General features: G+C 38.0%; 2 protein-coding genes across 2 annotated transcripts in view; one reads left to right on the top strand and one right to left on the bottom strand.

The window, feature by feature from the left end:
• Positions 1-7,392, bottom strand: part of LOC127451653 (uncharacterized) — an 8,101-nt gene extending 709 nt beyond the window's left edge. The window contains exons 1-3 of the mRNA XM_051716504.1: positions 7,036-7,392; positions 4,398-4,488; positions 1-3,434 (exon numbers count right to left, since the gene is read on the bottom strand). The exon at positions 1-3,434 is cut by the window's left edge and continues 709 nt beyond it. Coding sequence (XP_051572464.1) covers positions 3,088-3,434; positions 4,398-4,488; positions 7,036-7,218 — 621 coding nt within the window. The 5' untranslated portion in view covers positions 7,219-7,392 and the 3' untranslated portion in view covers positions 1-3,087. The remainder of the gene's footprint in view (positions 3,435-4,397; positions 4,489-7,035) is intronic.
• A 17,260-nt stretch (positions 7,393-24,652) lies between these two features.
• Positions 24,653-71,807, top strand: LOC127451647 (phospholipid phosphatase 3-like). Its single transcript, XM_051716492.1, has 6 exons — positions 24,653-25,257; positions 59,527-59,684; positions 60,839-61,122; positions 62,772-62,829; positions 69,357-69,533; positions 69,956-71,807. Exons 1-6 carry the CDS (start codon positions 25,068-25,070, stop codon positions 70,055-70,057), a joined length of 969 nt encoding a protein of 322 aa, XP_051572452.1. The 5' UTR covers positions 24,653-25,067; the 3' UTR covers positions 70,058-71,807.
• Positions 71,808-72,089: the final 282 nt, after the last annotated feature.

Genomic DNA, 72,089 nt, shown 5'->3' with positions numbered 1-72,089 from the left:
TATCCTTTACACAAAATAAGCCTCAAAGTCTCAAATAGTCACAAAGCAATATTTTTCATAACTTATTTCCTGTGTTTCTGTCAAGCGTGCGCATTATTCAGCAAGGTGTGTGAACTGTGTCTAACAATACTGTGAAAAGAAGCCGCGCTCCAGTTTCCAGCAATGCTTTGCTTTATGAATAAATTATGCAGATTAGTGTGTACTGCTTAGCTTTACTTGTTGCTGATTTTGATACACTGTTGTTATTTTACTTGTAAATGTAAGTTATTTGTCTTTTTGTGATTATTCAGAGCTTATTTTATACTTAACTTGTTTTTCGCAGTCATTTTGATTTGTATGTTAAATGATCAGGTCCATGCGCACGTTGTTTTATGTGTGTGTGCTCTAGAAACCTTTGAAATGCAGAGAATTTAAAAATAAAAGTCATCAATGTTTCTTAATCTTATGACTTGTTCATTTACTTTGCACGTGTTCGCGGGGCACCCCCAGGCACATCGGGGCCTTAAGCGGTCGCCTGTATCGCCTGTCGGACAGGCCAGCCCTGTCAGTACATCCACAGCTTGAGCTAGGATCGCATTTATGAATGAAGTACTCTTGTTTAAAATCTCCCCGCTCTGCTTTCAGTTATTATGATATCCCCTGAACACTTTAAAACACTCACCCTGGCTGACAACTATATAACGTGTAAATCCACTTCACTAGTTTATTACACTATAAAATCAACACCATAGATTTATATATCGAACCGCTAAAATGGAAGTTCCGAGACCAAATTTTCATGATGGCTGCGCACTAGTTTCTCTGGCGCATAAGGTGAATGTAGACAGTGTTACCCACGCAAAGACAAAACACCATCAAAGTAACACATTTGACACAAAATTATCCAGTAAACATTAATAAACAACATAAAATGAAACAAAAAACACCCCAAAATCCTTGAATCCAATGTATGTAACTCATAACACAGATCAGAAAGAAAGTACTACTATTTAAGTAAAACTTATTTAAGTGTGATGCATCACACAGGGACTTCTAGGAATGCCCTTTTAATGTTTTTCACAGAAAATTATAAAGTTAGGGCTAATCGGGCTAATCAGCCGAGTAGAGGGATAAGTGCAGCAGAATGCGGCAGTTCAAGAGAGAGAGAAAGAGCCACACGCAGCAGCCGTGTGTGCGTTTGTGTTCTGGATCTTTGTTTTAATTTTACATTAAATATTACTTTGACTGTTCAGCCGGTTCCCGCCTCCTCCTTTCCCATTCTAACCCCCCTGTTACATTGATGCCTAAACCCAGGAAGGAGGAGGGATGGCTGTCGCCACTACCAGCCGACCGAGGAGTAGCTGCAGCCGTCCGCCCGGGGACGGAGGCATCACTGCCGGCCACTGAGGATCTGAGGCATGCTGCCATCCCCCAATAGGAAAAAAAAGAAGGGAGAAAAAAAAAGAAAAGAAAGAGAGAAAAGAGGGGGAGGAACGTGACCTTCTGCCCGGGGCCGGAGGACCCACTACCGTCCACCGGGGCAGGAGCGAGCTGTCGTCCGCCAGCGGGCGGGGAGTGGCTGAGGGCCGGGAAACAGTGTATCTGGGCACCAGCGAACCAGATTTTTCCTCTCTCTCCTCTCTCTCTCACTGCCGCCCTGTCTTAATCCTTCCCTCTCGTCTTTTATTCCCCTCCCCTTGTCCCCCTCCCCAGCTCTAGAGAGGTGGGGACAAGCCTGCTGGCAGGCGCAGCCAGAAGGGCAACGTGCCCCCCAGAAAGGAGGGGGGGGAGGGGTGTACATCATGCCGAGGGTTCCCCGGCTTGAGGCAAAGGAGGGAGGAGTGTGACGAGGAGGAGGGTGGGGCCAGGCCGTGACTACGCACGCCCAGCCCCCAATCAGGCTAATCAGTTGAGGAAGAGGGATAAAGGCAGTGGAATGCGGCAGTTCAGGAGAGAGAGAGCCACACACAGCTGCCGTGTGTGTTTGTGTTTTGTGTCTTTATGTTTTAATTTTACATTAAATATTACTTTGACTGTTCAGCCGGTTCCCATCTCCTACTTTCCATTTTAACCCCCCTGTTACACACATGTATAGACTTGTTAAATATTAAACTGATGTTCACCGTAAATGATGATCATCCATTTTACTTCCAAAAACATACTTTTTATACTGTATTTTACAGTAAAATGACATGTCTTGAGAAATATAATTTTTCACCGGATATGGTAAGGTAACAGTTAACCAGTTAACAGGTTAAATACTTCTTACATTCTTTTTCTGTTAAAATGACTAATATTACAGACACAATGTATGCATTTCATTGCATTACATAACAAAATATCAAACCAAGTGGCATCTACAAACTAATTATGTTTGACCTTTTCTCTGAACTTCTGCAATAATTTTTAACCAGCAACTGCGTAATAAATATTCACATAGTGCATCAGCATTCTCAATTAGGAACAATCAGAATTCTGCTCCACACGTGGGCGGAAAACAAATGCTAGAAAATGCTGCCTCCGCAAGCAAAATACGGAGGTAGTAAGACATCAAAGAATATCTGAATCCAATATTTACATCACATCCTGTCTACTGCGATTCCTGCATCTGGTCAGTTTCTGAAGGCAGCATAAATGTGTCCTTCACTGCTTCATTTTTTTTCAACTTATGACTCCATTTCATATGAGAAATAATCACTGTGGTTACTAGATATTCGTTTGATTATCTAAAGCTTACTTGAATTTGTTTCAGATCATAAGACATGACAGAACTATGCCTTGAAAGGCTGTCCAAATCAGTGTATATACGAGGAACCTTCATACATAATGTCATTGACTGACAAGGCAGTGAGGGACGCACATAAAGTGACACAGGACACTGTTTACGCAGGAGAAAATCTTAAATATATTGCAGTAAAGGCATATGGCTTTGTAAATGTCTCTTGAAGAAATAAATAAATAAAAAATACACCTTTTATAAAAACTAGCTTGTCATAAACTCCCTCCAGTGTACCCAGCAGACCAGTGCTTCCCTGCATACTGGAAAGGGAGTCCACATTCTTACTGTCATCAGTCCATTTCATCTGAAAGGGCTTAGATTCAGGCTGATCATAGTTTGATCACACCCAGGTAGGTTTCAAAAGCAGAGATTTTTATTTTGGCTTTAGGAGTGCATGTTACCCTTAAAGTGTTTCCTTTAGTCAGAACAGTCCCTTTACCCATGAGGCCTGTTGAGAGTGTTGATCTATTGATATAAGCTATTAAAATAAGTTCATCTGGGTTATTCAGTTGTACTGTCACATTATAGTTCTGTTCTGGTTCTCGAGGGTCGAGGGTAACCTGCATGTATATGAAATATAGACCATCCTCCTCAATCTTCAACTGATTCTTTCCCTCAATGAAACCTGGCAAATTTGTTTTCCATCGGAGTTGCTCCACCTGTTCTATGTGCTCCCCTGTGGAAAGGTCAGCAGATAAATCATTTTAGGTTTATATGATGCTTATAAACAAGCAGACAACCTCATAATAAAGTGATGTGTTTAATTTTTTTAGTGTTTTTATTTTTTATTGTATGTCAACAGTCCATCTGTATCCAGTTGGGGAATTTTGGAAAACATCTGAGACAAAGTTGATACTTGAATAAAATATACTGAGAACTTAAGTTTCATGAAATATGAAAGAGCAATTCTGAGCAATTAAAATGTTCCTCTGGGCATATTGAACTTAAAGGAATATTCTGGGTTTCATACAAGCTCAACTGACAGCATTTGTGGCATTATGTTGATTGTGACCCTCCTTTTCTTAAAAAAAAAGCAAAAATCAAGGTTACAGTGAGGCACCTACAGTACAATGTGAATGGGGCCAATTTTTGGAGGGTTTAAACACAGAAATTTGAAGCTAATAATTTTATAAAAGCACTTGCATTAATTCTTCTGTTAAAACTAATGTATTATTTGAGCTGTAAAGTTAAGTTTTAGGGTTTGTTGACATTACATCAGCATGGATACGATGTTGTGAAATTGGCTATAACTTTACACAAGAAAGCTTAGTAAGTGATTTTATCACACTAAAATCATGTCACACTCATATCCTTTATGTCTTGTGGTTGTACTTTTGAAATAGTGAGTGTTTTTATGTTTACGGATTGGCCCCACTCACTTCCATTGTAATTGCCTGACTGTAACCCAGATTTGTGCTTTTTTAAAGAAAAGGAGAGATGAGTCGAAATTCATTTTTGTGGTAATCAATATAATGCCACAAGTGCTATCAATTGAGCTTAACTTGTATTGAACCCAGAATATTAGTTTTCATTTAAAGTCATTTAAAGCTTCCAACAACTATGTTTAAAATCATCGCATGTATAGCAATTAATAAGGCACATTAAGATGTGTGTCTTAATGGTTAAAGGTTCAACTTACAATCAGGTTGAAATGTGACTAAACTGTTTGGAGGAGGTTGGAGGTTAATGGGCATAGTGACATTTTGGGTGTGTCTGAAGTTTCTTGGCTCCTGTGGGGACAGAAATATGTTGATAACATCAAAGCTTTTAATCTAACTCATATTTTTTAATTACAGTTCATATAATAAAGAAAACTAAGGAAAGCTCACCAAGACTTGTTGTTTGGTAAAGGGATATTTCACCCAAAAATAAAAATTCTCTCATCATTTACTCACCCTCATGTGTATTACTTCTTTATTCTGCTGAACACAAAGATTTTTAGAAGAATATTTCAGCTCTGTAGGTCCATACAATGCAAGTGAATGGTGACCAGAACTTTGAAAGTCAAAAAAGCACATTAAAGCAGCATAAAAGTAATCCTTAAGACTCCGGTGGTTAAATCCATATCTTCAGAAGTGATATGATACGTGTGGGTGAGAAACAGAGCAATATTTAATTCCTTTTTTACTATAAATATCCACTTTCACTTTCACATTTTTCTTCTTTTGTTTTTGCCGATTAACATTCTTCACAAATATAGATTTAGATTTAACGACTGGAGTCATATGGTTTACTTTTATGCTGCCTTTATGTGTTTTGTAGAGCTTCAAAGTTCTGGCCACCATTCACTTGCATTGTATGGACCTACAGAGTTATTCTTCTAAAAACATTCTTCTAAAAATCTTTGTGTTCAGCAGAAGAAAGAAAGTTAGTCACATCTGGGATGGCAGGAGGGTGAGTAAATTATATCATTTTTGGGTGAACTATTCCTTTAATGACTTTTGAGGCTAGACAAATTCTTGCCTGAAAGTTTCAAAAAGTTTCAAATGACTTGAAGGTTACTTGTATACTTGATTACTTTACTAAGATCTAGACAGATCTATAAAGGGTAGTATATAATAGTCAGACAGATATGGATGGATATGGACAGACAGACAGACAGATAGATAGATAGATAGATAGATAGATAGATAGATAGATAGATAGGTAGATAGATAGATAGATAGATAGGTAGATAGATAGATAGATAGATAGATAGATAGATAGATAGATAGATAGATAGATAGATAGATAGATAGATTAGATATTTAACACACTTAATCTCCTTTTGCTCATATATTTTTGTTTTTCAAATAAGAATTTCAAATTCAGTTAGCAGTGGTCTGATGACAGAGAAACAGAATGACAAACATAATCAGGATGGAGAGGTCAGAGTGGCATTTCCCCTCAGTGGAATGATGTCATATTGTCTTGTTCTGCGGTTACTGTTTTGTCTTTACCAGTCTGATATGCTCTAACCTTTTGTGTGTGTTCGAAAAAAAGAAAGAAAGAAAAAAAAAGTAACTTTCAGGAGAAAGTATGGTTTCAGAACTTAACCAATTTCATTTTCAAACATCAGCCTTGGGTTCTCATATCTTTTTGGTGTTACTTTTGAATGAAACCACCAGTTAATTTTAACACAATGAGGTAATACTCTTCCACCAAAACCTGAAAAATTACCCGAAAGGTGCCTTGACTCAATAGTAGCTGAGTTTCATAATACACCTGACAAAACAATGACTTAAAAATTATGTTAGAATGAAATTGCATCAAAAGCGGATCTCATTTTCTTTTTTCACATTCTCTTATGCTAAATTGCTTAATGGGCAGCTAGAACATGTTCTGAACATGTTCTGACATGACATGGGGTGGTGGTGGTTTTTGGCGTAGAAAGATGAGGCGCGTGGAGACAAAAACGGAGGGGAAATTGTGCCCAAGACAAAACATTACCAAAACTGCAATTGCGAGTGGGGTGGCCAACTGAGTGGCCAGGCTTCGGTCCATGGAGGCCATGGCCACCCCTCGCCACCCCTTAGCTCCGCCCCTACCTATCTGTCAATATGAGGCTGTTGTGATTACACACTCAGCGTTTCCCTAGCTGCGGTCCTGAGTCATCAACCCACTGTGGTCTGACTGTATCCCACCAATACTGGGTACAATATGTGTTACATAAACAAATGTGTGCCTATCATGCTCATTATGAGATTTATTCAACCTATTTAGTACTCAGCACACATGACAGTAATCTTGGGGTCACTTCAATACCTAGATCAATACATACTTTAATACATGCTGGGCCAATTAAAGTCAGAAAACCTCATAGAACAAATAATACTATAACCAGTTTATTCAAAACACTATCAGTGAAAAGTTTGGACATATTTGATTACATTTTTTTTTTTTAATGAGTTAAAAAACCTTTTGATCTAAAGCCTTATGTACAAATGCTAAATGTTTTGTAGACTGTATAAACTATATGTATGAATTTCTAAACAAAACTTTTTTAAACGTATGAGCTGGACCAGATAGTGAAGTAAAAGCAGCCAACCTGTGTCCAACAGTTTTGATTTGTCTTACAATTTTTGGTCACTACATAATTCCCATTCTTCCACTTGTATCATGTCATAGTTTTGATGACTTTACTGTTATATTCACATGTGGAACACAGTATTAACAATGAATGAGGTGTGTCCAAACCTTTGACTTCTAGTTTATGTTCACAGATTTCACACTGTCTAGATCTCATTTCAAAGGCAGACCATTGTCTTAGATCATAGAGAAGTAAATCTCAACCATACCTGTGATTGTACCTGCGCTGATGCTCCATGGATGATCTGGACAGTTATCGACGCAGCCAGAACAAGAGTAAGCAGGGTGGACCAAACGAGTAAGCCCCAGATCAGCCTATTCTGCTGGGCCAAGGCACCACCATCCCTGCCTCCTGTTTTTTCTCTGCAGTACTCAGCAGAAAGAGACATCATGTCCAACAGCCACGAGAGAAGAGTGAGTAAACTGAGTCGAAAACACCGGCGAGTTCAGCAGGGAAGAGCTGCTCCACTCTCCTCGACTTCTGGTTGGCCCGTAGAGAAACCTCAGAATGTGTCAAGCTTCCTGTCTGCTGGGTTTGGTCTCTGTGAGAGTGTGGCTGTGTTCCTGTTCAGGGTTTCTCAGCAGATGTCCAAGTGGAGTACTAAAGTGTACTTTCCCCTAAAGCATGGGTGATGAGCAATATGAAACACCTCTCGTTTGGGGAGGGATGAGCCCTCCTACTCGCTGTCAGACTTTCATAGTCGCAATAATAGACGACTGGGAGTTTTTACTCTAGAAAATCTAGTTTGACGCACTACATCATACCTGGGACTGGCTTCTTTTTGCTTGCCGTTAATTGTACAGTGAGCATGTTGTGACATCTTCAGAATTTAAAAGGCAAGAATCCAGTATGGGTACCACATTTCAATGTGTCAGATCTGCAATAAATATATGATAACAGTTTACATTAATGTTCACTTTGTTAAGGGTTTATAAGGGGTTTATTAAGGACTAATAAGTCATTTACAAATGCATTATAAATAACTGATATGTAGTTATAACAACATGAACAAAAAGGGCGACTTTCGTGCAACACTTGCCAAATAGTACACATTTTAACTTCCATGATATAAATGCTTAATAAATTCACTTATTCATACTTATATAAATCAGTCTATTCATGATTTGTGTCACACTGCAGCAAAAATAGATTATCACAGAGACATTAAATTTAGGGATTAATCTTGCAATAATAGGAGGGGTTACTTATGTTGAATAAGTGTTATTAAGCATTTATAACATGTGAGGTAAATTGGCTCACAATTTGGCAGGTATTGCATGAAAGTCAACCTTTAATCCATGTAATTATAACCGCATATCTATGATTTATCATGAATTTGTAAATTAATTATTAGTCATTAATGAAGCAATTTATAAACCTTATAACAAATGAAACAAAAGTGTTAGCCCATATATTGTACTATAAATATATGGTTCCTTTTATGTCTTGCACAAGTTTGTAAATGCTAGCTTGAGGGTAAAGTTGACGTGAAATGCTTTAAATGGAAAGTTCTGTACAATGAACTACAGTAGTGATGGCAAAAAGGTCATTAAAAATAGGGAACAACTAAAAATAACAATCAGAAATGACACAATTTCTCTACATTCATTTACATTCTTAACCCACAATATTGATGTTTACTAAACAAAAGATCATAGACATATGTCAACTTCCCTTAAACCTTTTCTGGCATGTTCATGTAGTGCCTATACAGGGTTCAGGTCCACCAAAGCATCTGCATCATGGAAACATCTTTGTGAACAGACTGATCACACTGTGAATTTGGCGACAGGAGGTCAAAAGTTTTGCTGCTGAAATCAGTCTGTGCCCAGTGAAATTAAAAGCGAAATCAGACCACATAAAGCATCATATTGTCAAAATGGTTACATTCAATAATGTGTTGCATGGTTCTCCACATTTGTGATTCCTGTCTTTACATTTATGTTGCTTTTGTGCCTAATAAAACACACATTTTCCTGTATATAAGTCGTAGCATCTTTGCATTGATCGAAACACCTGCAAGCCAAGTATCAAGCCACCGTTCCGAACAGAGAGACCCTCATCCTGCTGATGGAGAGGAAAAGTTACGCTAAAGTATCCAACACGTTACTTTTTGTAAAAAGTAACGATGTAACAGATCGATCATACTCTAAATTCAGTTCTACTGCTGAAATCGGTCTGTAATTCCATAAATTTGAAACCACTGTCCCTAGTGGCCAAAGCTGCAAGTAATGTTGAGGTGAAATGTTCACAGGGCGGCGCCAAAAGCGAGTTGTATTATTGTATGTAAATTATGTAATAGTCAACAAGAATGCATATTTTAATAACTCTAGCCCCTAACCCAAACCCTTACTAGAGTAAAAATACAACCTCCATCATGGTCTATTTTTATCCGTCATATTAGTTACATTTTCCATGATACATAGTATATTTTATGTAGATATAGTCAACATTTCCAGATAAAAATGTCTGTAAAGCACGTGGCAAGCACATCCATCCATCCATCCATCCATCCATCCATCTATCTATCTATCTATCTATCTATCTATCTATCTATCTATCTATCTATCTATCTATCTATCTATCTATCTATCAGAATGTATGACAATCCTATATGTAAAGAGCATATCAATATGAAATTTTGACAAACTGAAATTCCAGCCACACGGCTTTTTCACATCCAAAAAAGAGGACATGTCCATGGAAAAAGGGGATGTATGGTCACCCTAATTTTAAAACCATGTGCATTAGGAAGTTGGTCATCCCTAACAGCATCCAGTTTATTAATCATTGGAGAAGGACTGCCAGGATTTGCTTCCATTCATACATCAGACAGGGATTTTGGGTGATCCTGGCTCACAGTCTGCATTCCAATACATCAGTGGGGTTCAGTAAATCATCATGGACCTCACTTCCTGTATCATATGCACTGGGGCATTGTCATGCTGGAAAAGAAAACGACCTTCCACAGACTGTTGCCACAAAGTTTGAAACACAGAACTATCTAGTCTAGAATGTCATTTTCTGATTTTACCATACATTTTACTCGCCAAATATTACTTGGAGGAATCTCAATGTTTCCATCAATGACTGCCTACAAGCAAATAAACAAACATTTTTTTAAAATGTTTTTTATTATGAAAATGCACAATTCAAAAGCAGAAACATTTCAGTACCTAAGGTGTCCGAATGACGTGTGTACTGCCATGTCCTTTTTATATTGTGACATGCAGCCTGTGGTTTACCTATGAAAGTTTTGTAACTAGAGCAAAGGACACTTACTATTTGTCATCAGGCAAGGTAAATGCTTCTGAATAAACACCTGCAGGAAAGCAATAAACCACAAGAGACAGGTGAAATATCAACACTTTCCAAAGCCACAAGAGATTTAGAAGAACTTTAACTTTTCAAAATCTTGAGTGAGATAACAAATCAGTTAAAGAAAAAAAAGAAAAAAAAGAAAAGAAAAAAAGGAACTGTTTCAGTATATGATGTTTGACCAAGAGGAACTGAAACAGACATGGAGGCACATATCAAACATTCGGTAATGCAGTAGCTATAGCTGCGGTGGGTGATGCAGGGGAGTGGTCACTCGTGTGGGTGGGCCCTCTGCCTATGGAGATGGAATTGTTGCATATTAACTTACAAATGGAAAGAGATCCATAAATAAAAAGTTTGTTCACAGATAAATTGAATGAGATCCACAAATAAATATTAGGAGTTTCACAAAAATGAAGTGAATTCACAAATAAATAAAGTTAGATTTGCATATGAAATATATTTTTAACTCACAAACACAACTCTGTCCAGCATTAATTTGTGAATCGAGCGCATTTATTTGTGGATCGCTTCCTGTGCATTTTGTGGATCACTACACGCATTTGTCGATTTTGAAACAAAAGTAGCGTCAAGATGTGCACACAAATCTACAAATAGGTGGACTCCACCCATCGTCTACTCAAGCCAATTAGATAATGACTACATTACTCGGACCAATCATAGCACATTCTATCTTCAACCAATCATGCTTCGTTTTACTGTCAGGGTGGGACCAGAGTCACAGCGCTCTCATGAGCATGGAATCAAGCACATACAGATAAACTCCAATCTGACGAATATCAGAGGAATCAGAGAAATACTGTGACATAAGGTTTGTATAATTTTCTCTCAGTTATAAACATGTGTAGTGTCTTGTTAAATGTTGACAGCTGAAAATAGCCCATTTGTAGAGTGTCCTGATCATTAGCTTTTTAGCTAACCTGGCTGACTGTATAAGTCTGCTAGTTTAATTTTAACCAAGTTTCTTGACTGAAATGTGTCATCAAAACCTTTACTCTTAATGTTACATGGCAGATCCAAAGAAGACACACTACTAGACACTACAAATATCAGTAGTACAGATAGTGTCTTTATAAAACATGAATCATATTAGATGATCTTAGGAGCACAAACCATAAATTAATACCCTATATTACACAGTGTACAAGATCTGCTATGCCAATACTTTGGTTTCACATTATGTTAATGTATTAAAAAAAAATATTAAAGTAATATTTCAAAGGATTTATATTTTTAGCACTTAGTGTTATGGCAGACCAGCCCAATGTTATTCACAATAAATAATTATGTTAACCCTGTAAAACAATGCGTGTTTCACTTATTTAGTCAGGAAGTATATGGGCTGTGAGATACAGGAGGACAATAATAATAATAATAATAATTAAAGAGTTGCAAGGATACTGTAGAACTGGTGCTCTCTGCTCCACATCACAAAAAGATGGAAACAGTTGTGGGAAATTTGTGCTACTGGTGGTAAGACATCACAAAGCTCCATGGCTTTGATGTGCTTGATTTTATGCTCATGAGAGCTGTGACTCTGGTCCCACCCTGATAGTAAAACAAAGTGTGATTGGTTGAAGATAGAACGTGATACGATTGGTCTGATTAATGTGGCCATTATCTGATTAGCTTGAGTAGATGATTGGTGGAGTCCACCTATTTGTAGATTTGTGTGCACATCTTGACGCTAGATTTGTTTCAAAATCGGCAAATGCATGTAGCGATCCGCAAATGCACAGCAAACGATCCACAAATAAATGTGCATGATTCACAAATGAATGCTGGACAGAGTTGTGTTTGTGAGTTAAAAATATATTTGTAAATAATGTTTTTTTTTTTTTGTTTTTGCAAATCTCATTTAATTTATTTGTGAATTCACTTTATTTTTGTGAAAAACCTAACATATTTTTATAAATCTCATTCTTTTTATTTGTGAATTCATTTCATTTTTGTGAAACTCCTTACATTTATTTGTGGATATCATTCAATTTATTTGGGAACCAACTTCCTATTTGTGAATCTCTTTCCATTTGTATGTTAATGTTCAACAATTCCATCTCCATATCTGCCCCACCAGAGGAAGTTCAGGCCTTACAGGAAAACATCTGAGATTTGTGGGGACACGAATTTGGGAAAATATTAGTGACTTACATGGTAGTATGTGTCTATGACTGACCATTCTGTCTCCTACACAATATCCATCCTTTACCAACTGACAGTTCTGACATTACAACTAATTATTGATGTATATATAAATGTATAGTATATATACAGTATGTATGAGAATGTTCTAGTTTAAAGCACTAGAAGTCAAACCCATCAACCAGCCCTGACATGCTAAACAGCACTCATGAGGAAAAGAGTGCTATTGTGCCATGCCAAAGTCTAGCAAGTCAGTCCACTGGCGGCCATCTTTGAAATGCTCCTGGGAAGCTATTTCCAGTCGTGAAAGTGCAGCTCCTACCTACTTGAATGGGGGAAAGACTGAAATCTCCAAAACGGTTGGTCAAAGTTACGATCAAAGAACATATTTCAAATCATCAGTAAAATCTAGGGATGTCATAAAATATAGATATATTGATTATTGATCGGCACATTATTTTATCAATATATTTTTGAGGCATCTATATATTAAAATTAGCCAACATTGAAAACAGAAGCCCAATTTGCGTGCTTTCCAATTCACTCAATTGGCCTTCTGCTTAACAGTCTGGCGTAATAGCTTTGGGAGACCACAAGAGGGTGATATAATATAATCTCTCTCTCACACACACACACACACACACACACACGCACACATGTTGGGTTTTCAGGTTTTATGAGGACTCTCCATAGACATAATGGTTTTTATACTGTGCAAACTTTATATTCTATCCCCTAACCCTAAAGCTAACCCTCACAAAAAACTTTCTGCATCTTTTCACTTTCTAAAAACATCATTTAGTATGATTTATAAGCTGTTTTCCTCATGGGGACTGACTGATTGTCCCAACAAAGTCAAAAATGTCAGGTTTTACTGTCTTTGTGAAGACATTTGGTCCCCACAATGTGGGGAAAACCTGGACACACACACACACACACACACACACACACACACACAGGACGAGCTGAAGCGGCGCAGGAGATGGCAGTCCAGAGTTCTGAAAGTTTTGTACTTCTTCAAGAATTAACTAAGTGATGATGATTTTGCAGGTTAGTTTATGAAACTGGTAAAACTGCTTAAATTTAAGGATTAGAAATGGCAACGTTTATAATGCAATTTCTCTATATGTAGCCTTGGATAGGTCTTTCATTCAAGCTGTCAAACCACAAAACGACATACTTGTAACTGAAAATACATTGTGTAGGCTACATGAAAGATACTTTCACAATAGCATATCTGCCAACACTCCTGATTTTACCGGGTTTCTCCCGTTTTTCCACCATTTCTCCCTCTGTACTCCCGATTTACAATTTCTCCCGATAAACTCATGATCTTCTGCATCCACACTTTGCTCATGAGAATGTATTAGACCTCCAGGTAGGGTTGCCACCTGTCCTGTGAAATACAGGATCGTCCTATATTTAAATATGAAATGATGCGTCCCATATCAGTAAGGGATGCGATTTTTCCCATTAGCTGGTCAGATGGCGTCACCACGAAATTGTTCCAGATTGTTAATTTAACACTGATATAAACTGAACCTTTTTAATACGATGGATAAGGGACCGTCTGAAAAGTCCACACATTGTGCTAAAACGGTGGATTGTTTTATTAAAAAACAGAAGGTTCAATATAAATGTTTAATAAGATGTGCAAAATTACACAGATCCAACAATGTATGAATACAATCACTGAGTCATAAAGACAAGAAGTACAAAGTGAAGGAAAAAATTTATTAAAATAAAAAAAATAAAAACATTAAAAATACATGTAAACCAACACAGATGTATTACATATTTAAGATAAAGAAGATCAATAATCTAAGAAACAGACATGGGTCAGGAAAAGTCTCAACATATAAGAAAGGATATACAATAAAAAAGCATTTATTGGTAAAACTGTGAAGGATGTGGTAAGGGACCATCTGAATACATTTCTTGGTATTATTATTCATCTTCAATGTAGTATTACTGACTGGTACTGCCACCCCCTATTCACATATTACCCCGGGGGAGCACCATCTTACCCTAAGGGGGCACCAGAAACTCCAGCGTCTGCCGTTCCACGCACATACGAACAACGCACTGCACAAAAATCAAAACAAAAATCTCCCTATTTTTCACAATCTGATGTTGGCAGGTATTCAATAGATTATCCAATAATGACTAGAGTAAATAATATTTGTCTTTTGATAATGATTTGGGTTGAATTTAATGGAAAACTATGCAAGTTGCGCTCTGTGGCACTTCAGAATGTTGACGGTGAGTATTGGCAGTGTGTGCGTACCTTTTGTAGAAAATAAATGTTTCTAACTTTATAACACGCAGTGTTGTCCCCCAGACACGTCCGGTGTGTGACCCTCTTTAATTTACCCTGCTGCTCACACTTTATTAAAGTTGTGTTGATAAATATGTCTGAAGAGAAAAAGACTATTGTGCAACGAACAGCCGTAATCGATAATATTTGGGAAAATCTTCAGATTATCAATGCATGAGAAAGGCACCGATCCCAAGCCTTGTAAAATCTGACAAAACTGCTATCATAAATTGTGCTTCTTTACCTCAGATTATGCTAAAAAACACAGTTTTCCCGGCTTGTATAGCTAATGTGCATGCATATTCTTTTTTTATTTATTTTTTAATTTCTCCCTTTTTCTCCCCAATTTGGAATGCCCAATTCCCAATACGTCCTTGTGGTGGTGTAGTGACTTGCCTCAGTCCGGGTGGCAGAGGACAAATCTCAGTTGCCTCCGCTTCTGAGACCATCAATCCTTGCATCTTATCACATGGCTTGTTGAGCGCGTTACCGCAGAGACATAGCGCATGTGGAGGCTTCACACCACTGCGGCATCTACGCACAACTCACCACACACCCCACCGAGAGCGGACCAAATTATAGCGACCATGAGGAGGTTACCCCATGTGACTCAACCCTCCCTAGCAACCGGGCCAATTTGGTTGCTTAGGAGACCTGGCTGGAGTCACTCAGCACGCCCTGGGATTCGAACTAGTGAACTCCATTGGTGGTAGTCAGCGTCTTTACTTGCTGAGTTACCCAGGCCCCCACTTGCATGTGCATTCTTAAGTTTATTGACAGGCAAAGTCTGTATCTAGAAGGTAACTGGCTTTTTGGCCATGCACAAAAATATAGGGTTTTCAAACTGAAAATCATCACCCTTACTAAAATGTATCAAGATTTTACAATAGTAAAGGCTCGGGTATACTTAGTTTTTCTGCGTTCCGGATCAAATCGCGCCTGGTCGACCGCATTGCCTTTCAAAGTATACTCTTTTGACCATGAGCCAATATGAACGTGTTTGATGCATACACTCTACGATAGATACCAGATATCTTCTATACAAATATAACAACCTCCACCTTTTTAACACTGGAGAGAGCGCAATGGTCAACTAGCGTATTACGACAATAAGTCACCATTTGCTGTTTCCTCACAAAAGCAGTTTATTCGGCATAATAAAGCATTTCCTACTGAAGCATCCATTAAAGAAAAAATGGCGTCTTGCCTCCTCGCCAGTGTACTGCCCATAGAATGTCTATGGGACCGATGTGTTGTGCTATTTTAGGCTAAGCTTGTAGGCTTCCTCATAGATATACATACATAGATGCCTCATTCGGCTGGTTTGGAAACATCAACCACGGCGCCATCTTGGAACAGTCAACAATAAGAGCTGTTTGAATGTAAGTGAATGGAGAAGAAGCCTCAGACCGCTGACTAAACTGATTTTGTGTGAAAACAGTTCATCATGTAATGAATTGACTGACTGGGTGCTAATTTTCAGTATGTTTGCCATGATATATACATTTGTTGAGGACTTTATTTGCAGTTTACTATCAGAAAAAAAAATGTCAGGATTTTTTATATCATCTAAAATATTGCCTAATGTTTATGGAAAATCAGATAATCTGAAAGTTGGCTGGAAAAGACAATAGTTTTTGTAGACTGTATCTGTCAGTTTAAATTCATGTGTTGACGGATGGCTCTTGACGGCTCTTTATAGATATATATGGGCTCACCTATGTAGAAGGGTTCTGGTGATACTGTACAGTCATCGGTTTGGGCTACAATTTTATTTTTTAAACAATTATTATTATTATTATTATTTAGAAAGATTAGCTACATTGACCCTTACCACATGAGGAGCCATCTGGTCTTACCTGTTTTATATGGCATTGCACTGTAATTATAAAGGCAAATACATAAAGACTTATGGACAAATTATGGACAATGTTTTCCTCCTGTGTAATAAATGTTCTGTTTAATGATGATTGTTAGGAAATAAACTAGAATATAATAGGCTCATATAAATAAATAGGTTCATCAAGTTTTAAAAGTGGTGAGAGAAAACGTATTTTGTTGTTAACATCAACAACAGCAACAGCAACAGCAACAGCAACTTATCTGCCATGATTATAAGGGTGCGTTTATAGTCATTTTATAATGGCTTTGAACGCAGCTCATCCAATCAGAATTTAGAGTCAGAACAATTAGTTTTAAAACAAACAACCAATCATTGTAAATTATGTGTATTATGTATAATAAGCCCTTGGAAGTGGGATACAGTGTTGTGTGACATTAATCCAGCTCAGGATGGATTTACTGGCTGACAATAAAGACACCACATCAAAATCATACTGTTAATTAGAATAGAATATTCCAAAAACATGTCAAAGCTTGCCTGTGGATATTTTCCATACATTCAATGTTCACTTACATCGCAAAACCCACAAACACACACATCAGTGGTTAAACCAAGAGTAGTTTCGTGTAACAAGACTTTTGACTAATGGCACAAAGTGTGGTCCACATTGCGTATTTTTGACAGGAAGAGTCAACCACAGTTTGTTTTGTTTTTATGTGTTGTTTAGGGATGAGTTTGACTGAAATAGATACACCACAAAAATAAACTATCATGGAAAAAAATATTGCACAACAGTGTCACTCAGCAATTGCTTGTGCAGAAAAGATCAAAGTTATTAACAAAAATGGGGGTACCTTTGTAATCAGAAATTCTGCCCATCCAAAAGTAGTAAGCCCCGATTATTTCACAGACATAACTCTGAAAACAAAAGGTAATGTATAGTTCTGCTTTTGTTAATGTCTTGTTTGCTCAAAAAATTCAGATTATCCTTCAAAGATTTGATACCATTAACCTGGCTAACTTTGGCAAATCGGATAATCAGTCTTTCCTCAAAAGCATTCATTGCATCAACCTGGTACCTTGTAAACACAACTTTGTTTAGAGTAGGATTGATAAAAACTTGTGCATGGCCAACCTAGTCTAATAGAATGTACGTTACTATAACTACATTTTTGCAAACTGACTTTTATGTGCTGCATACCATGTTTAGCCACATTTTTAGATAGGTCTTTCAAGGTAGCATTGAGAGGTGTGGTGTCCAAATAACATCAGCTATTACTGGGGTACCTCAGGGATCAGTGCTTGGACCACTTCTGTTCTCTATATACACAACATCACTGGGACCCATCATTCAAGCACACAAGTTTTCTTACCACTGCTATGCCAAAGACACCCAGCTCTACTTGTTTTTCCAGTCCAACATCCCCACGGTAACGGCCCGAATCTCTGCCTGTTTGGAAGAGATCTCGGCCTGGATGAAGGAACACCACTTTCAACTCAACCTAGCGAAGACTGAGATTCTTGTCTTGCCAGCCAACCCTGCTGTTGAGCAACATCACCGTTCAGCTGGGTTCATACACAAAATCACCATCCAAAATGGTCAGAAACCTAGGGGTAACCATCGACAACCAACTCAGTTTGTACAGCCTCAATATCCAAGCCCCTCCAAATCTCACGAACAGCTATTCCTGTTTTTCTAGAGAGAAACCAGGATTTGGATCTCCTTTCATCCACCACTATTCCTTTTCTTCATCACACTACCGGACGAAAAGCCACAGCAAAGAGGAAACATATCTCCAGTGACAACACACCTTCTCCACCTCCGAAAAAAGCAAAGCTGCACCACACCACTCAAGCCTCCATGCAACAGAGAGACGATCCGATTCTATCAGCCCTGATTTCCATCCAAGGAACCCTTTCTGACATGGATGGAAGGATTCAAGTGCTTGAAGCCCAGCATTCTGCTCTCGTTCCGTGCTTTTAGAGGACCAGTCTTCCGGGTCTACAATCGTTGGCAACCCCACTCATTAAATGGATATATCTAATTCCTTCCTCCCCAGAAGATCACTTGAGTCAGCAGTACCAGCTGCACCCACCGGAGTACCTTTTTTGCCCCCAGCCACAGCTATCACTCCCCAGCTGTGCGCTCAAATTCTGTCAGGTAATGACATCGATCTAGTTAAAATCATGTTATGTGCAGAGACTAATGAGAAAAGGATTGTAGATTGTGGGGACATCACATTTGTCTTAAAAGATAATGACCCCAAGCTGTCAAAAAGCTTAAAAATGGCAGAACTGAATGTTGCTTTCTGCATTTTCAGAGATGTAATTTGCGAAAGTTACCCAGACAGGAGACCAGAATTAGACACTTACCTCGCAGTTATATCTGACCTGACCATGACTTACGGAGGCACCCTATTTTACGAATATCACAAGTCGTTTTCAGAAAAAGCAGCTATGTATATTCAACGTTTTAACCAACATTTGGACTGGTCTGTTGTTGATTTGGCTCTCATTAGCAGACATTTCATGGACCACAGAGCCCTGTCATGTTCCATCTGCAGTTCTTTTTCCCACACCACATTTCTATGCCCAAAGACTGTCACTTCAAAGATTGACACCAGCCATTCAGTCTCCAACCAGGTGAAACCTGAAAGACAAACCCCTTTATGTTACCAGTTTAATGAAAATGTCTGTACACGACCTAATTGTAAATTTTTGTTATTTACAATTGTTATTGCGGGTACAGCCATCCAAAATTTGCTTGCCCATGATGCACACGCTTCTCAAGAAAGAAACAAAGTCACCTGTCAATGTTCAAGAGCTCTCCAAAGCTCTCACTAAGCATCCAAACCACAGTTTTGTGTCTTACTTGTTAATGGGACTGGTTTATGGTTTTTCAGCTGGCCTTTCTTATATTCCTACTTTTTTGCACTTCTGCCCCAACCTTCAGTCTGCAACTAAAGAACCTCATGTCATCGACGAACTTCTGTTAAAATAAGTAAAAAAAGGATATATGATCGGCCCTTTTGACAAACCACCTTTCAATTTGCTTCGAGTAAACCCCATAGGAATAACTACAAGGAAATATTCAGAGAAAAAGAGATTAATTTTTGATTTATCAGCTCCACATTCTACTCTAGGCGTTCCAAGCAAACACAAGCTATGTTGTGTTTTCTGTTGTTAATATCGCTGGTGGTCCTGTTGAAGCGAAACAAAACTAGTTTTCGCTTGAACGCCCCATCTCGCGCTTGTACTTGTGCAAGGAGCTCTAAAGCTCGTATAGACTCAAGAACATGCATAGCAGATCAACGGTCGGTCAAGAGTTTTGCTTATTAATACGTTAGATTTTGGTTGGTTTCTCACCAAACCTTATCGGATTCCTTAAGAACAATCATGAGTCTCATGGAATAATTCCTCTGAATTATACTTTTGTGTCCTTTTAAAGCTTGAAGAGGTGGTCACCACAAACTGCCATTGTATGACATCACTGAGCACAAAGTTTTTTCACAATTTCTCTGTTTGTGTCAAGAAAAAGAAAGAAAGTCATATGGGGTTATAACAAAACGGGGGTGAGGAAACAATGCTGAATTAATTTTTTTGGGTGAACTATCCCTTTAAGTATGTTTTCTATTATTTTGCTGATTTTATGCCTTTCAAAGTTTGGTTCATCTTTTTATCAGACAGATCACACTGTGAATTGGACAACATAGGTGGAAAGTTCTGCTGATTAAATTGGTTTGTACTTACCGAAAATCGAATCACTACCCCCAGTGGCCGAAGCTGGAAGTGTTGTTGTACGAATGGGCACATGTGAGCTCCAGTTTCTGGATGAAATGTCCACAGAGTAGCGCCATAAGTGAGTTGTTTTTGGTTGTAAATTATGTAATACAGTATACAGGAAAGCATATTTGATTAATTCTACTCCCTAACCCAAACCCCAACCCTAAACCTAACCGTCAGTGGAGTTCAAATATACATTTTAGACTGAAAATGCAAACTCTAAATCACACTCACCATTGTTTTGATATGCGTGCGATTACTTCCTGGTTCCCACAGAACCATAACCTGTCTCTCACAACGTGCTATCAGTAGCACTAGAGGGAAATGTGTTCCTGTTTGAAGTGACGCAAAACATCTGATGTGGGATGACGCTTGTTAGTAATTTGGCTAAATGGAGTTGATTTCAGGGTACAAGAACTTTCAGAAGCAACATGTCAATTTCCTGTGAGATCATGTTGCTTTTTATAACCCTATTAATTACTACATACTCATTGTAATGAGTTATAAAAAGTAGTTTATGTTAGTTTCATATGACTTAGTTCTTGTTCTGGAATGTGTGAGGGTTTTTATCTTTCTCTATGCTGTCTAAGTTTCTTGCAGTTGCATTCCAAGTAGACCTCAATGACTCTCTGCCATGGAGGGAAGAGTGATCGCCTCTCTTTGTTCTATCTTAAAGTCTGTTTGTAAGAATTGTTTAGAAGCACATTACCATGTTGTAATATTAAGTCTCTAGAGTCAGCTGCCAAAGAGTGAAATTCACCTCAGAACTTTTGCTTAAGTGCTTAAAGGGATAGTTTACCCAAAAAGATAATTCGGTCTTTATTCACTCACCCTAATGTTGTTCCATACCATATACATTTCTTTATTATGTTGCACACATTAGGCAGAATGTTAGTCAACTAGAATGTTTTTTTCTGTACAATGAAAGTCAATAGTGGTGACTGAGGCTAACATTCTGCCTAACATCTCCTTTTCATGGAAAGAAAAAAATAAGTAATACGGGTTTGGAATGACATGAGGATGAATAAATGATGATTTCATTTTTGGCAGAACTATTCCTATAAGAACGTTTTTGTGGCGAATGGGATTAATGTTAAATGACCTCATCACATTCTGTTTTATTTAGAAATTGTTGGAAAATTATGAAATGGTTATTTTGTATTTTTAATCCAATTTTGTCTAAAAATGTAAAAAAATAAAAATAAAAAAAACTCGGCAGTATACTGTTATTAGTCAAGAAAAAGATAACAAAACTGACGTCACAAATGGTCGAAACAAATGGTTGTTTGTCTCCATCTACAGGTCTTAAAAGATTTCTACACCTTCTATCTAATGTGATGCCTTGTTGGTACTATGAGGCTTCAGTTGAATAATCATTTAAATGAAACTGAATTTATTAAGCCATAATTTGTTCCACATTAGTCACAAATATTTAGACACTTGTTAGAAACGTACATAAAAAATAAATAAAAAAATGCAGCTTTCAAAACAGATTTGAGGTATAACTGAATATAACTTATGTTGTAGAAATAAATACATGAAAGTCTCTAAGTAATATTAACCTTATTATAGAGTTTATATAGGAGAATTGCTAGGCTATATATAATCACAACAGTCTTCATACAAATGCTTCACTTCTTCATTAGCATCAAACACTGGGTGCGTTCCATTCAGAAGTGATCTACCATCCACTGTGAGAGCTCTGAATTGCTAAAAAGAGTTGGCTCAAATATAACTGTCATTTGGAACTCTCTTTTAAAGTTATTTTCATTAGAAATTCTGTTTGTAATGATTGTTCTCTCTTCGAAGTTTCCCTCCGAAGGCATCATTTAGGCCGTTTGGAACACAGGGACCAGCTCATTACAGCATATTTCCATTTCCTAGGCAGAGAGTGCATGTGACGTCACAGTGGGCTGAGTGTGTGGATGTGTGGCTAAAGGGGCATTCATACTGATTTGCAGCGACAAAGTGACCAAAAGTCATTACAATGAGATTAATATTACAGTGACAGCTGACATTTTCTCATGACATAAAGGACAGTGACTGTTGGTTTTGGTGATGCTACAAAGTTGAGCTAAATAGAGTTCATGAGCACTGATGTGATACAGTGACTACCAATGGAAGTGCAGCCATGATCCACCTCTTGAGACAGTTGAATACTGCTCTCGATAAGGAACACCTATTAACAACCAACAGCAAAGACACTTGGCCACCTCCAGTGATTCACTGTAATCACTTTCAATGAGGCTTGAGAGTGCATAGCAAGAGAGCCAGACTCCAGCAGAACTGGACTACATGGAAAATGTCATTGTTAAAAATACTCACCAGATGGCAATATTTCCCAATTCTCCAAAGAGCACCAAACTGTACTTGAACCTGCTAATACTTGAAAACATCACACTGGAATATTCAAACGAAAACCTTAAGATACTGATACTATTTTTCCGATTTTTTATTTTGTAATAACTTGGATAGAAAATATATGATTGTAATTAATACCGATTATCTTCAGAACTTTATGGAATAGAAAACTTCTACATTTATAGCACATTGTTTACTAAGTACGGAAGCCCAGAACCGCACCGTGAAAAAAAGGTGTCTAGTGCTAAAAACACAGTTAAACATGACACAGTTGTCAAAAGACACACATCTATGAATGTTTATATGGTAAACGATTGAAAAAGTGTGTGGACACAAAAACACATTTGGCTTAAACAGACCCTTAATTCACATGACACTGAACTAGCTGAAGTTTCTCGAAGTTACCTCTCAACATAGTCTTTTGTTTCAGTTGATTGTAGGTAAATATTAGCTTTATCCAGCGCTGTTTGTTCTCTCTGTCCTTACATATCATGATACTGTTTTAATGTGTGAGAAACCGCTCCAAATTATTACATTAGAGAGCAGTCCGAATGAACTAACTGGATGAATTACGAATCGATTCAGACCGTTTTGCAAGCCTGTTTAGCCAATTCATTGAAAAGAACTGACTCAAAAGAATGATTCATTCGCAAATGGGGCATTGCTGGTTCTTTTAAACAGACAACAGAAATATGGGACACATGTCATTTTTGCTAAAATATTCTCAGAGAACATTTTTCTTCAGGTCAATCGGAGCTCTCAAGGTACGCACAGTGCATACGGCCGTACAGCTGCAGGTGCTGTCATCTGTCATCTGTCACCTTGTAAGAATAAGATTTCATATGCCTACTGTTAGTGGCACCTTGTGGCCGGTTGGTACCGCATGCTAATTGTTAGCTAGCAAGCAAGCAACAACAACAACAACAACAACAACAACAACAACAACAACAACAACAACAACAACAACAACAACAACATAATAATAATAATAATTCTCATGTTGCCTCTTGAGGAGAAAAAAAAATAATTTGAGAGAATTATTTTTTAGAGGGAACATTTTTTTTACAGAGACCAAAACATTTAAGAGAGAGAACAAATTGGAGATAAAAAAAAAATGTAGCGAAATTATTGTAAATACGAGTTTCCCACTCGGAAGTTGTGCATGAATGACCGCTCAAGTCGTAATTACACTGAGATCATTTTGATGCTAGAGTTGACAGGTTTTATTCAGTTTTCTAAATTCAGCTAATTGTTAGCGCTTACCGCTTTGGCCATATTCATTTATGTATATCAGCAACCATTTGATGCATGTTGTACATTTTGACACCGTAAAAATAGCTTGTATTTGACCAAAATTCCATTATAGTCAGGAAGCTGAGTAAATTCTTTTATGGTGTCAAAATAAAAGTTAAATATATATGAATGAAAGTTTTTTTTCCAACAACAAAGCACTTGAATGCAACATACTGGTAATTGCCACTTCAGAAGTGGGAAGTAGTATAATTCCAATAGCACATGCAGGCAGCATAAAACTAAGCTTTTATAGACAGTAGCGCCATCTTTGATTTTTGACGAGAATGAAAATGAGTCTTTGAAGGATAGATTTTCAGCCTCTTCAATGTAATTTTCCAGAACTTATGTTTTCTGGAGTTTTTTGTCTACTGAAATTTCTTGGAAAAATAGGCTATTTTATTTAAATGTTTGGTGAGCAGAATGTACTAAAACACTTCAACTCCACAACCCACTGAAGAGACTGTAGATCTATCCCTCACAGCCTCCTTGTCATTTCTGTCAAAGATGGCGCTGCTGTGAATAAGGTCTTCATCTCATGTGAGTGGTCGGGAGTTTATAGTTATATTTCATAATTTCAATTAATTTCTTTAGGACTAAAACTTTTTTAATGAGCAAATAATTACTGCACATTTAAAACGAGCCCAAACATGCTGTCTAAGCAGGCAGCTCATTAAGATTTGAGACACAGCCCTAGAGAAAGAGGGCGGAGGAATCACACTAATTCCCACAAATGAAAACACGGTCCGCTTAAAGTTTTTCTCTGTCAGTGAAAGAAAGAGGAGTGTAACATGTGGATCAGAAATCAGAGAGGATGACAAACTTTTTACGGACATATGTTTTCAGGAATGTGTTTTTCTACATCATGTCCAGATGATGATGATGGCAAAACTGCAGCTGAAACTTTTCTTGAGTGATGGGCAAAGGAGTTTTCATTTAAGACAGAGCGGACCAGGATCCCTGTACAAGTCTGATCGCGTTATTAATTAAAAGACTTTTACATATCATCTACACGTGCGCTTTAATGTGCTGGGACATTTACTAGATTGTAAAGAAAGATTCTAAACTTCAGCAAAACTGTATTCCTGAACTGTTAAATTGGTTTTATTGACAGTGTAAAACACAACCTATCCGGTGTATGTGTTGAACTGAAATCACGGGCATCATGCAGAAGTTGAATTCGGTTAACAGTCACACGGAGCAACAGCAGCGTCTGGCCGATCACGGCGGATCCGGAGACAGTGCGATCGAGAACGGCACGAAACACATCGTGAGCCCCGCTGAACCTGCCGACAGTGTGGAGTGCTCCAGCAGAAAGATGCTGGTCGGGCTGGACATCCTCTGTCTGCTCGTGGGTAAGAGCAACAAACTTGAGTGACACATTGTAATAACTCTCATTAATAACAAGTTATTACACTGTAAAATGTAAAACTGCACCACAATTGTTGCCTTCAGGCACTAATTCTACCTGACCTGATATTGGTGTAACCTTACGCAATCAGTTCTATATAATCATATTAAAAATAATAATAATATTTTCAACTTGAATTTAAAGTTTATATGTTACCACATTTTAAGTTGAGCATGCATTAGTGCTGTCAATAAAAGTTAGTAGCCTATAATGTGCCACCAAAACCTGAACTGACAAGTGGGTCAGTTTATACTATATATATATATATATAACTTTATAATAACTCTAACTAGTAGCTCATTAAAAAACATGATACATTGCTCAGATCTGTAGTTGGTGTGCTTTCAAATATGAATACAAATATAGGTGAATCAAAGTTTCATGGCATTTCTATTGTAATGTACATGAACTGATCTGTTCGGCATTATGTAATGTAATAATACATATTGTTATAATTAAAAGTTAATGTAAAATGTCACCAAACTGCAACTCCTCTGAAAACAAGTGGAAAACAACACAACAGAATTATTGCAGGGCTTTGAATGTTAAAGGAACATTCACTGACACATTTTCCTATGTAAAGCCAGACATATCAATTTGTGTTTTTGACAGTTCTTTACAAAGATGTTGATGTTTTTCTTCTTGTCAGAAAGTGGAGAAACTTTTAAAAGTAGAAAAATCCAAAGTTACACCATCTCAAGAATCCTCTCAGAACTCAAACCAGAGCTTAGAAAAGGAATAATAAGTTCATAACCTCTACACATGTGCTGTGTGTGCCTTGAGTTTAGAGTTGGCAGCAAAGTTTGTCCGGGAAATTATGGGGTATCCATGGAAACAAGCAGTTCTCTTGAGAAAAGTGAAAGTGCCCTTTCAGATGGCCCCACCGGCGCATGTTGTTTATTTCCCAGAGTTTTGCTTCAACTTTATTATAACTGTAATTACAAACATACCTTTAAAAGAAAAAACTGCACAATTGTTTCCATAAGGTACTCCTTTTGCCCAATATCAACCTTAAAATTGCTTTATTTGTAATTTTGTTTAACTAATGTATTTGTATTAAATTGTGTTTTTGACTAGAATGAAACCAGTTAATTCAGAAGTTACCACAAGAAACATTATATATATATATATAATGTAATTAGGGTTGATGTAGTCATATTGTTTAAAAAAAAACATTTTTTTTTTACTTTAATCAAACCAGTTGATTTAGGTGCCACTGTGTATAACATCTGAAATATCATAAAAATTTGATTTTTTTTTATACTGTAATGCTTAACAGATCATTTTTTATCCTATACATATTCACATTTGAAATGTACATGAACCAGCTGTATGGATCTGTTTTGCATTATATGCTACTTATACTACTGAAATTTATTATAAAATGTTACCAAAGTTTTTCAGTGATAAAGAGTTTTTCCATCCATTAAAATCAAAATGATCTATTAGTTTCCATTAATTAGTTTCTATTATCTATTGGTATCTATAAGTTTCTATTTATCTATTATTAGTAAGGTGTGGATTGAATTCCTTTCTGTTATTTTATATTTGTTCATTTTGAAACAATGCACCTGATTTCCATTAACGGAATAGTTCACCCAAAAATGTAAATTCTGTCATCATTTACTCACCTGAAATAACTTTCTTTCTAATGTAGAACACAACAGTAGATATTAGACAGAGCCACTTTCCCGTTTACATGCATTGTGTAAGCGGCGTACTCTCGTATACATGCACTATCGCATACATTACGGTCAGTAAGCAGCTTTCTCCACAGCGACCTAATTTCCTCACGACGCTTGTGTAAATAACAAACATAACATCCGAGGAAGACTTTGCTATTTTATTCTCCGTTACTTCGTTTTATTTCCAGATATTCCAGAGTTGCTGTTGTGTTGTTTTCTTAACTTTCTATTGCGAGCGAAAATGTGCTGCAACAGTGGGGCTTCCCTCTTACTTAAAACTCTGGGATTCCCCCAGTGTACTTCAGCACATATGTGAATATTCGAACATCAGGGACCATTGATATTTTACATGGGTATATTTTATAGTGTATGTGCTTTTCCCACTGTACTCCCAGAGATGTTGAACTCTTTCCGCTGTGTTGACTTATTGTTGAGCTTCATCCTATGATGTTTGTTATTCGGTCTGTTCACGCACATGCACACCCCTCAAAAACCTGTTAGAATGCTGCTTATATGTTTACATGGCCACATTAAGCCATGTTCTACGAAAGAAACCTGGGTGTGTTAAACCGCTTTTTCTTAATCCCTGAAGTGGCGCAAGGAAATCAGCGTTCTTGTTTACATGATGGTTCACAACGCCGCTTTCTGCAAAAACTCTGGAAAAAAGTTTTCTTAAGTGCATGTAAATGTGGTCAATGAAAAATAATTGTGACTGAGACTGCATTGCACATTCTCCTAAACATCTCCTTATGTGTTTCTCTGAAAAAAGAAAGTTATACAAGACTAAAACAGCATGAGGTTGAGTAAATTATGACAGAATTTTCATTTTTACCAATGGGCAATATATTATTTACATCATTTATTAATCTTTGTTAATGTTAGTTAATAAAAATACTATTGTTCATTGTTAGTTCATGTTAGTTTATAGTGCATTAATTAATGTCAACAAATGCAACTTTTGATTTTAAAAATGTATATGTTGAAATTAACATTAACTAAAATTAATAAATGTTTAATAAGTACTGTTCCTGTTAACTAATGTTAACAAATGTACCCTTATAGTAAAGTGTTATTATTGATATTTGTAAGCACAGAACAATTTTTTTTTTTTTTTTTTGTGGGGGGATACTGTTAGTTTGTTGACACAGTTGTTGTTTTCTGCAACACTGCTTGTAAAATCAGTGCTTGCTTCATCAGTTTTAGCCGATTTAATTTGTCACAACAACACTCACAGCAGGGATGAGGGGATAAACACTTTAATTATGTTTCTATGTCATTGCTTTGCCAGACAGAACCTGTCCAGGCAGACAGACAGGTTACAGTGAGTAACTTATTCATAGATGTAACTGTACAGATCATTTAAAATGCTCTATGAACTCAAACTGCTCTTGGCCTTCAGGTGAAAAAATGTGACTGTGTCCCCCTCGCAGAGTCTGTTTTTAGAAATGTGAAGTGTCTGGTCAGGTTTGAGGTTTCGGGAGGAAGTGTCGTGCAGAGGGGCTCCTCTGATTTTGGCTGACTGCCTGATTTTTCAGTCGGACAGCAGTCATCACTTTCTGCCTTGTAATGTTACAGTCATGCACTTGACAGTTCCATGTCATCCAATCTGATTAAATTGTGATTAAGAAACAGTATTAGTTCATATCCTTGTGATGACAGGATGGAGAAAGCAGCGTCGGCAAAGAGGAAATGTGTTGTGGAATTAGCATGATGTGAGAAAGGATGAGGTCATTTGTGACCGCTCGCTCTGGCTACCGCCACACATATTTCCCCCTTTGACGTGGGGTTTGTGTGATTTCCTCCTGACTAATCAATACTGTCAAACATGCATGGCCACATGAGTTGGACCTCATGTTTCTCTTATTCAGCTTATGTAGCAAACCTGGAATTTTAATATGTTTGATTAAGTAATTTAGGGTCTATGCTTTACAGTGTCCTAATCAGGTGCAATGCATTTAGTTTCCAGTGACAAGCAGTGTGTCTGTCCACATTGAGCACAGAAATGCTGCACACCGTCACAGCCAATCAGAACATACTTGGCGTTTGCAAAATGGGATTTTGGACCAATGAAATTTCACGGTGAGCGGGGCTATGTGGCATGACCTTTTTGTGATTTTGTTTTGATTTGACCATGGGTAAGAAGTGTTCTTAGGCACGATGCAAAGCTTTGACAACAGTAATATGATTAAAGACACCAATGTTCATTTAATAGTTACATTTATGAATATTAATAATTGGAATAAAAACATTTTCAGGCAAGTAGTGTAGTTCATAAGCCTAAATGTAAACTTTGTGTGTTAGAATAGATCGCATCAGTCTGATTCCGGAAATAAAAATCCCATTATTAAAGATGTACTACTCTTGTACCTTTGCCTTTTTGTCCGACTTTTAAATACTGTTTTGCTTCAAAGTTTGTAATGTTGTAATTCACCTCGGAGCAGATTGGTTTGGTTCATGGCTTACAACTTTTTATAGAGGATTTTATGAAATCCCTTTGGAAAAAATGAATGGGAAATATACTTCCGGAACTAAGACAGCTGAAAAGGGGCGGGCACCGTTGCGCTCTACATGCTGTCACATGTGTGTGTTTGTCAGTGTTTAACAATAGCTTTGAAAACAATTCATGTGATCAGAGTGTAGAGACTCTAGAGAATATTTACCTGTAAGTCACATTCAAAAATCTTTTAAAATAGACCATATGCACTCATGTAACTGCACATCAGTTGAATTCTATATTACAGCGCTATGTTGCTGTGTTTCTTTGCAACCGTAAACAGCCTGAAGTTAGGCTAATGAACTATACTGGCTCCCAAAAGATATTTGGAGACTTAAACACTTAAAAAGTGTATGTGTAATGTATACAAATGCATGCTATTGCAGTTTATATACATATATAGGGCTCGACTTTAACACTTGTCTGCTTGTTGGGGACAAGTTGATTTCTGAAGGGGCAAGTGAAAGAGAATTTTACTTGCCCGACAGGACAAGCAGACTGATTAAAACGTCAATAATGAAAAAATAACTGGCTATATTTGTGATAGGAAAGGGCAGTGTCACTTATTACAAAGTTCATATTCTTATTCTTATCCAGAGTGCATAATTTTATAATTCACTTGCGGTCTAGTAACAGCTGCGCCCTGTTTGATTGACAGGCGGCGTATGTGTGTGTGCAGAAATGCTCGCGCTAACCAATTTACTTGTCCGTAGGACAAGCACATGACAATGCTTAATGTCGAGCCCTGTATATACACACATATGTACACTCACTGAGCACTTTATAAGGAACACTATGGTCCTAATAAAGTGCCCGACGTGTCTTCTGCTGTTGTAGCCTATCCGCCTCAAGGTTTGACGTGTTGTGCATTCTGAGATGCTATTCTGCACACTACAATTGTACAGAGGGGTTATCTGAGTTACCGTAGCCTTTTTGTCAGCTCCAACCAGTCTGGCCATTCTCTGTTGACCTCTCTCATCAACAAGGCGTTTCTGTCTGCAGAACTGCTGCTCACTGGATGTTTTTTGTTTTTGGCACCATTCTGAGTAAACTCTAGAGACTGTTTTGTGTGAAAATCCCAGGAGATCAGCAGTTACAGAAATACTCAAACCAGCCCATCTGGCACCAACAATTATGCCACAGTCAAAATCACTGAGATCAAATTTTTTTCCCCATTCTGATGGTTGATGTGAACATCAACTGAAGCTCCTGACCCTTATCTGCATGATTTTATGCATTGCACTGCTGCCACACGATTGGCTGATAAGATATTCTCATGAATAAGTAGGTGTATACATGTTCCTAATTAAGTGCTCAGTGAGTGAACATATATATATATATATATATATATTAGAGCTGTCAGAATTAACGTGTTAACACGTGATTAATTTGAAAAGTTTAACTCATAAATGTTTCTTAATTGCAGTTAACGCATTTACCGTTAATACAGCATAAACATTGGTGTGAAGGGCAGAACCTTTGTAATATGTCCACCCAGAGTCATTACACTGACGCACACACCCTTCTACCAAGGAGAGCTTACAAGCTTAGCAAAAAATAGCATAACGCGGCGGCCCATAGACATTCTATGGGCGGAACACGCTCTTAACACGCTAGTTGACCATTACGCTGTCTCCTATGATAGAGCTGTGGACGTTGTTATATCAGTAAATAAATTAATCTCTGACAGCGCTTCCCTGTCAGTGATCAAATGATGGAGACCTTTTTTTTTTCCCCTTTTCTCCCCAATTTGGAATGCCCAATTGCCAAAGCGCTCTAAGTCCTTGTGGTGGCGTAGTAACTCGCCTCAATCCGGGTGGTGGAGGACAAATCTCAGTTGCCTCCGTGTCTGAGACCATCAATACGCGCATCTTATCACGTGGCTTGTTGAGCGCTTTACAGCAGAGACATGGTGCGTGTGGAGGCTTCACGCTATTCTCCACGGCATCCATGTACAACTCACCACGTGCCCCACCGAGAGCGAGAACCACATTATATCGACCACGAGGAGGTTACGCCATGTGAATCTACCCTCCCTAGCAACTGGGTCAATTTGGTTGCTTAGGAGACCTGGCTGGAGTCACTCAGCACACCCTGGATTTGAACTCACGATTCCAGGGGTGGTAGTCAGCGTCTTTACTCGCTGAGCTACCCAGGCCCCTCATGATGGAGACCTCTTAACACTATTTGATGTACAAAACAAGCCAAGATGGGACATGTGATAGAAATCGATTACTTCTCAGCCAATGTAAGGCACGTTTTAATTACCATAGAAGCACGCCAAGTCTTAACTATTACCAAAAGGCAGAATGAGACGTTTTTGTTTGCAAGTGCTTTTCATGGTGAGTTCAAATCGGCGCACAATGCTATCGTTGATGCCCTGATGCGAATCATGAACCCAGCTTCACCATTGCTGTAACAAAGCGGTCTACCAGCAGATTAATATTGTGGAGGATGAGAATTAAGGGATTTAATGCCCATTGCAATGAATATGCAGCCTGTGTGGGGACTAGTTCTTTCAATTAGTCAAACTCCCACTTTGGGAAACGTTTAATGTTACTCGAATTGGTGATATTTTAGTGCATTGCCTTTATATTGTTGAAGGCTTTGTTTGGAAAATGTTAATAAAGCATGTTTTCTTTCCTAAGATGGAAATGAATGAATTTAGACAAGAAAATATGTATATGTAGTGTCAAATTTCAGCACTTTTAAAATCTGTGATTAATTGTGATTAAAAAAATTATTCGACTGACAGTACTAATATATATACACTATCGGTCAAAAGTTTTGAAACACGACTGAAATGTTTCTCATGATCTTAAAAATCTTTTGATCTGAAGGCGTCTGCTTAAATGTTTGAAATTAGTTTTGTAGACAAAAATATAATTGTGCCACCATATTAATTTATTTAATTATAAAACTACAATTTAATTACAAAAAAAAGTTTTTGAAATTGATGACTTGGACCGAATAATAAAGAAAAGCAGCCAATAAGTGCCCAACATAGATGGGAACTCCTTCAATACTGTTTAAAAAGCATCCCAGGGTGATACCTCAAGAAGTTGGTTGAGAAAATGTCGAGTACATTTTGGTGACTACTTTGAAGATGCTAAAATATAACACAGTTTTGATTTATTTTGGATTTTGTTTAGTCACAACATAATTCCCAAAGTTCCATTTATGTTATTCCATAGTTTTAATGACTTTACTATTATTCTAAAATGTGAAAAAATTATAATAAAGAATGAGTAAATGTTTCAAAACTTTTGACTGGTAGTGTATAATCAAATATCAAGTCAAGTGGCATTTATTTTTAAGAAATATAGAACAATTAAACATTTCAGAAAAATAAGTTTTTTAGGTTTGAAATTATAAAACAATTGAGCTATTGCTCAAAATTAAGACTTTTTGGACACTTTTTGGTTGTTAAACTTTGAGGGATGTTTTCATAGGCCCCATCTACACTAATATGTTTTTGTTTGAAAATGCATTAATTTTGTTACATTTTGTCCTTCCGTCTAGCGAAAACTAAGCTTTTCGAAAATGCTCTCTCAAGTGGATACATTTGTCTTCGCATTGTAGTGTGGACAGGGAAAATGGAGATATTCGAAAACAATGATGTATTTGTTGTCATGTGACGCAGTCCATTCAACCCAAACCATTCAAGATGGCGGCCCATGTTTTAGCGGCATTCTTGTGCGACGTTGTTAAAGATAAATGTTACACATTGCAGTCCTTCAAAGGCGACGTGTAATTTACTCTGAATTACTCTCCGGCGAGGACAATTGCGTTTCAGACCGCACACAGTAATGATACAGGACCAAGCTTCTTATATTTTAGAATTTTAGAAAGTTTGTTAAAAAGCTAAAGAATCACTTGTTTTCAAATGCCACTTGATTTGATATTTTGTATGTCTTGTATCTAATGCAATGTTATTTTTTAATCATCATATTGCTTTTGTTGCCCTGCTTAAAAAAAAAAAAGAAAGATTAAAACTACCTAAACCGGTTTGCTGGTTATAGCTTGTTTCAGTTGGTCTCCTAGCTTGGCCAAGCTGAAAAGTGATTAAAACCCCTAAAACCACCCAACAGACCAGTCTGACCAGGCTGAGAAACCATCTTAGACTGGTTTTCGCTTTTTTTTTTTTTTTTTTCAGCAGGGTGCCGTTTTGTAAAAACCATAAGTCTCTTGTAGCTTATTGCTTCATTATAGTAGCGTGAGACTGTTGCAGGCTGAAGGATTGGAACTGGTTTCAGTTGGGTTTTTTCAGCAGTGAATAGGGTATTCATACCATGGCATTCTGATCCACTTTTAATAAGTCCACAAAGCCGGAATAAGAGCAGCTTTTATTGGGGATCTGTCTGAAAAACTCTTGCTGTGCATGTGAATGTGAGTGCTGACTGCATTGGCTGCACAGAACAACGCCACAGATTGTTTACAGCCAGAGACGATCGATCACTCACTCGGCTCCGTTTCTCTGCAACTCTTTGTCAGTGCATTCCTCTTGGCCAGATTGTGATATGCAAGGAGGTTTTGCAGAAATCCTTGTCCTGGAGATATGCATGAGTACCTGTGGCTTGAGCAGAGGTCAACGGTCACAGTGTGAAAGAAAGGTCACAAGCATACCTGAGTGTGTGTAAGAGTGTGTGATCTGGGAAGGCATGCTGAAACAAACACCAATGATCTCCTATTTCACAATCTTCATAGATGAGTTGCTAGTGTGAATGTTTACAGTTTTGTACATCGGTCAAGCTTAACTGGCCTAAAATGGCTACAGGACTGCAGAGGGCCAAATCTCACTATTAAATACAAACACAGTTTATATACTGGCAGTGGGCTGCCTAGTCAGTTTAACATTAGTGTCATATAAATCATGTGAATGGTCCTCTACAAAAACTGCCAAGGTATTACCATGAAAGTACAATACCAGTCAAAAGTTTTAATGATCTTAAAAGTATTTTAATGTGATGGTTTATGCTTGAATGCTTGAAATGAGTTTTGTAGACAAATATAAATCGTGCCTGGATAAAAATGTTTTTACAAAGCTTTTAATTAAACTTTCAATTTTAATTTGAAATGAATGAATTGGAGCAGATAGTGATGGAAAAGCAGCCATCAAGTGTCCAGCATAGATGAGAACTATTTTAATACTGTTTAAAAAGCTAAAATATTGCAAATTATAGAAGATATTTATTTTATTTGTTTAAAATTTTTGGTCACTAATAATTCCCATACTTCCATTTGTATTATTTCATAGTTTTCATTACTTTACCACTATTCTAAATTGTGGAAAATAGTAATAACAAACAATGAGTACAATAGATGTGTCTAAACTTTTGACTGGTAGTGTATGATATAACCATTTCATACCATTACTAAACTACGCTACTATTACATTTTGTAAGTGGTTGCGGTACAGTGATTTTGTTGTAGCTCTGCCTCATTTAATCAGTGACTATGTTTACATGGACACCAGAAAACTGCTTATTGTGAAAAAGTTGCGTTCTTGTTTGCACATACTGTATAAATGGTATACTTTTTACTCCCGTATACGTGTGGCTCGGTCAGTAAGCAGCTTTCTCCACAGCAATGAAATTTTCCCACGACACTTGTGTAAATAATAAACATGGCATCTGAGGAAGACTCCGCTATTTTATTTTCTGTTGCTTCGCTTTTTTTTCCAGATATTCTAGAGTTGTTGCTGTGTTTGTTTCCTAACCATTCTTTCGCGACCTGCAGCGGAATTGCGCTGCAATAGTGGGGTTTCCCTCTTACTTAAAACTCTGGGATTCTCCCAATGTACAAATGCATATACATGAACCTGTGTGTGTGACATTAAGTGTGCTGAAAAGCCATTTAGTTTTGTATGTGTTAGACAGAAAAGTGCTGACAATAAACAACTTAAGTTGGATTGTTTATCCGGCTCTCACTTCCTTCTTCAAAGAGACGTAGATATTTGTCACAGATCTCGCTATCGATTCTTAAACCCCAAGATTGATCTTTTACTCTATGCTCAACCCTCTACTACATTGAAAGAAAAACGCTTGCATTAACAACCAAATTATTAATATATTTATTTACTGAATACATTTGTTCATTTTTAAAAAAGCTCAAATGTGACCAAAATGATGAAAAATGAATAAAAATTAATTAGTAAAATTTATATTTTCGTAATGTACCTAGTTAGAAGGTCCCCATATAATTAACAGCATTTATTTCATATGTAAGCAAAAGGGACCTTATAACTGCAATATACCCATATAAATCGAATTCAACCCGAATCGAGAGCTTGTTAATCAGAATCGAATAAAAAAGTCTGTATCAATACCAAGCCCTAATAGTTTAAATTGTACATGCTTTTCCCACTGTACTCCCAGAAATGTTGAATTCTTTCCGCTGTGTTGACTTGTTCTTGGGGTCCATCCTATGAAGTTTGTTATTCGGTCTGTTGACGCACATGCACACCCCTCAAAAACCTGTTAGAAAGCCGCTTATGTGTTTACATGGCCAAATTAAGCCACGTTCCCCGGGAGAAACCTGGGTGTGTTAAACCACTTTCTCTTAATCCCTTTAATGGTGTAAGGAAATCTGTGTTCTTGTTTATATGCTGTTTCAGAATGCCGCTTACTGCAAAAACCGTGGAATAAATTGTTTTCTTAAGTGCATGTAAACGTGGTCACTGTCTTTTGTAAACTTGAGTGCAACACCAGACTTGTAAATGTGAGACACCCACAGATCTGATCAAAAGGAAATTACTGAGACATCAAAGCAGAATGCATAAACACAGCAGTGTGTGTGTGTGTGTGTGTGTTAAAATGTTATTGAAAGAGTAAAGCATTTATTGAGGGTGTTCTAAGATGGAGTGATACTGGACCTGAATGAAACCCGCTCTCTCTGTTTATCTCTGTCCTTCACCTTTCTTCTCCGCCATGCTGCGGAGCATCTTCATAAAATGCTGCGTTGAATCAGAGGTGCTCTAACAAAGGACCCACTGGAGTGTACTGCAGTGTGAGGCTAGTAAGTGTGTGTGTGTGTGTTTGTGTGGAAGGTGTCTGTTTGTGTTTCTATTCAGTTGGCAGTGAAAGCTGTCAAGTGAGACAGTGAGACTGCAGCATGCTGCAGCATGTCAGTGATGTGGGCGGAAGCACATTCAGGCCTGCTCATGAGCACATGCTGTCTGCTTTATCATGTTGATAAATGCACCGGGCCTGGATCTCTAATCTCAAAACGTAAAATATTTTGCATGCAGTTTTTATTACCATATTTTTTGTAATAACTGAGAGACTACATGGAATATTTGTGAACTACTAAAGGCAAAAAGGTGTTCAAAATGGTGAAAAGCTTAAAAGAAATGGTGACCAGTTATAGGACCTTAAATATAATTTCTCTTATACATTTACATACATTTGAACCTAAAATCTATTTATTGGACATGTTATGCTTTAACTACTTATAAATTTAAATCTAAATATACAGTCATAAATTCTAATATATAAATGTATATCTGAATATACTGTATATTTGTAAATCTAAATCTAAAACTGTAAATCTGAGTATATAGTTAATATAGTTATATAGTATAAAAAATTTGTATAATATCTATATACATTACATATATATATATATATTATAGACTATATATTCAGATGTACATTTTAATGTTCAGATTAACATATATGTATTCAGGATTTATATATTTAATATATAGAGAGAGAGATTTATAAATGTACATTTATAATAGGGCTGTCAATAGCTAAAAAAGTTTAATCTAATGAATTACATGATATGCTGATTAATTAACAGAATTAATTGCAATTATCACATACATTAATTCTTTCCACAAAAGGCCCCCAAATAAAAATGATTCAATATACAATGATTAAAGAGGCTAATTTTTAATAATTCTAAATATAATATATATCATAAATAGAATCATTCTGATAATTAAAATGAATTACATTATTATGGCAGAAGAGTAAAGCATTGATTAGACCATACAAAAAGTGTCTTTAGAAGGCAATATATTGTTTATTTCCATATTATTAAACGTAAGCCTATCATTGGCCTATAGTTCACAGCCATAAATTTTGCAACAGAATTCGTCAGTCTGTCCGAGATAGATTTATTGTGAGGGTTTTTCAAAGGATGCGTCAATGCAAACATGCTTTATACTTTTGTCATAAACAGTAAAATGTAGTTTGAAAGTTAAAAACACGTCTCGAGACCCCTGCCTTCGGAGTTGCACTCTATTTAGCTGGATTTGAACTCAAGAACATGTCAGCTAACAGTAAGTGTAGACTGATGTCTTTACATCTGCGTGTTTCAGCGATTACTGTTGACTGAGACTCGTAAAAACATGAAGGTGTTATTGTGCTTTAAGCTTGAATTGCTCCTATGGCATGATTAATTATGTACATTTTTTAACTTGTTATTTTTTATATAATTAATCACACTGAAGTAACGTGTTAAATCAACATTATTTACTATATATTTATTAGTAAAATAAATCAATCTTATATTTAGATTTTATTCATAGATTTTTTATTATTTAAATATCCAACCTAGTCTCATAGAATCACACTACTATACCTATATTTTTGCAAAATTATTTTTACATGGCTCGTTGAAGTCATGTACTATAGCGTAAGGTGATATATTTAATGCTTACATTACAAAACCAACTAGCTTTACAAGCTTGATCAAATAGTGCGATAACTGAACTGATAGAGTGTTGCTCTTGTGAAGAAAAGGACCAGGGTACAAGTCCTGAAGAGTATGCTAATCGACACAGTTGCGTTTTTTATGTCACATTTGCTTTTTATGACATTATCGGTTAAGGCAAGGGTGGGCAATTATTTTGGTACAGGGGCCACATCGGGCTTTAAGTAGTGCATGGGGGGTCACATTGTACTCCTTTTGAGATACAATGTTCTGCATTGATTTGGTTCTTTTAAGCCCAGAAATAGTTGTGTACTCAGTTTTCTGAAGTGTTTATGTGACTGATGGGACTATTCTGCAATTGCACGATCCAATCCGGAATGCAGAAAAATGAAGTATACCCAGGCTTTTAGGTTTAGGTTTAAGGTTAAGGGAGGTAGATTTTGTTGATTTATAACTCGAAACAGCATGCACCCTAAAAACCTCATCTGTTTGGGAGAAAATTTAAAGGTGAAGTATGTAATTGCTGCGCCACCGAACGGAATTGCAAAAATAAACAATGTTTTTAAAACAGCTTTCTGAATACGCCCCTTGTCTGCAGTTGTTCAAACAGTCAGATAGTCCCGCCCCCAACTCACGGCATTGACCATGGAACGTTGTTGGAGAGGGTCTAAGCGGGTCGTTCAAAACAAACACAGGAATTTAGATACAGAGCCACAGAGATACAGTGTTTAAAGTTTTCGAGAAAATTAACCGATGAATGGCTTACTAATAGTTGTCTATGCATATTAAGCATTAAGCATTATGGGAGTGAAGAATGTATAGCTCCCATATATATAATTCTGCAAAGAGGCATTGTAAGAGGCATACTGTATATACTCAATTTCATCATACTGTAAAGGATATGTTTTAACACAAGCTTCTACACCTTTTTCTTACCAAATAATCATTGTGTTAGAGAAAGTGTAGTTTTTCAGTATTCTCTAATTTTTATAAATGAGCATGGAGACCACACTGACATTATCTCTCTGTGTTCTCCCTCTGGCTAAAGTGCATTAGTCCAGCACCAGACTCGCTCTAAGCTACTCAGCCCTGCCGGAGCCTGCCAACTCTCTCCTGTACACAAAGTTACATCTCTAAATGAGGAAAGCGCCTAAGGCCATCAGAGACAGAGAGAGTGAGGTTTAATACTGTTGTTATGGATCTGGTGAAAGGTCAGAGGTTAAATCATAGTGCTCAGTGAGATCTATGACAGCAGCCTATCTCCTTTATGAGTGAAAAGAAGCCAGAGTGAATCCCACCGAGAGGCACAACAAATTAGAGGATTACAATGATATTTGCAAGAGAGGAGCAAATGAGTGGCAGTTAGCAGTACTGAAAATTACGCACAGAAAAAGTGCAGCCGTGTCTGTTCCTGTCTGTCCTTTCTGTTTATAAAGGGGTCATATCACAAGAAATCCAGTTTTCCTTGATCTTATGAGATAAAAGAGCTTGATCTATATAAAAACATACTATAAGTTTAAGAACTCAAAACCTCCTCCACAGTTCCAAAAGAAACTGGGATAGGAGACAAATTATTTGGTTGATTCAGCAGTATAAGATGAAAGTCTAAACTAATGAGTCCTTGGACTGACAACCCCCCCCCCCACCCCCCCCCCACCCCCCAGATGTGTCATGATGACTGTATAAGGCATTAGCGTTTGTCAAGCTATTTCACCCATGACCTGTTTCAACACAGTCCCATTCCTAAACACACATACACACACACTCTTAAAGAATCTGGAGGCACCGTTGACCCCCTCAGCTGCTAGCTGTCTCCTGTATACAGTGTGTTGCATGATGAGGCAAAGCAAAACCCCCAGCCTGAGGATTCATGTCTGAACTGGGATACAGTAACACCAGAGACACGCCACTGCCAACGGTGGGCAGGGAGCGATGCTGGGAAATGCAAGCAAGCTCCAACTCATCTCTCCCTCTGCTACTGCTTTCCATCACCTCAATGTCAGTCATGTTCATGTATTTTTAGGTGTGAAGTTTTTTTTGGTGGTTTGGGAATGCTTGAAGAGATTATGCGAAGAGTTGGCCGTGTTTCATAGAAATGCAGTAATGTTAACCTCAGTAAATGTGTGCTTTTTAAAAAAAAATGTTTAGCAGTTCTTTGCAGCACCTTAGGTTCAGCAAAGAGCTCTCTACTTATCAAGAAGTATAATGTTTACACTGTATAAGGCTCTTGAGTTGGCTATAATATATATATATTATATATATATATTGCGGTAAAATGTTTTAGTAAATTACTTCGGATGAGCATATTAGTGCTAGGTATCAAAGAAAGAATGTTTTTTAAAGAATTCTATTACTTAAAAAAAGGCATTCTGTGTCTTAGGATTTTAAAAGGTTCTCTTATGGCATCATAGGACTTACAGGAATATTCTGGGTTCAATACAAGTTAAGCTCAATCGACAGAATTTGCGGCATAATGTTGATTACCACAAAAATTTATTTTGACTTGTCCTTCCTTTTCTTTAAATAAAAAGCAAAAATCGAGATTACAGTGAGGCACTTACAATGGAAGTGAATGGGGACAATTTTTGGAGGGTTTAACCTCGCGCAACCCTGCATACACATTGTATTTTGGCTTCGCTATATGCAACGCATCATTTAATTTAATTTAAACAGACTGATCTCAGTTCCGGAGACTCTGGGCTGTCAGAAAATGGTTAAACTTTTGAGTCATGTGACAAAACAACATGGCACAAATCACAGCAGAGTTTGTCTTTGGGAGAAACACCAACAAAACTACATCTGCTAAGAAACCTAATTAAGTTTTTACATTAAAACCTGTTAGAGTCTCTAGTTTTATCCGATATGCAGTGTTTTTTTTTTTTTAATTTGTGATTTATTGTGAAAAGCCACACTGTTATACACAGTGTACAATAATGTTTACACAGTACCACCGCTCCCTATATGCATATTGTGCATGATTGCATGATTATTCGGTGCTTCTAGTTACAAATTAAACAGGGAAATGGAAAATGCACACAGCAGTCTCAGGAGGTTAAAGGCAAAATGGGAAGCTTATACATTTATAAAACCATTTGCATCTGTGCTTCTGTTAAAACTCATGTATCATTTGAGCTCTAATCGTTTGTACGGTCATTTGAAGTTTTAGGGATTATGGCGTTCCATCGTCTTGGCAACAAAATTGTAAAATTGGGTATAACTTTACACAGAAAAGGTTAGTAAGTGATTTTATCACACTAAAATCATGTTAACATGCATATTGTTTACGTCTTGTGACTATACTTTTGAAACAGTGAGTATTTTAACGTTTATGGATTGGCCCCCATTCACTTCCATTGTAAGTGTCTCATTGTAACCCAGATTTTTGCTTTTTTAAAGAAAAGGAGGGGCAAGTTGGAATACATTTTTGTGGAAATCAACATTAAGCCACAAATGCTGTCAATTGAGCTTAACTTGTAGTGAGCCCAAAATATTCCTTTAAGGCCAGTTTATACTTACAGCATGGGCTACGCGTAACTACGGCGGTTATGGCGTAACCTATGCCATTCAAAATGTAACCACACATCATGGCTATGCAGACCACAACAGCTGTGATTGGTTGCTTTGTATCCAGACTTTGCAGAGACACTACCCCAGCATGATTACTGTAAAAAAAAAAAAAAAAAAAAAAATTGGAGGTAGCTTTCCATTTCCCCCAAGATTATTTTAAGATCTATGCATCCTATCACTTTGTATCTGGGCTTGTTTTAATTGGGAGCATCTACTGTTTTTAAATGTTTCATGAAGTTACAAGCAAAAACACTGCAAAAGACATAAACTATATAAGATATAGATATAAAAATATAGATATAAACTCATATAAGTTATGAAAATGGAACACTTGTAATTTTTCAGCAAATTAAAAAGCTTTTATTAAGAGTTGGTCATATTGCCTAAATGCATTGCATAGCCAGTAGTTGTTAATTAATTTGAAGCTGTTTTTTCAGCGTGGTGCATCAAAGAATACCAAAATATTTATTTATTACTATTCAAGTGAATCGAGAACAAGCATACGGAATTTGCTTGATTTATTTTCTCTTCCTGCATGGAAGAAAACATGTATAATAAATAATATGTTCATTTCAATTCATTATAATGCTACAATAATATAATGAATACTTCTGCATCTACGAATTGTATTGCTTTTGTTTATTTATGAAATTAATAGTTATCTCAGAAACGAAGGCATTTTATCTCAATGCACAAGCATTTTGTCTGTGCACTTGCAGAACACCAACGCAGAACTATAAATGCAAACCACTGCGTAGGCCACTGTGTAGAGGCTACCGTGTAGGTTCGACGCAGAAGTATAAGGCCACATCCACACTATTCTCTTTTCATTTTAGTTTTCTAATGTCATCGTTTTCCAAAGTAGGCCTACAGTATGTGGTAATGGAGAGCGTTTTCGAAAAGCTAAATTTTTTGTGGAGGAAAATGCTGTTGTAGTGTGGATTAGAGCTATAAATGTAGCAAAATGTATGCATTTTCGAATTCAAAAACATTTTAGTGTGTACGTGGCCTAAATCGGCCTTTAGAAAGATTCTCTTATCGCATCATATGACTAAGAAAGCATTTCCTATGACATAACAGGACTTATGGCATCATAGGAGCTTAAAATGGCATCAGGCTGTAAAACCCGTTCTAAAACCTTTATTTGTAAGAGTGTGTATGCTGTAGTTTTGCTATATGTTGGTGCTTGTATCTGTGATTGTATGTGGTTCCTCTCTGTCTCTCCAGGCCTGTGTCTTTGTTCTTGGTGTGATTTGTCTTTAGTGTGAGCTCATCGGGGTAGACACAACAGAACACCAGGCAACAACAGGAAGAGTAATGTCACCCCTTGAGCTATCTCTCTCTTCACAGAGATCAGCTCTGCCCATCTACCCAAACAGACTCTCTCTCAGACAATAGCTTTAATTAGGAGTTTAGTGGATGAAGGTCCTATGATCCAAAACACTGCCACACTGCTAGAGGCTATATCATCTGTACTGCTCTGTCTCATCAGTTTGTTTGTGTATATGTGTGTCAGAGAGCAAACTTGTGTACACCTGGCTCTCTTTGTCCGACGGAAAGACACCGGAAACAAAAGATAGACAAAATCAGAGATTTAACATTTTGAAACTAAAGCAACAAGCCCCAAAATGCTGTGTGTTTAAGTGATTTTACCACGGGTGGTCTTAGGTTTGACATGAAGCATTGTGCTTAAAGCCCACGTACTCGTGGTAAAATCACTGCAATGCAGAGACAATCAGAATTCAGAGTTAGAACAATCCGTTTATGATTACATCTCCTTTGATAGCCACAGGTAAGTACTATCTCACATTTTTCATATTACATTTCCAGTTTAATTTGCTTTGGCATACATACATCGGCCATATTCGTTGTTGTACATTTGTCATTTCATGCAGACAGTAGACTGTCTAGTCTACCTGCTTGGGTTTCCATTGCTCATAGTTTGTATAGTCCAAGGCCGTCTGGGGTCGCGCGGTTTGTTTAGTCTGCATTTGTGTGGTGTTTACGTTCATGTGGACTTTGTGTGGATATATATTGACTCTGTGGTGGCTGTGGTTTTGAGAGGTGTTTGTGTATCAGTGTGCTGGTGCTGTTTGCCCCCAGTGTGTTTTCTGTTATGATGACTTTGATGGTGATGTTTGTCAGCAGGGTGTTTTTACAGTTTGTTGAGGGGTTGTATATAAGGTTTGGGTAGGGGCTGGTGGTGATGAGGTGTTTGTGTGGACATTTGGGGTAATAATCGTATATTGTAATAATGAGGTGTTTGTGTGTGTATTGTTATGAAGATGAGGGGCCCAGTTTACAAAGCAGGTCTCCACTGAGCTTCGTTCTCTGACCTCACATTCCAGAACCGCCGCTAATCGCCTCCGTCTGGTTGCTCTCGGTCTCTCTTTCTCTCGCTCACCGCTCACGCACTAATTAATTTTCCTGTTTTCTTTTCCATCTCCTCAATCTTTAGGGGTTTATAGAAGATTTACACATTTGTTTATTATGAATTATTATATAATGAATGGTTCACCCAAAAAACATAAATTTTGTCATTGTTTACGCATTTCGTTCCAAACAGTAATTTTTCAGTGGAATGCGAAAGGAGAATATTCAAAAGTTTTCCATTTAATGACCACCAAAAAGCTCCATAAAAGTGTGTCTCATGCTCTATATTTCGAGTCTTATCCAGACATACGATAGGTTTATGCGATGAGTTCTCAAATCTCGTTGTCCATCCCACATTTTCAAAACAATTCCGATTCTTTAACGGTTCCATTAATGATTCTTACTTTTGAGGAATAAATATTTGGAAATAAGAAATGCAATACTGATTGCATTTACTGCCCTCAGCAGTCTGTTGTCTGTACGCAAAAAGGTGTTTACATACATTTTAATGACTTTTAAAAGACATTTTTGAGGCATAAATGCAATCCAATAATTATCCCTACTGTAACTGTGTATTAAATAAAAACAAAACTCAACAACAATGTGCTAGCACAGAAAGACTAGTAACGTGTAGGCCTATCTTTAACTTCACATTTACATATGAACAACTAGATTTAAGTGATTTACTACAAAGAACCGGCTCATAAGATTCATTTGTCTCCCCACAGACCTCCCATTCCCCAGTACGCTCGTTTGCCCCACTGGGATGAGACCGCCGGCTCGTCTCAGGGCGAGTTCGCGATCTCGTTTCGGCGCTCGCGAAGTGGATGGGCTCTCGATTGCAGTATCGGAGAGCGGGCTGTCCAGTCTGACGCTGAGGACTCGACTGGGCTCCCACCTTTGTGTGCGGTTGCCCAGTCGCAGCCTGACGTGCAGCTGGCAGCCATGCTTGCCCAGGCAGCTGCGTGTGTCGGCTGGAGTGGAATCTTCCACCACCCCTGAACCCTCGCAGCCTGACGATTGGTTCCTGGGCCACTTACGGCCACGCCCCTTCCCGGTCCCTTTCTTCCCGGAGGTGCATGAGGAGGACATACTTCTGACAAGACTAGGTAAGACCATGTGATGTCTTTCCACTCAAAATACTCCCCTCCCCCCGGGCGGGGTGTGGTCTCCATGGTGTCTTCCCCTTGGGAGTGACACCCCCCCCCGACGTAGACACTAATGGCCCCCAGTCGTTAACAATTCCACTCTTTTTGGGGAGAAAAAAGAGGAAAAGAGGCCACGGCTGGGCTAGCCTGTCCCTATTTTTTGGGCAGTCGACTTGTCCCCGAAGAGACCGTTCGACACTCATAAGAGCATTGGGGGAGGTTACTTGATGGCCTGGTGCGCTGGCTACGAGGCACACAGCGGTCTGCCCGTCTCGCACCGCCAGTCCACGTAACACAGTTCAGCTTATTGTGGCGTTTCGTATAGGGACCCCTAGTGTCACTACATCGACACAACGTCGAGTGAGTGACAGATAGGGAACATCATGGTTACTTTCGTAACCTCCGTTCCCTGATGGAGGGAACAAGACGTTGTGTCCCTCTTGACACAATACTGAACTACCCGCTGAAATGGCCGGGACCCTGTCTCGGCTCCTCGGCACAAAACCTGAATGAGTGGTTGTGAGCCAGCTCCTTTTATACCTGTATGTCCGGGGGAGATGCATGCAAATTCCACTCACCAATTCCCATTGGCCTTTTTTCAAAATCATAGGTGTTTGGGGCTCCCAAGAGTGACCCTTAGTGTCACTACATCGACACAATGTCTCGTTCCCTCCATCAGGGAACGGAGGTTACGAAAGTAACCAGGACATTTTCTGATAAACAAACGGGTTTTCGCTTGAACTCCCCAATGTCACGAGGGGGCTTTGTGAACTGTTGCTCTCGTGCCCTATCATGAACGCGCACAGGAGATCAGCGATCATTGAACATTTTCACTATAATACATTCGATTTCGGTTTGTTTCCACCAAACCTTATTGTATGCTTTCATAACGATCTTTACTTTTGTGTCCTTTTGAAGCTTGAAGAGGTGGACACTATAAACTGCCATAGTATGACATCACTGAGCACAACAATTTCTTTTACAATTTCTCCCTTTGTGTTAAGAAAAAGAAAGTAATATGGGACTATAACAACACGGGTGAGTAAACAATGACTGAATTTTCATTTTTGGGTGAACTATCCCTTTAACTGGTTAACATTGTTCTGGAGCACATTAAGGTAAACAGAATTGGTGTGCTGTGCATAATGGAGAGGCTCGAGCACAGGACTGGGCATGAACTCAGAGATCCCCCCTGGACTGTCTGAATAAAGCAAGAAATAGAAAGACAATTTTTTTTTTAATAATAATTTGCATAGGTGTCATGAAATATAAAGGTGGAGATGGGGAGGTGGAGGGATGCCAAAGAAATAGTCACCGCTGAGAGGGAAGAATCCACTTATATGTCCTTGGGATAAGATTGTCAAGCCTAGATGAACAAGAACCAGTTTTCCTCACACAATGAGCGAATGGTTTTAAAAGACTTGGAATATAGCGCACAAGTCGTATAATCTCATTAACGACATTAGAGTAAGTCAGTAATGACAGTAGTTGCTTTTTGGGTGAAATATTCCTTAAAATTAGCTATACACAAAAATGTAATATGCGCCACTGCTAGTTTTGCGTACTCCTGTTCACTTCCTCTCTCGCTGTTTTCTCCTTTCTTAGTCCCTCTTATTTTATTGTTATTCTTTCACTGTGAGCTCATTGTGGGCTGAGGTTCTCCGAAGTGTAAATTAGAACCAGAGCAGTTTCTCTGAGCGAAGCACAAATTGCCTCTCATCATGTTCTGTTGCATTCTGTTCCCTCTCTCGTCTGACAGAATTATGGCCCTGACTGAGAGCACGTTCGTTGTGCAACTAGATGGCCATGTGCACTGTTTATCTCCTATCTCCTCTAGCTCATTTTCTCCACCTATCTTCTCTGTATTCTCTCCTCGGGCCAGGTGCTGCAGTTTGCTAACAACTGCTTGACAGATTATGTGCGGCCAGTCATCGGTTTGGAGGTTTGTTGTGAAGCTCTGTACGTCGGGCCAAAAGAGTGAGAGTGAGAGTGTAGCTGTGGTTGAAGTGGCCCCACAGTACTCATTTGGACTCATGCACACTGCTGTCTACTGTGTGTAGTGTGTTTGATTTGGGTTTGGTTAAGGCCAGGTTGTGGTGTGCTTCGCTGTAAGGGCTGAATTACGGGCTGTGTTTGTTTTTTTTATGTCAGGAGCTGTTTTCGGAATAGCATACTAATATATGCTATACCTAACTAATCTTGGTGCCACACCAGCAGACTCAAAATGACTGTTTTGGTTGACGGTGTCACACATGCAGACTGTTTTGCTGAGATCTCGCTGTCTTCAGTCGGTGTGACACACTTACCAATACAAAATAGTGGTGGAGTGACACACAAACTCTCTCTTTCTGATTCCCTGTCATGCTGAGCTCACCGAAATCACAACAGAAGTACTGCGTGAGCATAAACAATTGTAAAAGAGTGAAATAGGAGGCGATTCATGGAGGAACCTTACCTTGTGAAATTTTGTGATTATGTATTTATCCCCTCGAGGCTTTCCGGAGAACGCGGATGTCCATATGCAGCTTTCAGTGAGTAAAGAAAATATGTTCAATAAAAACTGTGCATCCGTGCTCTGATTTCATTAGTCATTCTTTTTAAGGTAAAACTGGAAAAAAATGCTTGGTGACAGAATCATATGGATTACGATCAGTGTTTGTGATGAAATGCAGCTACTGTAAGTGCGATCGCAAATGAAAATGTTCAGATCAGCTTGATGTCTTGTCAGTGCTTCAGTAAAAGGTCATTGGTCACTTTAGGAGAACAAAAGAGCCCGCCTTGACAACAGAGTGATTTTTTCTAACATGTTGGATCCTTTTTTCCTGTTGTTGGAACAATTAACTTAGCAGGGAATCCTGATGGTCAAGTGATTAACGATGTCCCGCTACCAGATGCTAATGCACGCATTGTCTCCCTCCGCCTGACCGGTGATTGTTAATAAAGCTAACACCTGAAAACCACTCAAAAAATGGGCTAGTGTGACAACGGCTTTAGCAAGACAAAAGAGTCTGACAATTTATTTAAAAAACTTAAAAATGTTAATTTCCATCACTGTCATTTCCACCACGACTTTCAGAAAAAAATGACAAATCTCCTGTGATGCATGTACTTACACTTTTGGACATTGTTAGTAAACAAATAAAAAAAAAGAAAAACACTGAGAGTGTAAAAATGTCAACAAGGCTTAACTCTCTAGAAATCCACAGTGCTATAAGTACTGGATTAAAATTGGATTAAAAATTATTATTTCCAAGATTATCACTGGACGGCACTTACTGAATTGAACATTAAACAACGTGATGAGGTCATGTGAAAAACGTAGTGTGTAACAATGTACAGTAGCATACCACGGTTTTAAAGTTTTATCGTGGAATAATGCCTTCTGTTTCACTTACTGTTTATTAAAAATAGTAGGCAGTACACATTGTTTACTGTGCAGTACAGAGTTAACATTAAGATAGTATTCCATTCTGAACATAGCCACTAGTTCTGGGCCATGGCTTTTTAGATCTGCTAATGGACTTCTGTTGACCTGCTAACTCCATCTGCACACCAGTGTGTTAATGGAACAGCATGTAGAGTGTACCCGAATCAATACCATCGACTGGGTGTAGGTTGTACTGTAGATGGCAAGAGACTGGTGGATACGGGCTATTGCATTACCACTTGGATCTATTAGCAATGTCCTCTAGATAAGCGAGCTTGCTGGGGTGGGTCACTGATCCTGACATCGTCCCGGTTAATGGAACTGTTTTGCTGTGTTTTACACAATTCTCTAGTAGGGCATAGATTTTTCTGACACCAGCTCTTTTGGCCTTGTTCCATGAAATGAATCAGATGTCCAATGAAAGTAAATGCGAATAATGACTTGGCCTGTTCCTCACACAAAGCTATCGTACAGCTTCAGATCTTTTGGAAAACTGTGCATGGATTACTTTTATGATGCATTAATGGTGCTTTTGGTCCATGTCCACCTTTGGTGTTCCACAAAAGAACGAACGTAACGGGGGTTTGGAGCGACAAGTCTTGGTGAAACAAGCATCAAAAGTCTTGGTAATTCTGCAAAACTATTACATTTGAACTGATGTCTACAGTTTCATTTCCATCTTTGTTTTCTTTCTGATTGCTCTGAAATAGAATGAGATATGATTAAAACAAACTGCTAGGCTGAGAACCGAAATCCCATTAGAATGATGTATGGGGTCTTTCGAGGACAGATATTGTTGTACTAATTCTCAGTCCTTGACCTGGCTGTCTGCAAGAGGAGCGTACGTGTTACCAGTTTAGCATGCTTGATCTAGCAAATCATTAGCTCAGCTGACAGCAGCTAGCCGCTGGCTAACATGGAGTTTTGGTGATAAGAAGCTTCCTTTGGGGGTGTGAGCTAATGGACCACCCTGAGCATGGCCTGTAAGGTCACTGTGTGTTAAGTGTGTTCGACTGAAGCGTTGGAGGCTGAGTTTAAGGCAGTATCTCGCCACTGGTTTCTCAATCCACTCCAAGTGTGAACGCACAGCGATAAGGGAATTAGCACACTAAATTTCTAAACTGTACTCGTACCACGGCACAGGCAAAGCCAAGAAACTGAGAAGAGGATGTTTCTCTCAGACAGCACAGAGTCTTGAAAGATCTTTTGCAAGAGCAAACTGTTGTTGGTCAACTTAAAGACAAGGGATGGACTGGTCATAGGGAGCAGTGGGACTTTTTCCAATGGGTCAACTGTTGAAATCAAATTTAGATACAAAGTAAATATCAAAAGATTTCAAAGGAATAATAAAAACATTTCTAGGCCAGTCCTTTTAAGTCACAGTGGTGGACAGATTGATCCCACGGAAAAATCGACGACAGGAGGTTGAATGATTTGTGTGCTAAAATAGGTGTATGATTTCCGAATGTCCAAAATGTTTCCGGATGTCCAGAGAGAGGTGCCAAAAGCGAGTTGTTTTTAGTTGTAAATAATGAAATACAGTGAAAAGGAATGCATAATTTATTATCCATACACCCTAAACCAGGGGTTTTCAAAGTGTCAGGGGAGGCGCAGAGAGTGGTACAATTTTATTAAATAATTTATGTGTGTATATATATATATATATATATATATATATATATATATATATTATATTGAGTTTAACTATTATATTTAAAACATTATTTAACAGTTCTGAAAATAATAGGCAAAAAAATATATATTTATCAAGAATCTTTGTGAAAATTCTCTGATATTTGTCAAGCCCACCAATAAAGCAGACATGACGTATAAGTCTGTAATTACAATGGAGCAGTTTCTGAGACCACTAAATTCGAATCCTTCAGTTTCAGGGGTCAAACACAAAAGACGACGATACGATGTGCAGTATTTAAGTTTAGGATTTACATGGACAGGATCAGTTGATGCACCACGACCTTTATGTGTCATTTGTCAGGAGATTTTAGCTAATGACAGCATGCGACCTGCTAAACTCCACAGACACCTTGACACCAAGCATGCGGGAGGAGGTAGCGGGAAAACCTCCTGAGTTTTTCCAAAGAAAACGTATAGCCTTTCAAGGTCAGAAAAAAGTTGTCGGAGAATTTGTCAAATTAAATGAAAAGGCCACTGAAGCTTCATATCACGCCAAGGCGGGCACAGCACATAACATCGGAGAGACATTGATTCTGCCGGCAGCCAAAGAAATGTGTTCCTTAATGGTAGGAGAGGCAGCGGCTTCTAAGCTTGATTCTGTTCCATTCTTTGTTAGACAGCAACAGGCACAGCCCATTTTTTTCACTCCAGATCGACGAATCCACTGATGTGGCCAGCTGAATTAACATATGTGAGGTACGTGAAAAACATGGACATTCAAAAAGAGTTTCTGTTCAGTATTCCTTTGACTTTGAAAACCCCTGCCCTAACCCAAACCCCAACTCTAAACCAAACCATCAGTTGAGTAAAAATGTAGTCTTAGAGGGAAAATGTAAACTCTGAATTGCATCATTTGAATAATTAGATTAGTATACTCCTAACCATAACCCCAAACCTAAATCATTTGCCACATGGTGGCACATGTCTGGAATTCAACACATTAGGTCTGAATATGGGAAATAATGCGCCAGTTCCCCATGTGGTCATGCTTGTGGCATATCCTGGTGGAGGTGACAAATACATTCTTTACATTATTAATATTCCTTTTAACCAACCAAACATTTTACATGATTAGATATTTATTGTTTATTGTTCAGTGTAATCGTGCTGCTTAGCTATTTCAAACATATTAAAGAAATCAATACATATGAGCTAGATCAGTGGTTCTCTCAGTGGTTCAATGGTTTTGCTTGAGGAGATTTTATATTGGATATGAAGGGATAACCCAACACAGTACCAGAATTGTTTACCCCTTTGTTTAAAACCCACCAGTTGAGAATCACTGATCTAGACAATTTAAAAGGTTATAGTTTGTATTAGGCCAGCATAGGTCCCAAGCTGTTTTTTAGTCCCAGTAATAACCACTTAATGAATAAATTTGATTAAAAATGCTCTAAAGGAGTCTCTTGACTTGTTGAAGGAGAACTGACTGTAGACCTCTGATAAAAAGCCTGATGGACTGGAACAGGAGCTTGGTCACCTGACCTTCATATCCTGCATAGTGACTAGGGCAACAGTTAATGACTGAGGTCTCAGTTACACTCAAATACACATGCAGCCCAGCCTGAAGAAGAACCTGTAGGATAAGTCCTGCCCGAAGCATGGATAAAATGCAAAGCATACCATACAATAGTGAGTGAGTGCAAAGTTTATCTAATGAAATTACTAACAAAATGTTCGATGTTAAAACAAAAAACTGTAAAAATGAACAGTGAACCAGTGAAAAGGAGATCGGGGTGAGATGAGGGTGTGCTGACATGGAACTCTGTGCTATCTCTCCAGCAATATGCCTTCTTCACCTCTTCATATTTGACCCTTCATGCTCTGAAGCGCAAGATGTAGCGTCTTACCTTATCTTTGTTTGTCCTCCACTTTTTCTTAGAAAAGCACCCATCAGCGATATACACTGTTTCAGTTTAGCCCTAAATTTTGTCTTAAGCAGTGGTTTTCAACCAGGGGGCCGGGACCCACTAGGGGGCCTCAGCACACTTCCAAGGGGGCCTCAAGTTGACTTAAAATTAATTTAAAATAAGAAATAGAAAAATAATTAAAATAATTCATGCTAAAAAATACTTTAGGATGTATGCCTACATATTATAAACAGACTCTATAAACAGACTTTTTCTGAAACTTCTAGAATCAAAAATGATCCATGATTAATTATTTTAATCAGACACGTCTAGTTTTGGGCGAGGGGGCCTTCAAATATTGTCTTGAACAGTGGGGGGCCTTGGAGTCAAAAAGGTTGAGAACCACTGGTCTAAAGGGAGTGTTCAGAAGCATTCGACCTGATTGAGTGCAGGTGTGTATATGTTTGTATAGGGCACCTACGCACTAGAGAAAGCATAGATGTTTGATGGATAGAAATGTGCAATATGCATTTTGAGGGCATAGAAAAAGCCAAGTCAGTTTGAAATCAGACTACACCATTATGCTGTCTAAAAGCTTGTTTCTTCATAGACAGCCATTCAGAAGAAGTCTGAAAATTTCTGATGAATTGTTTTTAATTTTTTTTAGTAAACAACACATAAATCACACACACGCCCGCACGCACGCGTGCGCACGAACACACACACACACACGCACACAATCATATTATAGTAGGTAAAATAATGTTTTCAGATTTTGGAGTGATCTTAAAGCGTGCAATGGGCTTATATTTTTACAACATAACCACTCGGGAAATTGATATGTTCATGTGCCATGAAATCGACCCCATTCTGCCATCTTGTGCTGGGCGATATGGCCAAAAAAATTATCTCAATCTTTTTTTTTTCATATCGTTCGATATTGATATTTATTACAATATACATTTCATACCATTAATGGGAGCGGAGCTGCATTCCACATGTTTGTTAGACCTCAAGAATGAATTAAACATTAAATTAATTAAATTACAAGTAAAGTCCAGAGGTTAAGATACTTTAAAGTACAATCAGTTTAGGATTTAGTCCTACATAAGGTGTTTGACCTCTTTTAGATGAAATTTCACCAATTTCATCATCTTCAGCTGACGTTTGACTCCACTAAAAGACTTTCTTGTGACGCTCCACATTTCAGCTCAATAGGTGGCGGTAATGCACCATAAACTGGATTACCAACCGGCAATCACAAGAAGAAGAAATACTTTTTATTGCCTGTGACAGCAATATGGATCATGAAAAATTTTTGTTGTTTTGTTCAGTCGATAGCTGTATTGCATTGTCAGTGCTGTCTTGTTCGGTACACAACGATATCATATTAGCCGGATAGCTAGCTGTGAGCTAGCAGCTACAGAGCCTCATTACCTGTTTCCATGACAGCAGGACTGCCTGCTAATGGGCATTTAACTTTCTAACCTGCTGATTTCCTGACTGTGATTCAGTTAGCTAGTTGTGAATATAACTTTGCCAAACTGCTTGCGTTTTTAGCGAGACATACCTGCTCCGATCGTCTAGATGTATAACATAGGCTAAATTTAGAAAATTACTGAAAAGATGTCGAAATTATTATTTTTAAATTTTTATAAATATCTATATCGTTTTATCGCCCAGCCCTAGTGCCATCCCTCAACAGACATTTTTGCATCAGTTCAAACATGTTTACTTTTCCCTGTGGTGCTACCAACCTCGGACAATGGGTTCAGGTCCAGTGGAAACAAGGAAATATTAATGTTCCCATAAACAATGGTGAATGCTATTCCGAGGCTGCATATTTGCTCTAAAATAACATTTGTACTTGGTTTAGGGTTGAAGTTTGAGTTAGTGGGTAGAGTTCCCATAAACTAGCCGCAAACTTGCAGCAAATTTGCCACTCGTTATTTTTACATGCAAATTCGTTTTTGATTTGCTGAAAATGTTTGCTGGAAGTTTGCAACTCTTCGCTGGTAGTGGTGAACCTCCGGCAAACCTTTGGCCACAGTGGACAATTTGTCGCAAGTTTGCAGCAAAGCTCATTTGTATGTGAAAATTATCAGTGGTGAATTTGGCCATGAATTCTCGATTTTTGTAAGGGTTAATAAAATATGCATTCCTGTTGACTGTATTATGTCATTTACAACTAAAAATACAACGTACTTTTGAAGCCACCCTGTGAACATTTGACCTCAACAACACTTCCAGCTTTGGCTACAGGGGGCATTGGTTCGAATTTTGGTAAACACAAATTGATTTAAGCAGCAGAACTTTCGACCTACTGTCGCCAAATTCAGAGTGTGATCAGTCAAATTTTTCCCTGTCTGCTGCCGTTGACGTCAAAGCTCGGGATAGTCGCTAGTGAAGGGTTTGGGGCTGTGCGTGTTCTTGTGGTGCCATCAGCTAATCAGCATTTCCCAAATATCATTTTCTGCAGCTCCAGAATAATTAGTTATGGCATTTACAGCTCAGGCGATTGGCCAAAAAAAGTGCCGGGAACTAAATGCTAACAGCTCTCTCTAGGTATATTTGAACTCCTTAGTTTACTGTAGATGCCCTTATTCTCTCTAGTTAACAGTGATTGTAATGAATGATGATGAAAAGTCAAAGTGTAGTTGCTGTTCTGTTGATGTATTTCTGCCATTGGCAACCTACTTTGCACTTTCCATCTCTGGAGCTTTTTTGGTCCCCCTGCAGTGTGTGTGTGTGTTTGTACGAACATGTGTGTGTGTGCCCTGAAAGCCGTGCAGTCACGTACACTGAGAGATTCCCTGGCAGGGACTGTGTTTGTGGCTGGGTTTGTTCCAGCTGGGGTAGAGTGTGGAGGGTTGATGATTACTCTCATGCTCTGAGCGCCGGATCAAGGGCATGGGACCGTGTGGGCCCCGGGCCTGGGGGGAAAGAGAGAGAGAAAGAGAGAGAGAAAGAGAGAACACAACAGCTGAATCACTCACCACTTCTATATCCATACTCAAATCCTGGTGCAAACCTGTATTTATAGATCAGTACTGTTTACTTGTTCTAAAATCACCTTACATTTTTTTCATTGAAGTTGTAAACAAAAGTTTGTTAATTTCTTCTGGTATCCTTTCACCACACAAACACCACCTTTATCATTTATTAACCTCTAACTCTTTATCCATTCATACCTCTTCCTTTAATCAAGTAGTCCAGGGCCTGAGTCAAAATAAAACCAGGAATGTGTATTTAGAAAGTAAATAGGGTCAATTTAGATTGAAGAATAAGGATCACATGAGCAAGTGAACTCATGAAATTAACTTTATGCAGCCTGATCTCATGAAAAGTTACTTTTTTGCAAAATAACACGATATCAGTTGAGCTACCATGCAATTTTACCACGCTTGAACAAGCTCGTAAATGTAGTTGGCTATTTATTTCAAATGTTAAAATGTCGCATTTCAAGTCATGCACTATAGTAAAAGTGTTTTGATGTCAGAAGATAGCATTGTGTGAGGAACAGGGCAAAAAGTAAGTGTTTGTGAACTGATAATCTGCTTTTTAACTCCTGATTTGTGTAAAAGGGAATCAAAGTTGTTGTAGTGCCTCTAGTGTTTGTTTTGATACGTACAATGTCAGTGTTTCCTCTATATGCATTCAGAAGTGGCGCACCGCTAGCCCAAGTCAGCTGGGCGCAGTAGTGATGTTTCATTCGTGACCGAATCAGTCTTTTCAACTAATCTTTTAAGTGAACAAATCATTCTTGTTCAGCTTCATACACTGACTAATATTTCTCATTCATTCTTTGGTGGCTTTTCATGCTTGTAAAGACTGGCTATAGCGCAGTCCAATAGCATTCGAGTGGGCTGTGAAGGAGCATATCATTGGTTGGACCCACTGAAATAATAAGCCCCTTTACTGAACGATGAAGGATCAGGATCTGTTGACCGACTGATGGAGAGGAGGAGGTTTGTCATTTGTTTACTTCGGTTATCTTGTTATCTAATAAAGTATAATTAGTTTTGTTTCAGTTGTGAATGAGTCATTAAACCATTGAAGAGTCACTCAAAACACATAAAAGACATAGAAGTTGTAAAATTATTGATTCATGTTTAAAAAAAATTGTTAATAAATGGAGAACAAAAAGTAATGATTAGGACAGAGGAAACATACTGCCAATAAATAGAAAGTTACAATAATATATGCCTATATTCGTATTTTTATAACTTTATAAGTGTTTATTAGAGAGAATGACAGTATTTTGAATGAATATTAGCTGGCTAGCTTAAATGTTGAAAAAACCTAGTTTAAAAAACAAAACACCATTTATGAGTGGAATACATTAAATGCACACATCTTTTGGGGGCTGAGCCCCCCTAAGTTTGAAACCCTAGAATCGCCCCTGGTTTATATGATCTATTTGAATTTATTTTTAATAAAAGTACTGCAAGTCATTTTCTGCATTGAGGCATTTTATTATTCAACAGTTATAACTACAGTTATATGGACTTCTAGAGCCCTTCAAGGGACAAAAGCTCCCAGTAAATAAACACACATGAATAACCCATCTACAGGTGCATCTCAATAAATTAGAATGTCATGGAAAAGTTCATTTATTTCAGTAATTCAACTCAAATTGTGAAACTCGTGTATTAAATATATTCAATGCACACAGACCGAAGTAGTTTAAGTCTTTGGTTCTTTTAATTGTGATGATTTTGGCTCACATTTAACAAAAACCCACCAATTCACTATCTCAAAAAATTAGAATATGGTGACATGCCAATCAGCTAATCAACTCAAAACACCTGCAAAGCCTTCAAAATGGTCTCTCAGTTTGGTTCACTAGGCTACACAATCATTGGGAAGACTGCTGATCTGACAGTTGTCCAGAAGACAATCATTGACACCCTTCACAAGGAGGGTAAGCCACAAACATTCATTGCCAAAGAAGCTGGCTGTTCACAGAGTGCTGTATCCAAGCATGTTAACAGAAAGTTGAGTGGAAGGAAAAAGTGTGGAAGAAAAAGATGCACAACCAACCGAGAGAACCGCAGCCTTATGATTGTCAAGCAAAATCGATTCAAGAATTTGGGTGAACTTCACAAGGAATGGAATGAGGCTGGGGTCAAGGCATCAAGAGCCACCACACACAGACATGTCAAGGAATTTGGCTACAGTTGTCGTATTCCTCTTGTTAAGCCACTCCTGAAGCACAGACAACGTCAGAGGCGTCTTACCTGGGCTAAGGAGAAGAAGAACTGGACTGTTGCCCAGTGGTCCAAAGTCCTCTTTTCAGATGAGAGCAAGTTTTGTATTTCATTTGGAAACCAAGGTCCTAGAGTCTGGAGGAAGGGTGGAGAAGCTCATAGCCCAAGTTGCTTGAAGTCCAGTGTTAAGTTTCCACAGTCTGTGATGATTTGAGGTGCAATGTCATCTGCTGGTGTTGGTCCATTGTGTTTTTTGAAAACCAAAGTCACTGCACCCGTTTACCAAGAAATTTTGGAGCACTTCAGGCTTCCTTCTGCTAACCAGCTTTTTAAAGATGCTGATTTCATTTTCCAGCAGGATTTGGCACCTGCCCACACTGCCAAAAGCACCAAAAGTTGGTTAAATGACCATGGTGTTGGTGTGCTTGACTGGCCAGCAAACTCACCAGACCTGAACCCCATAGAGAATCTATGGGGTATTGTCAAGAGGAAAATGAGAAACAAGAGACCAAAAAATGCAGATGAGCTGAAGGCCACTGTCAAAGAAACCTGGGCTTCCATACCACCTCAGCAGTGCCACAAACTGATCACCTCCATGCCACGCCGAATTGAGGCAGTAATTAAAGCAAATAGAGCCCCTACCAAGTATTGAGTACATATACAGTAAATGAACATACTTTCCAGAAGGCCAACAATTCACTAAAAATGTTTTTTTTTATTGGTCTTATGATGTATTCTAATATTTTGAGATAGTGAATTGGTGGGTTTTTGTTAAATGTGAGCCAAAATCATCACAATTAAAAGAACCAAAGACTTAAACTACTTCAGTCTGTGTGCATTGAATTTATTTAATACATGAGTTTCACAATTTGAGTTGAATTACTGAAATAAATGAACTTTTCCACGACATTCTAATTTATTGAGATGCACCTGTATAATGATTCTAAGGTCATTTTAAGCTATTCCTCCACCAACACACATAAATACGGGTCTGGCATTGCATGCTCAGGGACGCATGCACAACAGCACCGCTGCTGAAAAAAAAAAATCCAAGGGGAAACACTGAACATGTTACATAAAAATAATTTTGTAAAAATGTAGGTATAGTAACGTGATTCTACTGTATGAGACCAGGTTGATTTGATGGGCTTATTGCCTTCAATGGGATAGGTAAAGGTGAAGAAGAGACAGGAAATGGCAGGTAGAAGAAGGAAGGTTTGGGATTTGTTCTGTAAATGTCCTAAGCCAGGTCACCCGCATGGAAGCACTACTGTGCAACATGTCGGAGCACATTCATTACCAGCCAGGAGAACTATTTTTGATTTTGAAATCACCTATTTGCTTACTGATTCAGACCTGGAGAGGTCCAGTACAACATCCTGGTTCCCTTACCTGGAAAATTCAGGAAGTAGGCCAGGTGTGGTACCACCTACTGTAATTTAAACATTGTTTAATTCACGTGTATTTACTTTAAAGAGGGAAAAGACACTATCCCACACACTATCATAGCTTGTAAAATGCCTTCCTCTAAGGAATTCCAGAAAAATTCCATAAGGAATCCTGCAAGCTACAACAGTGTGCTGGACTTCTTTCTACAATATTGTCCTTTCTAATATATTGTCTGAGTCCTACACACCTGCATGCAACCATCCAGGTTAAAGGGGTGTCTTTTTGTTTGCATTTGCCTGAATGAGAAAATATTTCATGCACTCTCAGTGAACCATATTCCTGCATTCCCAGGAGAACTTAGAAGACATTTCCATCCTCCACCGCACAGCCTCTATCCTCAATTTTTCAGGGTCTTTTCTTCTCCAGATTCCTCCTCTGTCCATGCTGTCATTCTCTTGCACTCCCCCCCCCCACCCCCTTCTGCTGGAGTTATGCATGGAATGTCGCTTCTTGGGCTTGATCTCGATTCCCTTCAGGAAGACAAGAGTGACAGTCTCAATATCTCATTCACAATCGTATTTCTAATTGCACATAATAGGACATTTAAGATGTATCTATGTCTGATCTTGTGGTGCCAAAGAAACACAGACAGAAGAACATTTCTCCAGGTAGTTTCGACATGGGCACTTAACCCATCTATCTCTCTCTTGACAGCCTCCATTCCATTCTTCGCCTGCGAGCTCAAAGCAGTGACTCCGTACATGAGGGGTTTCTTCTGTGGGGACTCAAGCATCACCTACCCTTACATAGAGAGTGAGGCCATTTCTGATAGCATGCTTATAGCTGGGGGCATCATCATCACAGGGCTTACAGTGAGTACAAACACACACAGAGAAGATATTGAATGACTCGCAGGAGGGCCTTAAGAGACTTCCTGTCCATTGCAATAGTAGCCCAGGGTTCTCTGGTTACTAAAGTCTATTGATCCACTCTTCCCGTCTAGTTTCCTATAGAACAAGAATTTTGTTTTGTGTAAGACAGCATGTCTATTGTTTTGCAGTGAATTATTGAAAGGAACATCCATACAATTTTTATTTATTTATTTATTTTTTAGTAATACAAAAGGAGAATTTTTTTAAAGAATCTTTACATCTCTTTCCATACAATGACAGTTCATATTGACCTCATAAAAAAGCACCATATAAGTAGCCCACATGAATCTGTGGTGTATTCCAAGTCTTTTGAAGCCATACTTTACTTTGAAGCCACCAGCTTTATGTGAGGAAAACACCAAAATTTAAGTCATTATTTGTCTATGGGTGATGTCATGTTTGTTGTAACTTGCACTTCCTATTTTATTTTAATTTTATTTTTGAATTGTTGTTATTGTTATTATTTATTTATTATTATTTTAAGTATTGTTTTGTGTTTTTGTTACAGACAAATGCAAATGTATATTCTAGAAAAGTCCAATAAATAAAATGTTCAAAATTTGAGTCATTCACTGATAATCTTTCCGGCTGCCAAAGCTCACAAAAAAGGCACATCAATGTATGATGTTGATGCCAAAACGGCATTAGTTCTCGCATGTGTAGTAACCAAACATGATGCACCATTTTTTAATTCTGGACACGAAGGAAGATTATCAGTGAATAATGACTGAAATTTAAGTCTGTTCCTCACACAAAGTTTTCATATGGCTTCAGAAGACATAGAATATAGCACAAATACTTTTATGGTATTTTATAGTACTTTTTTGGAGCTTGACAGCCACTGCTCACTATGAAATTTTGTTGTATGGCAAGAGCAATGGAACAATTCAAACATGTCCACTTTTGTGTTCCACAAAAAAACATAACAGCTTTGGAACAATATAATGGAGAGTAAATAATGAGAGAATGAAATTTTTTGGGTAAACTATACCTTTAAGGCTATTAGTAAACATACCTTATGCTTCATAGGCCTTGTAGTATTTAACTCTGTGTTGCATGGCAATAACCTCAGCGGTATACACTGTCTAACTCAGATTGCTGTTGGGGAGTGTTACCGGGTGCGATTCAGAGGCGTGCACTCGCGAGCATTTGTGCGGAACTGCTACGTGTCTTGCCTGTACAAGGAGCTGGGTAGCTTCCTGTTTGGTTGCTGTGTGGGGCAATCCTTAACCAACATGGCAAAGCTAAGTGTAGGCCGACTTCGTCCCCACTTCCTGTCGGTGTGTAACGTGACGTACGATTCACTCAACTGCATACCTGGAACCTACATCTCAGACATCGTCTGCAAGAACAAAAAAAAGATGGTGGAGGAGGCCAGGTCAGTGGAGAACTAGGGTTTGTATGATGAGATGATGCTATGCTCCAAAAACTAGTGAGCTGCCTTGCCGTTTAGTGCCAAAGGCAGCATCCTAACTTAAATGGAACCTCAAAAGTGACTGATTCGAAATGCTTTGCATAGGTAGAAACTTTGCGTGCCACACAAATAGCACTCATTACGGGAAGCACATAGGAGATTTGACTCAATTGATTTTAATAGAGTTTGATGTTAGCATGTTGCTAAGCTAAAGAAACGATACTCAAGTAAGCAAAGATACATAGGCTAGCTCACACAAGTATTGGGTAAAATCAACCTGGTCTCACAGAAACACGTTACAATACCTACAGTTTTGCAAAATTATTATTTTTGTATATTTGTTTGTATCGCAGCAGTTGCTTGGCACTATAACAACAATTACTTTTATTAACTTTTACACAAATCATGTGTTAAAGGGCAGATTATCAGTTCATACATACTTACATTTCACCCTGTTCCACATATAAAAAAACTTTAACTACAGTGCATGACTTATAAGGTGACGGATTTAAATGTTTGCATTACATAACCAACTATATTTATAAGCTTGTTCAAGTGCGATCAAATCGTGCGGTAGCTCAACTAATAGAGCGTTGCGCTTGGGATGCAGAGTCTCGAAGAGCACACAAGTCGACAAGTGAGCTGAAAGTGTCGTAGAAGCACCACAAAATGACACAGTTTTTCACATTCATATTTTTTCCTTACACTGTAGGTTAGGTTTAGGTTTAAGGTATAGGGTAGGGAGGTAGGTTTTATGGTTGAAAACTCAACAGAGCATTAACCTTTAAAACCTCGTCTGTTTCAGAGAACACCCAAACTTTAACTCGCTTTTAGCGCCACTCAGTGGACATTTCACTTCGGAACTGCCGCAATACGTATAATGAACTACGTAAAGTTATTTTGAAAAAAAATAAAAAATAAAATTTGCCACAGTCACGTAATTTCCATGAGAGTCGGCTTGGTAAAATAGTTTTTTTTTTGACCGATTCTTTTTGGTACTGATTGAAATAGATTTATAACCAGCATTTCTCTCGACATATCCGCCATCTTCAATACATTTTTTCACTGATCTTATTGTAATGGATTCTCATATTCCCTTCTTTGTGAAGGATACATAAAATTAAATGTCTTAGAATTTGGCCACAAGAAAGTATCTTAGAAGGCAGCATAATCATAAATGTGTTCAAATAAGTTTCAAACACTCCCCTTGTCCACCGTTGTTCATACAAACGTGAGGTTCCACCCCAAACTCACGCCATTGGTTTAGCCAATGTTGCTGTGTCAGACCGCTGAACCAAACAGATTACAATTCCGTTTGGTGCCAGTAGTTCTTCAGAAATGACACATTTCACCTTTAAATTGCTGTCTAGGTAGGTGGCTCACTAGGTTTTTTTGGTTAAGGATGAAATAAAGTCCAAGTATTAGATTTTTAAACACTCATATAATATGTTTTATGGAAAATTAAGTAAATTACTTGGTATAACATGTGCTCTTGTGTTTATCTATTATAACATTATGCAATGATATGGCCCATAAACCAGTGCAGTGGTGTAATGATTTGTGAGATTATGACATGTGGTTGGTAATGTTTCCCTACTGCTCTTTTTTCACAGAAAGTCCTTCTTCTCGGGCCATGCATCGTTCGCCATGTACACCATGCTTTACCTGGCAGTGAGTATCAGCATGTGTGGCCATGTTTACCTCATGCACACTCAAACACACAAACACACGTCAAGATATCACCGAACGCCTGAGCTTGCTGTCAGATTCCGGTGAGGGGCTTCAGTGCTGTCAGCTTTCACTTCCATCCCTGCCATGTGGGAAAAATGCTCAAAAATGACTACTGACAAGAATGTGTCTCAAACTTCAACTCACAAACACACACAACTGTGCATAAATACACTCATATTGAAAGAGGACGGCTCTGAGAAAAACGAAAAACTCCCAGAATGCATATTGCTTCAAACGAAAAAGAAAAGCTTGAGTGAAAGAGGGAATGTTCTCCAGAGGCCTGATGAATAGATGAGTGGGGAGAGGGAGAGAGAGAGTGAAAGCAAGCCTGAGACAGAGGAAGCCTTGTTTAGTTGTGGGATGGGTCCGGGAGGGGGGGAGCTTTGGCCTGCTGAGAGATAGACAGGCTTCTTTCAGTTAAACCTCTCTCTCTCTCTCTCTCTCTCTCTCTCTCTCTCTCTCTCTCTCTCTCTCTCTCTCTCTCTCTCTCTCTCTCTCTCTCTCTCTCTCTGTTATGGCCTGGGGAAGGGGTACAATAAGGGAGGAAAATGACAAAACTGTCACAAATAATCATAAAGCATAATATTCAATAGCATTCACATTTCTTTTTCACTCAACTGGCCCACAAAACTTGTCTTAATTTATACTGCCCCGTGTGTCAATCACCCTGAAAAAAATACATAAATACATTTATATATTATATTATATTATATTTAAGAAGCAAAATTGCCAGGGGGGGCCTGGGTAGCTCAGCGAGTATTGACGCTGACTACCACCCCTGGAGTTGTGAGTTCGAATCCAGGGCGTGCCGAGTGACTCCAGCCAGGTCTCCTAAGCAATCAAATTGGCCCGGTTGCTAGGGAGGGTAGAGCTACATGGAGTAACCTCCTCGTGGTCGCGATTAAGTGGTTCTCGCTCTCAATGGGGCACATGGTAAGTTGTGCTTGGATCGCGGAGAGTAGCATGAGCCTCCACATGCTGTGGGTCTCCGCGGTGTCATGTACAGCGAGCCACGTGATAAGATGTGCGGATTGACTGTCTCAGAAGCCGAGTCAGTTGAGACTTGTCCTCCGCCACCCGGATTGAGGTGGGTAACTGTACCACCACGAGGACCAAGTAGTGGGAATTGGGCATGCCAAATTGGGGAGAAATAAAAAAAGTTTTTACATTTTTTTAAAAAAAATTGCATGAGATATGAAGACTTAATTTCAGGGAATATATCTTACATTTTGAAGTTTGTTTTTCTTAATCCATTGGCAAATAGTTTTTCTTGTTTTAAGAATAAATATTACACAGTTTAGTGAGTTTTCTGTTTAAACATGAAAAAACGTTGCCATTGGGGTTAAGATAATGATAAAAAAAAAAAAAAAAGTACATTTAAAGTAAAAAAAAAATTAAGTCTTAATAGCTTCTGTAATTGCATATGTTTTAAAGTGATATGTACCTATATGAAAATACAAATTCATTCACACACCCATATGACTTTTTTTCTTCTGAGGAACACAAAAGGAGATGTTTGGCAGAATGTTAGTCTCAATCACCATTTACTTTCATTGCATCTTCCAATTGTTTGCATTCCCTCACATTACTTTCCCTCTCAATTATGTTCAGTTCCCTCACAATTGCTTTATCCATATGAAAATTGACCATGGTTTTACTACAGTAAATGTAGTTAAACTATATGCTATTTGTAGTTAAATCCTAACCACAACATTTACCATGGTTTTACTACAGTAACCATATTTTAACCATGATATTTGTAGTAAAACCATACAGAAAAGCCAAAACAATAGTAATAAAAATCATTATTAACATAATAATACTAAAAATAATTATTACTATAGTAACACCATGGTTAATTCGTTGTACATGTACCATGGTTTTTAAAACCATGATTCTTACCACAAAAATTATTACCATGATAAGCAATGGTACTTGTACCACCTAAAATAATTGCAAGGGAACGCTAAACTTTTTCAGCAAATAAATTCCCTCCCTGTCCTGAATAACAACATTAGGGTGAGTAAATTATGACATTTTAATCTTTTGGGTGAACTATGCCTTTAAGGATGTTTAGTTATTTTCACTGAAAAACAAGACAAAAACACTGATTAAGAAAGTGATTTTTTTGCAGGCTTGACATTCAGTAGCATTCACATTTTTTCAGTCAACTGCCCCACAACCCTTATCAGAATTTACGCCGCCTTGTATGCCAATCACACGTTTAAAACGGAAGGAAAATTCTCCCCGCTGTGTAAAAACAAGCTATTTTCTACCATTCAGCTGATTCAATTCATGGGCCTTGCCTGCTCTAAAAGAGGGACGGCTCTTCAATTCTTACTGAGAGGGACGGAGTGAGGGAGGCAGAACAGGAACAGAGGAAGAGAGCTGGTGAATCCAGAGCTATAGAAAAGCTGTGCCAGGCTCTTTTCCTCCTCTGTCCCATCCAGTGGCCACAGTGTTGTATCTGAAACCTGCGACCACATGCTCTGAGGAACAGCTGCTCTAGCCTCTAGGCTTTACTGCAGGAAGCCAAACACCCGTGATGGGGCTGCTGGGAGGGAAAGGGGTAAGAGGGCCCTTAAAGTCTGGAATGTTCAACGGTCCCTCATGTGACATCAATATCCATAAAGTTCATCCACAGCCAATACTTCTGCTGTGACCTCTGACCCCAATATTATTTTCAGACGTTTGCAGTGTAGCTAAGCTTGCTTTTCATGGTGGAATGATGAACACATGTCAACATGCAATTTTTCTTTTTGGCTCTGTTCCAAAACCTGCTGAGCAGCCTTGCTGTTTACAGTATATAGTCAACTGGTATATAGTCAACTTAAATTAATCTTTATTATTTCCTGTAATTTTATTATTATTTATTTATACTTATATTTTATTCAACACTGAAAAATATATTTATAATAACAATTTGTCTTGCTTCGTGTAGCATCTTGGATCCACACTGGGATTGCCTTATCCGTGATGTATACAAGTGATGCTACATTAGAATTTGGTCTAGTGGAGGTGTCTAAGGGGCTGAATACATTTTTGTGTCAGTCTGCACTGTTTTCAGTTTGTCAACATGCACTAGACAGATGTATTTGATCGCAGGGACTAAAAACGGTTCAAGGAGCAAAAAAGAAAAATGAAAACGAACGCAATTTTTTGCAGAACATATCCGAAAACGGGAACAAAGTGATTTTTAATTAATTCAGGCTGGTAACTGGTTATAACTGGTTCATTTTGTTCTGATAATTTTTTTCTTGAAACCAAAGGCCAAAAGGTTTATCACAGTAATATTTTATCACAGGAAACCACTTCGTGTTGTATGAAAAAATGAAATGTGCTTTGATCCTGAGGGAAACTGCTGCTTCACACATTTCTTTGCCTAATTGCCCATTGTGGATGTTGCAATCTGTGAATGAAGACCTTTTGAACAGCTATGTATAATTACTACATATACATGCACGGCTAATCCAGATATAAGGAAATCATTATTAGAGGTAAAAAGTACATTTCTCAGTTGTTTCCAAGTCTTCACTGAATTATTGTTAGATATGATGCATTAATACAGATCTGATGCTGATGGGTTTTGATTGAGAAGCAGATCTGTAATTAAAATTATACCCTACTGTTAATTAACTGTATGATTGTTATGATTTCTATGTTGATAAATCCACTACTCAGGAAAAAACATAATTGCTTATTTTCACTTATTTTGGTGAGGCAAGTGGCTTATTTTAAGCTTGTTGTTCCTGACTAGATTGCTTGCTTCTCTTGTGAGATCTGGCAACACTGCAATTGGTATTTCACCTACCCCTTATTGCAGAGTACTGTCATTTTAAAAAGAACGTTATTAACCCTTCTTTTATTTCGCTCTAACCAGTTACCATTTGGAAGGGAGACTGTGAAACTTCTTAACCGGAACGAAACACACAGAACGAATAGAAATGAAAAACATTCCGTTTTTAGTCCCTGTTTGATCGTTCCGTCCATCGCGTCTCACTATATTTTTTGTGTCTCGCACAGGAGCGCCACGTTTTTTAGATGACATATCAAGTTAAAACAAACTTCAACTTTTCTAAAACCACCTCTTCTGCTTGATTTGTAGCGCAAGAACAAGGACTGGGTAAAAATATAGATTTTCCAATTAAAATAATAAAAATTGATCTTCATTTAAATGATCCTGATAACAATTTTTAAAAACGTTAAATACATTTTTTCCTCGATGTGCAACCCTCTTCAATGAGAGTAAATCACTAAACGTAAAAATCGTATAAATATATTAGGGCTGGGAAATTTAGCACTTTAATTGCTGCGATTAATAGTTGACTGTTTAACACGTAAATAAATAAAGTAATTAATGCAGTATTGTTTTTTTCTTTTTTCATTTCCTGTGGCTAAAATTTGCATATATAAATTTCCAAGAGGAACACGCTCGACTTGACTGCACATCCTAGCACAGAAACTGATTGTGTGGAGCAGTGCACGCTTATTCATTATGCGCAACACATGTCCCTGGCAAAATAAACACAGGAGCGGATTTACTGTGTGGAGAATGGACGGTAAAGCAAGCGGTGAGCCAGGTGTGGGAGAGATACAAGCAAGCTGCCGTATCTTTTCGTATCACCAGAAAACGCTCACTCACTGTCATCTGAACCAGTGTCAAAAGCAAAACCATGTGAGTGAGACCCAGCGTGTGCACGATAGAGACTTAACGGCAGCCAGAGAAATAATAGTTTTAATAATTGAGATAAATTTCAGTCTATTTAACTCTATCTGCAAAAACTCATTTTAACATGTATATATTAAAATAATTAAAATAAATGATGACTAACCAATTTCTTGCAAGTTCTTTGAGACAAAGGATAAAATATATACTGTATATATTTATGATTATATTTAAATGTTTGTTTTAATGTACGATTTACCATGGTTAATCGGGATTAATCACAGAAAAATGTGTTGAAAATTGTATTAGTTGAAAAAAATTATCATTTCACAGCCCTAATGTGTATATATATATATATATATTATATATATATATATACACACTGGTGGCCAGAAGTTTGGAATTATGTACATATTTTGCTCGTTGGCCGTGGCAGGCGTGAGCACTGGCTCGTAGAGCGGAGGCGGGTCTGTACCGTGGAGCAGAGGCGTTCAAAATAAAAGACATGAACACAAAACATGAACAAAAACACATCTAGACATGACACTGTAACACTTGCCATAGATGTGGCTGTCTTGTCGGGCACTTCTCACGCACCTTACAGTCTAGCTGATCCCACAAACACTCAGTGGGGTTAAGATCCATAACACTCTTTTCCAATTATCTGTTGTCCAATGTCTGTGTTTCTTTGCCCACTCTAACATTTTCTTTTTGTTTTTCTGTTTCAAAAGTGGCTTTTTCTTTGCAATTCTTCCCATAAGGCCTGCACCCCTGAGTCTTCTCTTTACTGTTGTACATGAAACTGGTGTTGAGCAGGTAGAATTCAATGAAGCTGTCAGCTGAGGACATGTGAGGCATCTATTTCTCAAACTAGAGACTCTGATGTACTAATCCTCTTGTTTAGTTGTACATCTGGCCTTCCACATCTCTTTCTGTCCTTGATCGAGCCAGTTGTCCTTTGTCTTTGAAGACTGTAGTGTACACCTTTGTATGAAATCTTCAGTTTTTTGGCAATTTCAAGCATTGTATAGCCTTCATTCCTCAAAACAGTATATGTAACAATATATACAGTATATTTATTTATAATTATTGATGGAATTCATGAAATTTGTAAATTTTAAAAAGCAAACATTTGACCAAAATGAAAAACTAATGATAGTTTTGATGATTTTTGTAATGTACCAAGTTAAATTGTCACCTGTATAAATAAGAGCATACATGAGAGAGAATTTCTTTCATAAGCAAAATGGACATTATAATTTAAATATACCCCAAAACTTCTAAATCAAATCAAATCAGAATCAAATCGAATGGAAAACTTGTGAATCGGAATCGTTGCAAATAGGGAAAGCTGTATCAATAACCAGCCATAGCAGGAACACTACTTACTTGGAGAAACATAAAATATTGTTGTATTGTAGTAGTAGTAGACTAATAGTAGTTTCTATTAGCATCCATCTGTTGTTCTTTAAGATCATTTAAGCTGTTGTTCTTAAGATAATTATATTTACTATAGACTAACACTACCCCTAAATTACAACTTTTGGCTTTTTTTTTTAGAACCAGATAATAGACAATTAGTTTCTTGATTAATTATTTTTCCTTTTGAGTAAGATTTTTTCAGATTTAGTAAACATTTGGGGACATTTTTTCAGTAAATTTGTCCTCAACAGTATACAGTGGTAAGGTCAAACACACACACACACACACACACATGTACTGTAAGCTACATTTATCAGTCAGTGCACTTGTTTATCAGCTTATGTGTTAATTATTTCTGAAACTTCCTCTCTTTGTGCAGTTCTACCTGCAGGCACGGTTGTCATGGCGAGGGGCGCGGCTCCTGCGACCGTTGCTGCAGTTCATGTTGGTGATGTTAGCAATGTACACAGGACTCAGCCGCATTTCCGACTACCGCCATCATCCCACTGACGTCTTGACCGGCTTCCTGCAGGGAGGACTCACCGCTTACTGGGTGGTAAGAATCACGTCTCTATTCCTGCACGCTTCAGACCAGTGTTTCTCAACTGGTTTTTCTTCAGGACCCAGATTTTACATTGGACATCAAGTGGCAACCTAACAAAGTAGCAAACTTGTTTATCGCACAAAAGTAAACAAAAGTGGCCTTATAACCAAATATTGAAGTTTATTAAGAATATTCATATAATATAATATTAATAATATATTTTAGAATATTTTATAAATACAATAATGTTACATAAAATAGTAAAAGATAATGTTGTCACCTGCCTAATTTGGATAGTTTCTTACAAATGACTATATGATTGTTGCAAAATACCATAGAGTTGAGAATCACTGCTTTAGACAACTGTTGAAGTATGTTTTTGTGTGTTTCTCTGTAGATTGTTTGAATCTGTGTTGTTGTTTGTGTTGTCACAGGCCTTTTACATCTCGTCCATGTTTAAGACATCTCGTCCAGACCTGTCCCCTACGAGCCTGTCTCTGGAGAGCCCCCTGTCCAGCCAGCAGACGGTCTGCTAACAGAGCACACCTGGACATAGAGACACCTGAGAGACATGAGAGAGATTGACAGTGAAAGTGAGAAGAAAGGGGGGCGTGATGGAATGAAGAAGGGGACGGGGACGAAGAACTTCGGAACATGTTCATATCTTGACAAATCCTCAGAGAAAACCGTTTCCTGCCCAGAAAGAAGAAGAGCAGTTATATACTTCTAACCCTGCAACAAACCCGTCCGCAATCTATCAACCCTCCATAGATAAATGATATTTTTATATAAAAAGTTTATCCTTTATATTTTTGAAATGTGTTATAGTTGAAGCTGCTAATGATTGTTGTTTATAATTTGTCACCTGTAGTCCATGCTTGTTCTTGTAGTTTCAGTCAGAGATTCACACTTTACAGCGATTAAAATATAATAACTACTTATTTCTTGCCATATGTAACTCTAATAGGGACTTTTGACATCAGTATGTCAAGCTATTTGGTTCACGTTGAATGAGGCCCACCAGTCAGTTGTGCTGAATTGTGTTCTGCCATTGGACAAAAATGGACCAATCACGAAAACACTTTGGCCTGAGACCACACCCCCTTTGTTATTGCTAAAGAGCTGTTCAGTTTGTAGTCCTAAAACCCAGGACGTTAGTTACGTTAGCAGTTTACAATTTTAAAACACAAAGCAGATTTAAAATGTACATTTGGGGTATGACTGTGAAATATATGTTGTAGAATAAACTGTGGAAGTTGTAGTCCCTAGCTTGTAGCTTGTTAGCAAGTTAGCATGTGTTAGCAACAGCTTTTAATGCAAAACAATGGCTTCTAAATTCACACCTTCATGAAAAATCATGAAGATCTCTTCAAGTAATGTTAACTGCAGACCTTATTTTATAAATTGAGAACAAGTATTCTAAAAACTTTGGAAATTATAAAGGGAACCCAAAAATGCTAGTTCTGCAAGTTCTGGTTTTAGGGCTAAAAACTGAGCAGCTCTTTTGCACCTACCTAGACCACACCTCTGGTGTGCTGTTGCACAATCGTAGCGCAGTGCTGATTGTAGACACCCTCTGTTTATTAAAAGCACAGATTTGATATATGATTTTACGCTAATGCAATTTAGCTTGACCCATTGTGTTGTATTAAAGTGGGCTACACCCCATGTTACTAACCACTTTAATTGCATGAGTCAGACTACAGAGCGACTGAAAGGAGGTTTGACCCAAAAACCTCCTCAACCCCTGCGTCTGCACCATGAGGGCTTGAATCCCACCATCAGCAGACCAGGGGTCTATACCTGTGTACCCTTTACTACTCATAGCACTTGAATTACACTATGGAAACTTCTAATTACTACAGATAATATTTTATATTTTGTTTTGTTCAATCAGTGTTTTACTTTCTGCCTGCAGTCAGTGCCATTTGTTTGTGTGTATGTGGGTTTTAATCCCCCAAATTATAATTATTCAGAATGAATGTAAATAAATCATTTTTTAAACGATCCAGATTTTCAGAAGTATTAGCATCAGTTTTGTAAGTTTATGTTTTACATGTTTATATGTGTTTTTATCGTTCGTGTTCATCAAGGAATGCAGAGTTATTGTTGCTAATTGTAAAAGAGACTAGTGACTGAGCCAGAGATACGTTACGTTGTCAGAAAGCTATATTCTACTTATCTAGTTTCATTTCATTTGTTGGTTTCCCCTGTGAAAGCCTGTAAGGCTGAAATAACCACTGTATTAATAAACCAAACCAATAAAAGGAATGTTCAATCTTTGTATCTCCCTTTGGCCTTCTCTCTAATGCTAAGAACTAACAGCACGTCCACCCACACACACTAAAACATATCTACACAACCCTTGTGAGTGCCTTATGCTCTCTTTAATAAAGCTGATGTGCTGTGCTATACTGTTTATCTTTTTTAGATTAAGCTCATGTGTTATGTATTAAACTGATTTATTATTAAACTAAAATCAGATTGGTTGAACAATTCTACATTTGGATTTGTATTAATACATGTAAATATTGTTGAACTTTGGTAGGTATCTTTCTTTAAACGACG

Source organism: Myxocyprinus asiaticus, chromosome 14, assembly GCF_019703515.2.
Source record: "Myxocyprinus asiaticus isolate MX2 ecotype Aquarium Trade chromosome 14, UBuf_Myxa_2, whole genome shotgun sequence".
Lineage (NCBI taxonomy): Eukaryota > Metazoa > Chordata > Actinopteri > Cypriniformes > Catostomidae > Myxocyprinus > Myxocyprinus asiaticus.
Note: the sequence above shows the minus strand (reverse complement) of the source record. Positions and strands in the feature narration are given on the sequence as shown.

Excerpts from the sequence above, each read along its gene's own strand:
- LOC127451647 (XM_051716492.1), top strand. The coding sequence starts at position 25,068 with ATGCAGAAGTTGAATTCGGTTAACAGTCACACGGAGCAACAGCAGCGT. Across the intron at positions 25,258-59,526 it reads CATCCTCTGTCTGCTCGTGG|CCTCCATTCCATTCTTCGCC; the intron begins GTAAGAGCAACA and ends CTCTCTTGACAG. Across the intron at positions 61,123-62,771 it reads AAGATGGTGGAGGAGGCCAG|AAAGTCCTTCTTCTCGGGCC; the intron begins GTCAGTGGAGAA and ends CTTTTTTCACAG.